Source organism: Glycine soja, chromosome 11, assembly GCF_004193775.1.
Source record: "Glycine soja cultivar W05 chromosome 11, ASM419377v2, whole genome shotgun sequence".
Classification (NCBI taxonomy): Eukaryota; Viridiplantae; Streptophyta; class Magnoliopsida; order Fabales; family Fabaceae; genus Glycine; species Glycine soja.
The window spans coordinates 37,056,971-37,127,743 of record NC_041012.1 but is presented as its reverse complement, the minus strand read 5'-3'; the positions used below and the strand labels follow the sequence as shown (position 1 = coordinate 37,127,743).

At 32.5% G+C, this 70,773-nt stretch overlaps 6 protein-coding genes and 1 pseudogene across 9 annotated transcripts in view; 5 read left to right on the top strand and 2 right to left on the bottom strand.

Moving 5' to 3' along the window:
* Window positions 1-5,498, top strand: part of LOC114376159 (RNA polymerase II C-terminal domain phosphatase-like 1) — a 10,144-nt gene extending 4,646 nt beyond the window's left edge. The window contains exons 10-17 of the mRNA XM_028334127.1: window positions 1,553-1,683; window positions 1,786-1,839; window positions 2,290-2,386; window positions 3,134-3,366; window positions 3,482-3,571; window positions 4,096-4,161; window positions 4,277-4,350; window positions 4,722-5,498. Coding sequence (XP_028189928.1) covers window positions 1,553-1,683; window positions 1,786-1,839; window positions 2,290-2,386; window positions 3,134-3,366; window positions 3,482-3,571; window positions 4,096-4,161; window positions 4,277-4,350; window positions 4,722-4,830 — 854 coding nt within the window. The 3' untranslated portion in view covers window positions 4,831-5,498. The remainder of the gene's footprint in view (window positions 1-1,552; window positions 1,684-1,785; window positions 1,840-2,289; window positions 2,387-3,133; window positions 3,367-3,481; window positions 3,572-4,095; window positions 4,162-4,276; window positions 4,351-4,721) is intronic.
* A 2,375-nt stretch (window positions 5,499-7,873) lies between these two features.
* On the top strand, window positions 7,874-12,370 carry LOC114374708 (annotated as a pseudogene).
* A 1,109-nt stretch (window positions 12,371-13,479) lies between these two features.
* On the top strand, window positions 13,480-16,029 carry LOC114377404 (clathrin light chain 1-like). The gene is made up of 3 exons (XM_028335890.1): window positions 13,480-13,905; window positions 15,118-15,271; window positions 15,366-16,029. The coding sequence occupies exons 1-3, from the start codon at window positions 13,568-13,570 to the stop codon at window positions 15,783-15,785; spliced, it is 912 nt and encodes a 303-aa protein (XP_028191691.1). The 5' UTR covers window positions 13,480-13,567; the 3' UTR covers window positions 15,786-16,029.
* An 870-nt stretch (window positions 16,030-16,899) lies between these two features.
* On the bottom strand, window positions 16,900-21,558 carry LOC114374445 (cold-responsive protein kinase 1-like). Its single transcript, XM_028332081.1, has 7 exons — window positions 21,279-21,558; window positions 20,685-20,788; window positions 20,053-20,165; window positions 19,093-19,303; window positions 18,743-18,980; window positions 17,790-17,940; window positions 16,900-17,452 (listed from the first exon to the last, which is right to left on the bottom strand). The coding sequence occupies exons 2-7, from the start codon at window positions 20,758-20,760 to the stop codon at window positions 17,138-17,140; spliced, it is 1,104 nt and encodes a 367-aa protein (XP_028187882.1). The 5' UTR covers window positions 20,761-20,788; window positions 21,279-21,558; the 3' UTR covers window positions 16,900-17,137.
* An 8,764-nt stretch (window positions 21,559-30,322) lies between these two features.
* LOC114376843 (mediator of RNA polymerase II transcription subunit 16-like) lies at window positions 30,323-49,784 on the top strand. 2 transcript variants are annotated; one of them, XM_028335138.1, is made up of 19 exons: window positions 30,325-30,908; window positions 31,583-31,651; window positions 32,816-32,904; window positions 35,308-35,420; window positions 35,788-35,889; window positions 36,285-36,375; window positions 37,185-37,778; window positions 38,791-39,409; window positions 39,589-39,668; window positions 39,855-39,937; window positions 40,571-40,807; window positions 43,310-43,481; window positions 45,066-45,556; window positions 45,728-45,904; window positions 46,359-46,733; window positions 47,268-47,418; window positions 47,503-47,556; window positions 47,663-47,764; window positions 49,373-49,784. In XM_028335138.1, exons 1-16 carry the CDS (start codon window positions 30,613-30,615, stop codon window positions 47,412-47,414), a joined length of 3,735 nt encoding a protein of 1,244 aa, XP_028190939.1. In that variant the 5' UTR covers window positions 30,325-30,612; the 3' UTR covers window positions 47,415-47,418; window positions 47,503-47,556; window positions 47,663-47,764; window positions 49,373-49,784. The 2 variants fall into 2 exon arrangements, with proteins under 2 accessions (XP_028190940.1, XP_028190939.1); XM_028335139.1 differs by lacking the exons at window positions 47,268-47,418; window positions 47,503-47,556; window positions 47,663-47,764; window positions 49,373-49,784 and having other exon boundaries at window positions 30,323-30,908; window positions 46,376-46,656.
* A 4,045-nt stretch (window positions 49,785-53,829) lies between these two features.
* LOC114377002 (trafficking protein particle complex subunit 13-like) lies at window positions 53,830-60,459 on the top strand. Of its 2 annotated transcripts, XM_028335362.1 has the most exons (12): window positions 53,831-54,216; window positions 54,299-54,383; window positions 54,927-55,057; window positions 55,193-55,295; window positions 55,452-55,466; window positions 56,954-57,099; window positions 57,244-57,439; window positions 57,809-57,883; window positions 58,146-58,262; window positions 58,461-58,505; window positions 59,733-59,831; window positions 59,975-60,459. In XM_028335362.1, the coding sequence occupies exons 1-12, from the start codon at window positions 53,927-53,929 to the stop codon at window positions 59,993-59,995; spliced, it is 1,323 nt and encodes a 440-aa protein (XP_028191163.1). In that variant the 5' UTR covers window positions 53,831-53,926; the 3' UTR covers window positions 59,996-60,459. The 2 variants fall into 2 exon arrangements, with proteins under 2 accessions (XP_028191164.1, XP_028191163.1); XM_028335363.1 differs by lacking the exons at window positions 59,733-59,831; window positions 59,975-60,459 and adding an exon at window positions 58,996-59,700 and having other exon boundaries at window positions 53,830-54,216.
* Window positions 60,460-61,975: 1,516 nt separating this feature from the next.
* LOC114374765 (stem-specific protein TSJT1-like) lies at window positions 61,976-64,636 on the bottom strand. 2 transcript variants are annotated; one of them, XM_028332438.1, is made up of 5 exons: window positions 64,503-64,636; window positions 64,033-64,374; window positions 63,229-63,466; window positions 62,956-63,076; window positions 61,976-62,489 (listed from the first exon to the last, which is right to left on the bottom strand). In XM_028332438.1, the coding sequence occupies exons 2-5, from the start codon at window positions 64,239-64,241 to the stop codon at window positions 62,281-62,283; spliced, it is 777 nt and encodes a 258-aa protein (XP_028188239.1). In that variant the 5' UTR covers window positions 64,242-64,374; window positions 64,503-64,636; the 3' UTR covers window positions 61,976-62,280. The 2 variants fall into 2 exon arrangements, with proteins under 2 accessions (XP_028188239.1, XP_028188240.1); XM_028332439.1 differs by having other exon boundaries at window positions 64,033-64,334; window positions 64,503-64,588.
* Window positions 64,637-70,773: the final 6,137 nt, after the last annotated feature.

The window sequence follows — 70,773 nt, the reverse complement described above, 5'->3', positions numbered from 1 at the left end:
CATGTACTGACAGTGTTTGGCTGCAGTTATTTGGTGCTTCGAAAGTAATTTAGTTGGAATCAACTTTTATTTTAGTTGGTTCTTTGAATTATATGTATTTTTTAATTTTTCTGGCTGCTTACATTTTTTTTCCATTAATGTTTCACAGCTCATTTTTTTTTGTCTCATATATATCCTTTTTCTTCATAATAAATATATCTCTTGAGATGATTGCCTTTGTCTTCATCCATTTAATTTTTAAGGTGGACATTTTTTTATTAATGTTTCACAGATCTGTTTCTTTTTCTCAAATATATATCCTTTTTCTTCATAATAAATATATCTATTGAGATAATTGCCTTTGTCTTCATTCATTTACTTTTTAACTGGACATAATTATTCAAAATACATTATATAAACTTGGAAATGCTTTATTAGATGTTATTTGTTTCAGTGATTTGATTTTGAATGATATACCGGCCAGATTTGAACCCAGTCCTTATGGGATTGTCTTACGACAATTACCATGCGGACCGAGAATGCCGGTAGGTGTTATTTGTTTCAAGATATATGATTACATTCCCAGGATCACTATAGGAATGTTATGATAGAACACCAATTGATATATTGGAAAAGAGTAATATTAAATCACACACAGAATACCCAAATACAGCAGAATGTGCTGTGTCAGAGTCATAGACTCCTACTCAGAAGAGTTCTCTGTCCAAGTTACTAGAAAACAATACACATATATCCCCTATTACACACACATTTTATAATATGTAACTGCTCCTAACTTTCTGCCCTAAACTGTCAACATGATAGTTACCATTCAACTTATTCAAATAATATATAACTAGTGCAAAAAAGGCACTTCGTGCCTGGACTTTGAAGTTATCTATATATGTAGTGGGGTGTAACTTGTTTTGAAAGATGTAAAAGTTAAATAAAATGCTGTAGTGGTTTATAGTAGTTGAGGGTAAAAATGTCCAGAAGAAAGACGACACCAAATGGGGTTATTCCCTTTATAATTAATTAAATAGTTATTATAGTAGTTATAGATATAACTACTAATGACAGTTATTATTACACCTATTTTAGATGTAATTGCTCCTACTTTCTGCCTTTAACTGCCCGTTATTCTCAGTTCCCATCATGTTATTACTGGGTAAATTAAAAAATATGTTAGGCTAGCATTGAATGTTCCAAAATTTTTGCAAATTTTGATTAGTTAAAAAAAGAATGTGGTAGAAGGAAAAGGGGAGTTGAAGTTAATGGTTGGGTGGGTTTCAGAATAACTTCCCATAAGAAAGTAATCTATTAACCCTTTACAATGGGAATAAAATGAAAGTGAAACATGACATGTTTCTTTCCTGGGATCTAATAATGCCCATGTTTTCCTTGGATAGGAATGTCATATTCCCGCTCTTGGAATATTTCTACAAAACTTGAAACAAACATGCTTTATTTGTCTAGTTTTTGTTTTGTTTTGTAGGATTTTGAATATATATTTCCAGTTCTATTTGTTTTAGTGTTATCATTTCAATGACATGATGTCATGGTCGTTGTGTAGGTGATGATATCCCCTTTAGTAGGTCATCTTCCAGCCACAGGGATCTTGACTCTGAATCTGGCCATTCTGTATTGCATGCAGATACTCCAGTTGCAGTATTGCACGAAATTGCACTGAAGTGTGGAACTAAGGTGAGTAGAAAAATGTTTATCTGCTAATAAATTGAGGGGCGTCATTGGATATTTTAATTTCTCAGTGCACTGTTTCAAGTTTCTATGCTTTAATGTGAACAGGTGGACTTTATGTCATCTTTGGTTGCAAGCACTGAACTGAAGTTCTCCTTGGAGGTATCTTTCATTGTGCACTGACTTTATGATTCCTTGTTGATTAGGTTTGCATGAATTTCTGCATTTTATATTTTTATCTAGGAATTTGGGGTTATATAGAGTTAGTTTAATCTTCATTCAGTGGTATAAAATCTCTCTCTCTCTCTCTTGCTGGCACATGCTCACTTTTTGAATTGGTGGATCTGCTATGTGTGATTTATTTTTTTCCCTATTCTGGATTAACTGGACAAAATTTATTTTGACCTGCAAACTGGTGTAACTCACCGATTGTTGTTGGGTACCTTGATGAATGGATGTTTTTTCTGGAAACAAATTTATAAATTTAATATGATCTTTAGGTCAGAGGCTCAAAGCTGATTTCATCTTGCTTCCTGTAGAATGAAGCCACTTGTTGAAATATGTTTGCCATTCTATTTAATCAGAATTTATAATTGTCATTTTTATTTGTAGGCATGGTTTTCTGGAAAAAAAATTGGTCATGGATTTGGCAGGACTAGGAAGGAAGCTCAAAATAAGGCTGCTAAGGATTCTATCGAACATTTGGCAGGCAGGATATTCTAATTTTTTTAATTGTGACTTGCTATAGCATTATCTAGACTACATATTTTTTGCCTTTGTTGTAATTTTTGGCTCCTCCAAAAAATGCATATGGTAGTTTAATTTTAAAAAAGTTCAAAACATCAAAAGCATAGCCTGCCTTGTTAAACCAAGTAACCAACCTATTACCTTGTTAGAGATCTAAAACCATTTTTGGGCATCCTCCTTATAGCTTTAGCTTTTTAAGGGAGTTGATCTTTTGACAAGGTATCAAAATCTCTTTAACCGAGTGGTCAGAACTTTGAGCCATGATGCCTGTTGTTTATTATCAAATTAAAATTCAGCTTAAGGTAAAGTAGGCCTATGTATTGTCCATGCTTCAGTCTTGGAAGGCCTTTGGATGAGAATTTTTAGAGATTTGAAATGTTAAAACCATTCTTGGGCATCCCTCCAACAATTAAGCTTTTTATGAGAGTTGGTCTAAAAGATATTGTGTGGACAGTCGATTTAGCTATGATGAAAGAAAGGAATTGGTTAAGGGAAATGGTTAGGTTTTGAGACATATGAATAAAAAATTATTATAATTTGATTGACAAATTTAGTCAGGTCCTAAACCAACTAAAATCTCTTGCAAGATCCCAGTATCATAAAAAGAAAAGCTAATAATGATTAAACAAATATCTTTTTGCTTTTCTAGTTTTCTTCAAACAGTTTATTCATAATAAATATATTTTGACCTTTGTGGATGTTTTTGTAGATATATATTTGTCTAGTGCCAAGGATGAGCCTGGTTCCACATATGGCGATGTGAGTGGGTTTCCCAATGTAAATGACAATGGTTACATGGGTATTGCCAGCTCTCTTGGTAATCAACCATTGTCTAAAGAGGATTCAGCTTCATTTTCATCTGCATCTCCATCAAGAGCTTTAGATCCTAGGTTAGATGTCTCTAAGAGGTCAATGGGTTCGATCTCTGCCCTGAAAGAATTGGTAAGATTTTTTAAATTGACAAACCTATCCCCCCAACAAAAAAAATATTTTTTGTTAAATTCTGTCAGTGTTTGTGTTGTTAATATGCTATAACTAATGCCCTCAATTTATTTAGTGCATGATGGAGGGTCTTGGTGTCAATTTTCTATCTACACCTGCTCCAGTGTCAACAAATTCAGTTCAAAAAGATGAAGTACATGCACAGGTTTGTAATAAAATGTTTCAGTGGTCTGTGAACCTATTGGGTTAAAAACATTAGCTTCATTGCATTGTAAAATGATTATACTTTGTTTCGAAACTTTGTCTTGTTTATTTGTGTGTTTTAGTTCTTCGTTCCTTCAAGATGTAGATTAGGAGAGACCTTTCATTGCTACTTTGATTTTTCTCTATATTTTGTGTCTTGGGAAGTTTGGTGTCTCTAGGGTGAAATATCAGAAATAGTGTTACTTTCACTTATATTTATGTGGTTTATGATTATTAGGGAAGCTGATGGATGAGTGTTAAATGGTAATTCTCTTTTACCATCTGGAATCTGGGCTCAGGTGTACAGGGTAGTGGTTCTGTTAACTACATACTACCCTGTAAAAGGGAACTAATTATGACTAGGATGCTTTCTCTGCCATAATAGATTTTTGTTGCTTTGTTTATCCCGGCATTTTGGTTTTACTCATCTTCTGGCATTTTTTAAGCTCTGGCAGTATCTAAAATAATTTGTTATCTCTATTTTAGGTCGAAATAGATGGCAAGATCTTTGGTAAAGGCATTGGATTAACATGGGATGAGGCTAAAATGCAGGTCTGTTGTTTTCTTTAATTATGAAATATTATTATGAATATATGTCTTACTCCATTAACTTGATTAACTTCTTCACATATGGCGTTGGAGCACTAAATATGCATTCTTTCTTTAGGCTGCCGAGAAGGCACTTGGAAATCTAAGATCAAAGCTTGGCCAAAGCATTCAGAAAATGCAGAGCTCTCCCAGGTCCATTACTTTGATTAGCAGATTGCGTATATTTAATTTTCTTTACATGTTTTTATTGAATAATGGATGGACTTTTAGTCTTTACTCTTCCTTGTTCTGCTTTCTTGATCTAGCATGTGGAATGTTGTGGTTTGCACCCATTTGAATTTTGGGAAGCCCTATTGGTTTTATTCAAATTGAAGTATATATAGTGCAGTGCGAGCTATGTTGTCTGCTTTTGGTCAATATTAAAAAAAGTAGACAAAGCAAATACAGATAGAATTGGTTCCTAGGTTCTAACAATGATATATGCTGGTTTTATAAAATTCATTTGTTTTCTTACCCCCTTTTAATAACTATTTTTCTTAACCACATTTTTTTTTGTGAATCAGGCCCCATCAGGGATTTTCAAATAAGCGTTTAAAGCAAGAATACCCTCGAACAATGCAGCGGATGCCCTCATCAGCTCGATATCCCAGGAATGCTCCACCAATTCCTTGAAAAGAGTACCAAACTTTTCAATCTCGCACACTGATATGACTGTTGTTGGGGCATATGTATATGGTACTGATTCAACAATACAGAGAATGGCTTTTGGGTTGGACCATTTCCATTTAAGTGGGTGCTTGGCCTCAGTCACCTTGTCACCCAGCCAAAATAGAACACCCACTTTTTGTACCAATATGAGTTCCTCATTGAAGTGGGGTTTCCGTACTGGTCAAAAATGTTGTAACATACTCGCATCTTGGTCCTCCCTAGCAATGCAGTATCGGTTGTCTGTATCCTGGAAATGCTATGAGACCGGTTTCACAAGCAAGATGATGAGGCAAGTCCAATGCTAACTTGCATTTCTGTGGTTTATATACATGATGCAGCATACTCAAGAGTAACCTTATTGGAATTGAGAATTGATTCAACGTTTTTCTAACTCAATTAATGGTGCAATGACGATTTAGTACAGGTTTTCTTTTCTTTTTTATGCATGGAAGTCGGTTTTCACTAACCCAACCGGCTTATAGTTTTTTATTGCACTAATTCTGTCACCATTTGCCCATCTGAAGACTGCCATTTGCGGAGTCTTGAGGTTGGTGAATTTGCATAGTATTGTAACTCACTCATGATGTAATACATTTTTCAATTGTGATTATCTGTGAATTTTGTTCCCATGTCTTCTGGTGATAGTTATGGTGCAATAAGCATCTCTCTCAAAAGAGAAATGTTATTTATACAACAAATTTTGCAATAATTTGTACAACAAAAGAGAATAAGAAAAGAGAGGAGAGGAAAGTATAACTTGTGATAAGTGATGTGATGGAGGTGGAGAGAAAAAAATGTATAAATTTATGAGTTATATGAATAACATTTCTAAAAAAAATTAGGGATGTGTCACCTATCTGAATGGGATAATAAAGAATGATATTATCAGAATAAATAATTTATATTTAGGTGATGGTAATGAGTGACTGAAACTCGATACATTTATAAAGTCAATTCAAAAAAGAAACAAAAGTTAAAAAATTACATGTAATTATCTAATAGATAAGAAATAAGGAATCGAGTCACTTTCAGGAGGAAATATTCTATTTTATTTTTTTCTCTCCCCTAAATGAGAGGTTCTCTTTAAAAGATAAAATAAACTTATGATCCTTGATTAACAAATTAAGGATTAACATTGTGATAAAATCATATGCATGTGCTTATCCAAAAAAAATCATATACATGCATAACAAATTTTGAAATTAGTTGTAATTTTGACTTCTTTTAACCAATGTTATTTCGAGTTGGCCAATAAAAAAAACTCTTGCAAGTTAGGCCTGACTTGTGATCCTTAAAGCATCCTTCGAATTAGGGTTTAATCTTGGAGCTAAATAAAGACATCGCCAGGTTGAGATCACCTACCTGCTTCTTGGATCAAGTCCTCTGACTGAATAATGTGAGAATTTAGGAACATTTCATCCCATTTCAGAAGGTGCAGAATTTCTCAAGTCCCATTAAAAACTAACAACAAAGAATCCGAGACATTCTCAAGTTCAGTTCTATACAATGACCATACGTTTAATAGAAATTTATATACGTAAAAAAAATTAATTATTAGATCAAAATTAATTATTACAAAATTTATTATATAAATTTATATGTGTATTAAATATATATTAAAAATTTTAGTATTATATATAAAGATATTAATTATTTTATAATAAAATTAATCTAATTCAGTTGATTACGAATCTGTATAGGTTCATACAGATTGGAAATTCGTATGATAAAAAGAATGGAATTGTAAAAAATTTGCTGGTACAGAAGAAAAAAAGAATGGTGATGGAAGAAAATAGTCTAAGATATTGTTCAACTCAAATAGATATTCATCTTGGATTAGACATTTATAGGAATGGCAACAGAACCGATAGGGGTGGTGGTCACCCGCTACCCAACACGTGGGACAAATACATGTCCTGTGTCCGCCCGTTACTTGTGTGGTTATCTGTGAATTTTTAGATATTTGTGAATATTTTTAAAGATAAAAAATAAAAAATTTTAAAAACACTTTTATTATAAATTTATTTATTCTGAAATTTTCTTTTAAAAAATAAGTTTAATACTTCAATAAAAATTATTCAAATATTCTACACAATTAAAAATATATACGGATAATCATTTAAAAATAAAAAATGAATAAATAAGAAATTTACTTTGCGATTTCCAAATTTTTTATCTAAACTTTAAATATAAGTCCAAATAAACAAATTTAAAAACTACACTAAAATATAAGTCCAAATTAAATAATATTCCACGATATAAATAAAAAAATATATAAAAAACATTTAAGTATTTTAATTTTAATGAGTAACAGATACACGCGCAGTTACGAATATAACAATTTCCGACCACACCCTATTAACAAACAGATAATATAAATACTTATACCTGTTATACGTGAGTATCCCTTGGAGATACTAATTTATTATTAGTTGCAAATTTTATCTGCATATATGCAATTTTTTTTTCATTCCTAGACATCCAACTTACACAACTTCTAAGTTATGCACTCTGTACCTTCAATTACATTATCAACACTCCAAAGCTCTTACTTAGACATTATAATTTATGTATGTTTCATAACCTCAATTATTAGGGCTCCATTATCATATAATAAACTCCTTTTCAGTTTTCACAATTACCTCACTCAGAACACTATGCAAGTTGGAAATGTACTCCCCCAACATTTGGCTAGCTATATAGTCTGCACTTTTGTGTACCTCACTTATGAATCAAATTCAACTAATTCAATACATAGGATAGATTTGTAATTTGATGAAAATTGTTTTTTAAAAAAAGCATCTTGCTAACTAATATCTAAGATATTAGTTAAAGAACTAAAAGAATAAAATATTTTAGGGTAGAAATTATAAAATAACATAAAAAAGTCACAAATATGAATTTTAATATAATTTTTTTTATTTCTTAACCAATCTACTAAACACAATAGTTATCATTTGTTAAAAAGAAATTCAACAAACAAAATTATGTCCAAATGTAGCCTCGTACACACGGGGCCGTTGTCGTTGGTCATGAAGCCCAAACGTAGGAAATTGAGGATTAAGGATAAAAATAACATAGCGCGGTAACAATCTCTTCTTTGTTGTTCCTCTTCCGTTTCCCCCATAGTCCACTCCACCACGCCATAGCAGTGTGCAGCTAAACTTCAATCGATACCCCCACCACCATGTCCCTGAATGCTTGAACTTCCTTCTTTGTGCTTTGTGCTGTGTGTTAAGCGCAGAAATGATGTACCTTAAGAACCTCCAAAGCAAGAAGACCCATGTGTTCATTTTCTCCTCCTCCTCTTCCAGAACCTTCTTCCACCCTTTGATACCCATCAGAAGAAGATTCTCCTCCCACATCCAAAAAGATTCGATTTTGATCCCTCCCACGAAGACCCATCTCTACGCTTCCTTCTTCTGCACCCTCATTCGCCTCTACTTAACCTGTGGCAAGTTCTGTATTGCCTCCGACACTTTCTATCGCATGCGTGCCCTCTCTCTCGTTCCCTCCTTGCCCCTCTGGAACGACCTTTTGTACGAATTCAATGCCTCTGGCTTCGTTTCTCAGGCAAAAGTGTTGTATTCTGAGATGGTCCTTTGTGGGTTGTGCCTAATGTTTTTAGTGTTAATTTGCTGGTTCATTCGTTTTGCAAAGTTGGGGACTTGGGTTCGGCTTTAGGGTATCTCAGGAACAGTGTTTTTGATCATGTACTTATAATACTGTTGTTAGGGGGTTCTGTAAGCGTGGATTGGCTGATCAGGGTTTTGGGTTGTTGTCTGAGATGGTTAAGAAGGATGTTTGTTTTGATTCGGTTACTTGTAATATACTTGCTAAGGGGTATTGCCGAATTGGATTGGTTCAATATGCTGAGTGGATTATGGGGAACTTGGTTGGTGGGGGTGTTCCATTAGATGTTGTAGGTTTGAACACATTGGTTGATGGGTATTGTGAAGCCGGGATGATGAGCCGTGCGTTGGATTTGGTGGAGGATGGTCGGAAGAATGGTGTGGAGCCTGATATCGTTACTTATAATACTTTGGTTAATGGTTTTTGTATGAGAGGGGATCTTGCGAAGGCGGAGTCTGTTGTCAATGAGATTTTGGGATTTGGGAGGGATGGGGAATCTGGTTTGTTGAATGAGTGTAGAGTTGAAACTCGGGATGGGATAAGGGATTTGCAGCCAACTGTTGTTACGTGGACGACATTAATTGCTGCGTACTGTAAGCACCGAGGAATTGATGATTCCTTTTCTCTTTATGAGCAAATGATTATGAGTGGAATCATGCCTGATGTGGTTACTTGTAGTTCTATTCTCTATGGGCTTTGCAGACATGGTAAATTAGCTGAAGCGGCAATGTTGCCGAGAGAGATGCATAATATGGGTTTAGATCCGAATCATGTCTCATACACTACAATTATTAGTGTTGGGTTACAAGTGTGAGGTGAAATCCCACATCGGGTGAAAAGGTGGAGCACCATATAAGTAAGGAGAAGATCCATAAACCTGAGTCTTAAGGTTTTTGGGTTAATGTGTGGTATCAAGTTCACTTATGTGGTGGCTCGTGATCCACTGATGTAAATCTATTTCGTGTTTACTCCCCTCCACATTGACATAAGGTATCATTGGATCTGAGATGTCCTCGAGGAAAAAAAAGTACATCTTGACAAGGTTTACACAGACGAGAACTGGTCAGACATGATGACAAAAATACTACCGACAAAGAAGTTTGAAGATTGCTGTCAAGGAGGGGGAGATTTGTTGGGATCCGTCCTTAATTGGAGAGGTTCTAGAAAATTCTAGAGCCTTCTAGAAAAATATATTCCTAACCATCCAAGACAAGAGTGAATCCACTTCTTAGAGTGAGAAAGCTAGAAAGTTAGAGAACCTCTTTGAGAGAGAAGATAAATAGCTTGGGAAGTCTCTATTCTCAAGCTTGAGTGTGAGCCTCCATAAAGTGAGTCAATTTTGTAAGCACGTCCTTGTAACCCTACTATCATTTTGTATAGTGGAATAATCTCCATATTGGAGAATTATAATTGTGTGCTCCCATTACTATCTTTAATTACTAAGTGCCTATCTTAAACTTCACGAAGCAGGAAAGTCCGAGTTTTCCCAACAATTAGTGCATTATTAAAATCAGGGAGGGTAATGGAAGCTTTTAATCATCAAAGCCAAATGGCTGTTCGGGGCATTTCTTTTGATCTAGTTTTGTGTACAACTATGATGGATGGACTTTTCAAAGTTGGGAAATATAAAGAGGTTGAGGCCTATGAAGCATCGACACGGACACGTGGACACCTATAATGTCCAAAATATAGAACGTAGTACGGGTGTCGTGTCGGTGTCGGACGCTGACACGGACGCGTGTCGGACACCGGACACGGCAAGGGGTTGGGGTGTCCGTGCTTTATAGGCTGAGGCAATGTTCCAAAGTATTTTAAAGCTCAATCTTGTCCCAAACTGTGTCACTTATACGGCATTGCTTGATGGTCATTGTAAGTTCGGAGACGTGGAATTTGCAGAGTCAGCGTTGCAAAAAATGGAGAAGGAACATGTTCTTCCAAATGTTATTGCCTTTTCTTCTATTATAAATGGATATGCCAAAAAAGGAATGCTCAACAAAGCAGTTGATGTGTTAAGGACAATGGTCCAAATGAATATTATGCCAAATGCTTTTGTTTTTGCTATTTTACTTGACGGCTATTATAGGGCAGGTCAACATGAGGCTGCTGCTGGTTTCTATAAGGAAATGAAATCGTGGGGATTGGAGGAAAACAATATCATATTTGATATCTTATTGAACAACTTGAAAAGATTTGGAAGCATGAGGGAAGCTGAGCCATTAATTAAAGATATTCTCTCTAAGGGTATCTACCTAGATGTTTTTAACTACTCTTCTCTAATGGATGGCTACTTTAAAGAAGGAAACGAGTCAGCTGCTCTTTCTATAGTACAGGAAATAACAGAGAAGGACGTGCAGTTTGATGTTGTTGCCTACAATGCTTTGACTAAGGGGCTTTTGAGGCTGGGGAAATATGAACCAAAATCTGTGTTTTCAAGAATGATAGAGTTGGGTCTGACTCCAGATTGCGTTACATATAACTCTGTAATTAACACATACTTCATACAAGGTAAAACAGAAAATGCTTTGGATCTGTTGAATGAGATGAAGAGCTATGGGGTAATGCCAAATATGGTCACTTATAACATTCTTATAGGTGGGCTTAGTAAAACTGGTGCAATTGAAAAAGCAATAGATGTTTTGCGTGAAATGCTGGTTATGGGGTATGTTCCTACACCAACTATTCACAAGTTTCTTCTTAAAGCATATTCAAGGAGTAGAAAAGCAGATGCAATTTTGCAAATTCACAAGAAGCTTGTGGCTATGGGCCTCAAGCTCAACCAGACGGTGTATAACGCTCTAATCACTGTATTATGCAGATTAAGGATGACTAAAAAAGCAAATGTGGTGCTCAGGGAAATGGCAACAAAAGGAATTTCAGCTGACATTGTTACTTATAATGCTCTTATTCGTGGTTATTGTACAAGCAGCCATGCGGATAAGGCTTTTAGTACTTATTCACAGATGTTGGTGGATGGAATCTCTCCAAATATTACTACTTACAATACCCTTTTAGAAGGTCTTTCAACTGATGGTTTGATGAGAGATGCAGATAAATTAGTTAGTGAGATGAGGGGAAGAGGACTTGTCCCAAATGCAACTACTTATAACATATTGGTTTCTGGCCATGGTAGGGTTGGAAATAAACGGGATTCTATAAAACTTTATTGTGAAATGATAACCAAAGGTTTTATTCCCACAACAGGTACCTATAATGTGCTTATTCAAGATTATGCAAAAGCAGGAAAGATGCGCCAAGCTAGAGAACTTTTGAACGAGATGTTGACAAGAGGAAGAATTCCTAATTCTTCAACATACGATGTTCTAATTTGTGGATGGTGGAAATTGTCCTGTCAGCCAGAGATGGACAGGTTACTTAAACTGTCATATCAGAATGAGGCAAAAATATTGTTGAGAGAAATGTGTGAAAAAGGACATGTGCCATCTGAGAGCACTCTCATGTATATTAGTTAAAAATTTTCTGCACCAGGAAAAAGGGCTGATGCTAAAAGGTTGTTGAAGGTATTTACCCAGAAGAAGAACTTGTGACAAATGGTCTAATGCAAGATAAGATGATGTGAAACTCAAACTATGACCAATCCTATATAAAGTGGGGTCTCAAATGTCCTACAAGGTCCAAGAGGGATGAGTTTGGAATTGAAGGTGATGGTGTTCTAAGCATTTAGAAATAGCTTGACTTGAACATTGACTGCATTCCATTATTTGCATCTTAACAAATACTTTGTTGTGATACTAAACTTTATATGATTGGAATTGGTAATTATGGATGAAGCACTGATAGTAACAAATCCATCACGATAAATATTATTGACAATCTCAAGCATTCTAAGTTTTGATATAAATATTTTTGGTTATTTTTCTTTACATTTTAAAGTTCTACACATAACAAAGGTTTACAAATATTTTTAAATTCTGTCATTTTTATTAAATTTGATTTTAGCCAGTATAATGATATCTTTCTGCCTTGGAGTTGATCGTTGTTTTTATGTGTATATTATTGTTTTTGGTATTTACATTAGAAACTATTTTTTGCTTAAAAAAATAGAAACTTATTTCTTAATAAAAATAAATTATAGGACTTTCAAAGAATATGAGCTAAAATAAAAAATAAAAAATGGCAATATAAATGAATAAAAATAAGCAAAAAAGGTTTAATGACTTAAAATGCATTTAAATCAATAAAATGAATGGATTTTTTTTTTTATTTTGCAAAATGGTTTTACTAAAATTATTCATTTCAATATAATTTTTTACCAAGGTTAATTGGTCAAATGCTCAAGGAAACCAAATTAATTCGACTGTTAAGTATCCATAATGAAAAAGAAAAACCATTTTTATAAAAATATTCTATATAGTAATTAAAAATATTATATACTTTTGATAAACGAATAATAATTTATTTGAGCCATGGTGCGGTTAATTATTACTGTACTACATAATTGTTATCAATACTTTTAAAAGTTATGCTCAAATTAAAATTTTGGTGGCATGTCTCTGCCAATGGTTATTGTATGGTGGTTTCAATTTTATCTCAACTAATATAGTTTGTAACAATTATTATAAAAATTAATAAATTTGTTATATTATATATTATTTATTTTTATTATGAAAATTAGTAAATTTATTTTACAAGATAATTTATTATTCTTCAAGTTTATACTAATAATATTTATCAATGGGTCAGTCGATTGAATAAAATGATGAGTTATTGTAATTTTATTTTTGATTATCACACAAAAAAATACTAATGATATTTATAAAGAACCCTTAAAATTGGAAAAGTATTTTGCAACAAATGCATTTATCGTATCTTAATATTTATATCGAATATAAAAATTATTTGTAATGAAATGAGGTTCCATAAAAAATATACCCCAAAAAGTATTTTGTTTTTCCTCTTCAATTTTTTTATTCGTTTCTTTTTCTTTTCACCGTTAAGTATTTAAAAAGTCAAGGAAATAACAATAGTGTGTCTCATTGCTTTCTCTCTATTCCGTTCATAGCGTTCCGCGGAACAGAGAAAAAGAAAGTACCAATTTCTTTAGATAGTCATGGCTTCCACCTTCGACGCCTTCACCGTCGACGACGACCACTTCGCCGCCCCCGCCGCCGCCGACACCTTCTCTGGCTACCCCGACTTCTCCTCCTTCCCCTCCGACGACGTCCCCGTCGATTACGCCGACACCGCGGCGTCGCCGGAGATCTTCGGATTCAGCGATCCCGGTCCAGTTTACTCCCAGTCTCCCTTCGAGCAAGTGCACGAGAATGGGAATGGAAATGGAACCGAAAACGGCTACGGCGACGGCGTTTTCGTCTCCAACGGACCGGTGCTTCCGCCGCCGGGAGAAATGGAGCCTGAGGAAGGTTACGTTCTTCGGGAGTGGCGCCGGTGAGTTTCTCTCTTTCTCGAATCTCTTACTGTTGTGAATTTGTCAGATCTTGATTGGATTTTCTTAGATCTAAACTGTTAGGATCAGGAATAGGAAGAAGCGAATTGTTGAACTTTGTTTGATCCAGTTTCACTTGTAATAGTTACTTGAGCTGTTATATTACAAAAAAAAAACGTTTTCATTATTTTAGGTGATATTGTAATTGTGTGCTTGTGTTTGATCCAAATTTCACTTGAAATAGTTACTTGATTTGCATTCACAAATTCCCTTACTGCTAGTGTAGAAGTTGGATCTGTTTTGTTTTGAGAATAAAAATGCGACATAAAAAAATAGTTGTTGGATGGTGGCTTGGACTCGGGTCAGAGCTGATTCAACAAATTGGTTGATCTGTATTGTGTGCGCATTTTCTTGGATTAATTAAAGTGGTGGGAGGATTATCTTTGTTGAATGGTTGAAGTGAGATGAGATGATCATACTCTAGTTATGTGAATAATATATGCTCATCCATCATGTACGAATTTTGATCCTTGTGTAGTTTTACATTCACATTGTTCCTTTCTCTTTGTAACTGTAGCATGTTGCACTGTATTTCTGATATTAGTTTCTCTCTGTTCATCATGCACTGAGCACCTGCCATCAGCTGAAGAGTGAAGAAAGATAAATTAATAATATTTTGATCCACAAACTTCAGAATTCAAGCTTTCCTTTAATTTCAAGTAGCCAATGGAAAAATTGGGATTCTAATTTAATAGGCAACATTTGGGGGAGTGGGTCCTTTTTTCTTTCCCCCCCTATCTGTTTGAAAAATAAATTATTTCATAACCTGTTGTCATTTCCAAATTCTTGCATCCATAGCTCCTTAATGATGTCAAACCTATTTTGTTGTCTGTTTACTATCATATGTCATAAGTAACCTGAATTTGATAGAAATATGAAGCATTGAATGTGTTTTATTTTGCACCTTATGCAAAATGGTGCATAAAAGAGAATGAAATTTAGAATAAAATTTATGCTATTAATAAAAAAGTGTTAACGTGACCATTAATAAAAATCCCATTTGTTTGGTTTTTTTGAGGCAAAATTAGTCGAGCCTGATGGTAGTAGCACTAGTTTTTTGCTTGCATTATGATCTTTGGCCAATTAATCTAGATTTAAGATCTATTTCCCGTTTGCTGAACTCAGTTGTCAACAAAAATGAATTCATTATGCAGTCAAAATGTCATCCAGCTTGAGGAGAAGGAGAAAAGGGAAAAAGAAATGAGACTGAAAATTATCGAGGAAGCCGAGGAGTATAAGGTGGCTTTCTATGAGAAAAGAAAGCTTAATGTTGAGACCAACAAGGTTCAAAACAAAGAAAGGGAAAAGGTAAAGTTTACACACAACATATATGTATATTTTTTCCACAACATACATTTTTCTGTTCTTTTAATTTCAGAAATAAACTTTGCTTGTGGAGCAGTTATACTTGGCCAATCAAGAGAAATTCCACAAAGAGGCTGACAAAAATTACTGGAAAGCCATTGGGGAGATCATTCCTCGTGAAGTTCCCAACATTGAGAAGAAAAGAAGCAAAAAGGATCAGGAGAATAAGCCGTCAATCACAGTTGTCCAAGGCCCAAAGCCTGGGAAACCCACAGATCTTTCTAGGTTGAGGCAGATATTGTTGAAGCTGAAACACACACCACCAGCTCACATGATTCCCCCTCCTCCAGCACCTGCTAAAGACGCCAAAGATGGGAAAGACGGAAAAGAAACAGCTTCTAAAGCAAATGGAGCTGCACCTGCATCACAACCAAAGGATGCCACCACCAATAACGCTGCCACAGATTTACCCCAGAAGGAAGCTCCACCAGCCCCTGTGGAGCAATCTTCTACATAATTCTGATTTTCATACTTCAGCTCTCACAGTCATTCTTCTGCTATCCCATTTTCCCTTGCAGTTCTTTATGGATCCTTTTGTCGTGCTATTAGTTTCTATGGCTTTTTTGGTTTGCATTTTGTTTTCATCATTGAGGTTTTGTATCAATTATATCCTTTATTGACTATTATATGACCTTGGAAATTCATATGTTCATGGGTTTAATACATCATTTGAAAATAAGAGTATTTTTTTTTCACTTCTATGATTATGATTTATGGGTTTGCTCACCGTGTCAATTAGAAAAAAAAAATCATTTCCAAGTGTGGCCTTGGTGTATTATCTCCCCATTTATATTTTTATTGAGCTCAAGGTAATATTTTCATGGTCTTGAAAGTTATTTGTAAGCCGGCAATTTTTTTTATTTTTTTTCTGGTAAAATAATTTGATAAAAAGAATTCAAAAACAATAATATATTTGTTTTTCTATTCTTTTGCTTTTGTCACGTGACATTAAATAAGCTAAAATTCATAATTTTGTTAGTCTAGTTTTATTTTAACTACATTGGACTTTTTACTGTTGATAACAAAAATAATTGATAAATACTCTTGTTTTTTATTAGAAATACTGTTTAAATTTTTTGAAACAGAGAATCTACAACTGCAGCGTTGTAGCACTAAAAGGCTAAAACTGTTGCGGATCCTATTCGGAAATGACAGGGACACAGCTATTTTTTCTTTTTGAAATTTTAAGAATGTTAGCCATACACAACTATATATTATTGGTTAAAATTTATTAAAAATTATAAAATCATAAAAAATATTTATAAGATATAGCAGTTACAAAATTTAAATTTTCTGATAAATTTCAACTAATAAAGTGTTTTTCAAGGAGACTTGACTGTAAATAGAAAAAAATTAATAAGCTTAATTAGTACAATTAAAACTTTGAAGGATTAAAATCGCATAATTAGTTAATTTCCATGTTGAGAGATTAAAAATGTAACTAAACCTAATAAGTATTTTCCTCTAGTAACAAAAAAGGGCCAAATAAGTATTAGAAATGCAGAGGACTTTTTTTTTTATCATAAGTTAGGAAGAGTAACTACTTAAAAAAATCAGTTACAAAAAGAAAATATCACGACCAATTTTCTTTATAAAAAAAATTATCCAAGCCCACCTTATAAATTATAATACATTCTTAAAAAATAATATACAAAAAAGAGAAAAATATAATAAAAAAAAGAAGATAATCCCTATGTGTTCTTTCTGTCTCTCTCTCTCTCTCTCTCTCTCTCTCTTTCCTTTCCTTTTCTTTCCTTTCCTACTATATTTTAACTATGCAATTCACACATCCAAAGTTTGGTTTATGCTTCATCGTGGGGACAACTGAGTAATACTGGAAGAGTTAGAGCTAAATTGATAACTTGTGGATTCAAAGGATGACTTCTTTTGAGAGGAAGCTCCTGAATCCTGGAACAACCCTGGTGCTGTTAATTGCTTTTCATTCAGCCTCATGTTCTTGGACAGCATATCCACAACCTGGGACATCATTGGCCTTCTACTTGCTGCTGCTTGTGTGCAGAAGAAAGCAACCTTCATGTACCTAATTACCTCTTCTTCGGGGAATTCAACCATGTCAGGATCCACAAGCTCCAACAGTTTTCCCTCTTCATATAGGTTCCAAGCCTGGTATTGCAAAAATAAGGATCATTAGGTCAAGAACAAGTCCCACATTGAGAAGAATGAACACATAAGTTGCATATATATACTCCCTCCAGTCTCAAACATAAGAAAAAAAAAACACATTTTTCTTGGTCTCAAATATAAGAAAATTTCAACTACGCTATTATCTCTAAAATATCCTTTATTTAATTGAGGAATGACTCATTTCTATTCATAATTCCAAGTTTCAATGAAGGATCAGTTGGGGAAGAATTTAGTTTTTAATTTGGATTGGTGCAATTGGTATCTTTTTTGTATATTTGAGACTGGAGTAGTATATGGGAAGCTGAAAACTACATACCCATTCCAATAGAAATTTGTTGGACCCTCCCCAGTTTGTCCTTGCACTGCTTTTGCCACTGATTATTTCAAGTATGAGAACCCCAAAACTGTATACATCAGCCTTCATGGTTAACTGGCCACCCATTGCATATTCCGGTGCTAAGTAACCACTGCATTTTGAAACCAAAGCAGGGCATCGCATTAACGAGATCCAATGTCCAAGTATGGGTTGAAGAATTTTGAAAATGTATAAACTATAGACAAATGAAAGAGAAATGGGTCGTAAATTCATTGAAAATCACAAATATGTGGGTCTCACTTCTTATCTAACAAGTCTCTTTCCTGATTTTGTAGTTTTCAAAAAAATTCAACCAATGATTGTGTGTACTAGAAGGAGTGTGTTACTAGCACTCTTAGTTCAAACAAATGGGTCGTAAAGCTCGCTAGTTTTCATAAAAACTATATTTTCTCCTTCATCACATTTCTTGAAATATAATATCCTACTTTTGGTTGCATGACTGATGTCTAGGATACAAAATAAGTATCCCGGAACCACCAGAACAAAATGCTCATGAGTTTGTGCCAACATCACTGCAGTCTAGCTTTATGGAACATGTGCTCCTTGAATATTGTTGGAGGCACGTGCAATTGAATTATGAACAATCTATGGCAAAGCCTAGTACCTAGTACGTTCAGAAAACATTATTTCAAATCTCCTGATTGATCCTCAAGTTTTATCAATTATAAACATTGCTAGTTCTGCTGTCATACCTAGCTGATGAAGGATCACCAAATATGAAGAGTTTCTCTTCCCTCTAATATCATACTAATTAATTTTCTATTATATCCAGAAAACTAGATAGTAGCAAACAAAAAGAAGAAGAAAAAAGAAAGAAAACTAAATAGAAACCTTCCAATGCAATGGAAAAATAAAAACCATAAAAAATAACTTAAATCTGAAATATCACTTACGTTGTTCCAGCAATCCTTGTGCTAATGTGAGTGATGTCGTCTGGAAACAATTTTGCCAACCCAAAATCTCCTATTTTTGGTTTGAAGTCTCTGTCAAGTAGTATGTTGCTTGCCTTGATGTCTCTGTGCACAATGTGTGGCACAAGTTCTTCGTGAAGAAATGCAAGACCTCTTGCAGTACCCATGCAAATAGCAGATCTTTTTCTCCAGTCTAATCTGATATTTGAACTTCTTGGGCCTACAAAAAATATGGAATAGAAAAAAAAAGTTATATGTTTAGTCCTATCATCTGCATATGGATATTAATTAGTGGTTTCATAATTCACACCAAAAGCATTTGGCAAACTTACCTAGTAATGCACGATCAAGGCTGTTATTTTCCACATATTCATACACTAATATGCGATTAGGTTCTTGAACGCAGCAACCAACCAATTCAACAAGGTTTGGATGCTTAACATTTGATATAGTTTTAATTTCAGTTAAAAATTCACGAACTCCCTGCTTTGACCCAGCTGAAAGTGTCTTCACTGCCACCTGTTGTCCATTTTTTAAAGTTCCCTGGCAAATTTCAACATAGCTATTTAGTACTGACTTAACAATCAAGAGGAGCATAAAATGATAAAAGTGTGATGTTATTTCTTGGTACTTTTGGCTATTACTCAGCTTAACTAAACTAAAGCACCCTCACAAATTCTAAGTTTGTCTTTTTGTTATAAAGGAGGTTTAATAAGACCTCTGGGGAGGGAAAGAGCAAGCTAAAGAGGCATTTCTTTTGTAACCTATTCTAGACATCCTTCAGTTTTAAGATTTTAGCAAATATAAAAGGATGGTAGGATTTACGATTTAATGCTCAAGTAATAAAATTGACAGTGTTCAAATCTTATATTTGCTAAAATCGTAAATCCTCATAAAATAAAAGCATTGCTTGTATCACATCAGAAATCCTCTTTCACTATGTCTCGGGGAAAACTGACAGTGTTCAAATCTTAATAAGGGGCACAGGAAATAAATATTTCAACTAAAATTGCTGGACATGGCACCCTTTTTTATTGTGGGTCATGATGTTTTTACTGCCACAAAAACAATGCAGTAATGTCTTCTGTTGGATAATACAGATACCTAACTGGTCTAAGATTGGCACTTACATCACAAATGAAAACTCATTAAAGAAACAAAAAAAGAAAATTAAAAATAGCCCTCTTGTAGCACAAGAACCTCTGAAGAATCTTTTCAGTAAGCTCAACTGATCAACAAACATATTAATTTCATAATGTTACAACTTATACTTGAGTCTGTAACCTAAATACCTGGTAAACAGTACCAAAACCTCCTCGTCCTAGCTTTTTGCTTGGATTATAGTTATCAGTGGCCAGTCTCAGGTCTTTATCAGAGAAATTCTTAACATTATCAAGTGGAAAGCCTGAGCAACAAAGATTTGTGTATGGCATTCAATATAGTGAAAAATGGCAAAAACAAAATGGTAGTAATAAAAGTATTACTAATTATACACCAGAACTCCTGTGAACATCATCATTGTACCGCATATCAAATACGACCAAACTAGTAAGAATCTCCAAAGTATGTCTGTATTCCAACTTCTAAAATTATGTTTTCACCTATGTCTGAACTAAATGGACACATTTATCTTTTGAACTATACAACTTAATGAAGACTTTCTGTTGCTCTTGTCAGACCTATCAGTGATAGTTACAAAAATGCAAGATGGCTTGATTGATAATACTCAAGTTGAACCAATATTCAATATATCATTCAGAGAGGACGAAGATCCTCTCCTCTACATTTGTATCAGGGTAAATTACTTACAATCAGAAAGTGTAGGTTCATTGGTAAAACCAAAAAAAGGAATATCAAATTGTACAATAATCCAGAATTATTGAAGGCTGCAAAATATTAAAATAAGTAATCACCAGCCCCTCACCATCAATCTCATTAGGAGTACGAGAAGGATTCCTTTTCCTCTTGAGAGTTGAGGCTCCAAAGCAGCCACAACTCATAATGATCCTGGGATGTGACGGCCACACTCTGCATAATATACCATATTCCAACATAAGTGAAGAGTCATTTGTACATTTCAATTGCAAACACCAAGAGATACAGCCATGCAAAGTCAATTGTTGCATGTTAATTGTTTTTTTTAATTATACTTCTTTTCTTCTCAATCGGTGATCAAACCTTAGATCCTTAGTACAGACAAAAACCACCGAATTAAACGGAAGGAGTATTCTAGTTTGCAAAATTTTCCAATTTCATCACAATTCACCAAAAAAAATTGGACTATTGACCCCCTCCCCCCCTCTCTCCAACTTCAAATAAAAAAAGCTACCAAGAGAAAACCCATTTGCAGAGTCAGCACAGAATCAAAATCTGATTCGAGCATTCAGCTTATAATCCAGAAAGACCAAACCTTTAGCATGTAAAACAGTGGAACCCCTTTTGGGAAACAAAGGAAACAAACAAGAAAAGAAAAGAAAAGAAAAGAAAAGAAAAGAAAAGAAAAAAAGATAACGATCACCTATGGGAGCCAACAGGAAATGCACAAGTCTAAGGAGAGTTGGGGTGGAAGTTAAATACCAAAGAGAGTTGAAAATTGAAAAGAGAATGGGGAAAGAGGTTGAGAGAAGGGGGAAGGAATGATATTTAAAACAAAAGAGGAGTGGTTCTGTTATGTTTTTGGACTTGTTCATGTTTGGTCCAACTGTGTGCCACAAACATGACTGACTGTTTCTTTCTTTCTTCTTTCGGTTAAATTCCTGCCAGCTGCTAAAAAGACTTTCCTGAACAAACTACAACACCAATCACTCATTCTTTGCATGTAAATACATAAATGTATAACCCAATGCACAAGGTATATGTATCAAACTATCCAATATTGAATAAATTTTAGAGCTCTTTTATGTTTTTATAGGTAAGAATAAAAAAGAGTCATTCATCAGAAAATTTCCAATAATTCACGTATATAATTTAATTAGATTTCTTTTACAGAAATTATTTTATGTGTTGTTTTTTAAATTTTTTTAAATTTTAGGGAAAATAAATAATATTTTATTTTTATAATATTAGTTAAGAGTCTAATTTAATCATATTATATTGATTTATAAGACGATAATTATTCTCACATATATATATATATATATATATATATTATTTTTACTTCATCGGATTTCCAACATTTATTATGTAGAACTTGTTTAAAAGAGATTAATTTAGTAAGTGATGGAAGACATCCCTTTATCTATAAAAAAAAGCATAAAAAATATATCTATAAATTTATGAAGTTCTCATATTCAGAAAACATTTTAAAAAAATTAGATTTACTTCATTTTAAAGAAATAGATAAAGACTCAAGACTTATGTGTTAAGAGGAGTGCTAGTGTCATTATTTATTTATTAATTAATTAAGTTCTTTTAAATACTTGTTTTTAATTTATTGGAAATCTTAAAATCATGAGAAATAATTAATAAATAAGATGTGAGACTCATAAAATAGTATAAAATTATGTGATTTTTAATAAATTTTAATTAATAGGAATGTATATTACAAAATATGTCAAATTTAATATATTTGCTAGCCCTTTTATTATGTGTTAAATATAAAATTTTATCTTATTTCATTCCAACAAATCTAATTAGTCCTTTGAAACTGTTTGAGAGGTGTTATAATTTTCATATGTCTGGTTCTTTATTTTATTTTAACATGGTAATGATTTGCAAGATCTTGTATGTTAGTTGCGTAAATAAAGATGAAACTTTGATTATTAAAAAATAGATTCTTTTTATAAATATAATAAAAAAATAGATTCTTTTTATATGTCATATATGTGAGAGATTATGATAATAAAAATATAAAACAAAAATTCCTAAACTCTTTCTCTCTTTCTGTCGCAGGTCACAATAGTTTATTTTGGTTTTGAGTCAATTTAATAATTGTAAGTTGTAAAACAGATTTGTTGATTTTATTGAATACTGACAATGAGTTTTAAAACAATGAAGCTATCAACACTCAGAGTATTTTTAATGGGAATTTCAAGAAAGAATAAGTGAAGAAATTATTTTTTATTGTTTCTTTTTCATTGAAACAAATTTATTTAATAGGAAGTGTTTTTTAAAAATAAGATTTATATTTCTCGCAAGAAATTATTTCTTAATAATAATAAAATATTTATCCAATACATAACAACACCATAATTAAATTATAACTAAGGAAAAATAATAAAAAATATCAATTTTTAAAAATTTTCTAAAATTTCTTATCACAAGAACAATTTTCTAATAAAATTGTGAATGAATTTTTTAATAAATTAAAAGAGTCAAGGAATTTTCATTAAAGATATTCTCAGTAAAAGCTTATAAGAACTAAGAAGCAATGAAGCACTCCTGAATTACTCCTCTTGAAGTACTTTTTAAAAAAGTATATTTAAAGAGATAAAATTTCTTATTTCTGAAAAATAAACTCAACTCAATTAAATTTAATTAAATATCAACTTTTTTAAAGAAAATAAATATTAATTAAAGAATTAGATTAAATTCAATCCCATTCGAATCACTTAAGATTATTGGAAAATTTAAAGTATTTTCCATTGTTATCCCACCACGAAAAATCAACGGTGGTCAGCACGAATGTGTTATCTTGTTGTGGAAAAGTCATCGGTACACAAAATCTAGAAGGATTCCTGAAAGCATGTATTATAATAATATAAACACGAAAACAATTTTCCTAACATTTAAAGCTTTCTATATAAAGATATGATTGTCATTATAATAAGGAATCTTAAAATCTTATAATAGACCAGGAATTACTTTTTTTTAAAAAATTAAATAATTATATTTCCTGTCTCAAAATAATAATCATTTAGATTATTTAGAAAAACTAAAAATAATAATAAATAAATAAAATAATAATAATTTTATAAAATATATTCATTCAACTATAAACTTTATTATCCTAAAAAAAATTAATTAATTATTTAAGGATAGTACTTAACGAGCGTTTAGTATTTTAATTAAATTATTTTAATGACTTATAATAAAAACAGTGTTAAATATTTTTATATTTTAATAATAAATATTTCATTTTTAGTTTTTTTAAGTACCGGCTGAAAGTCACCAAGATTAATTCAGATCAAATTAAGTCTTTCAAAAAATTGGTTCTATTCCCCGAAGATGATGGACTGATAGGAGTATTAAGTATTAACCAATATATATGAATATGAATGCTTAATATTAGGCATGGCTTGTTGCCACGTAGGGTCACAAATTTTTTTGACCAAACGTAAGGTTACAATTTTATGCTTTGTATAATCAACCACCGAGTAGTGTGACTGTGATATGCATTATTCTATAGTTTAGATAAATTACTAAATAAATATTTAGGGGAAACAATAATGTAAAATAAATTTATTTGGTATAGTCTTCTTTTGGGTATCGATAGTGTAAAATAAATTAAATTTGTAAAAAGTAAAATTTATTTATGTCTTAAATTTTTATAATCTTTCTACTCAAAGAGGTAGAACTATAAGTATTTATAAAAATAAAAAATAAAAAATATAAACCGAACCTACCTATACATGTTGATAGTTATAAAATGATATATTTAATTATTTAATTAATAACTTGTTATTAAATAATTATATGTATTTTTAAATAATTATCACGTTTCATGTTTTAATTTATTTCAAATAAGTTACCGTCTTTAAAAGTATAATAACACTTACACATTATGAATTGAAAAGTTATATGATGTGACATTTTAAAAAAATGTTATAAGATATATAGTAAAATAATTTTTTCACCAAACAATTTTTTTAAACACTTTTAAAGTAGTTTTGAAAAATTAAATTAACTTATCTGCCCTACTAAACATACTTTTAAGTTGTCTTGTAAAAAACTTAAATTCAAATGTTCTTTTTTAATAGTTTTAATCAATTTTTATAATTTACATTTTTAAAAATGATTTAAATTTAACATTATGTATTGAGTATTTTTTTGAACTAAAATATTTTTCATTAGAAACAATTATATTTGATCAAATAAAACTATTGAGTCGTAATTTTTTTTTTTAATATTTAACACAACTATTTATTCATTGAAAAACGATTGATTCTTAATATTTAAAAGTTTTTGTGTATGTAAAGGCAGAAAAATACACACAAAAAAAAAAAGAAAACAACTAGTAACATCAACGAATTGAAGGCAGCGTCGTATAAATTGTAATAGCGTATTTCACCAATTCATTAATTTCTCATATACTACTACTTTTTTTTTTGGTCAAAATTCTCATATACTACTAATAAATAGTCCTAAAATTGTCAAAATTGGCAGAGCCATATGGACGGCATAAATTTCATGTTTCCAACGTATGGAATGACTGCTGAGTATAGACACAAGAAGATTCTCTCCAGTTTTGGAAAAAGTTAAATGTGATTTTAATTTTCTATAAAAATATGTGATTTAAATTTAACCGTTCATTATGTTTTGATATTTAATGCTTTTAAGATATAAAAATAAAATATACATGTATTAAATATGAATGATGAGATGTGTAAATTAGACACTTTTTTTCCAACCAAAAAGGATTTGTGCTCGTTAGATGAAACCACTTGAATAGTAATGATTTATGAAAAATTCTTTTAAAATGATTGTATTTTTTCTTAAAAAGTAAAATATTTTTTTAACACTACTAAAAAATAATTTTTTTTATATTGATTATTAAGAATTTTTAACGATTATTAACTTATGTTAAAACTAGCGATGTTAATTTATCAATATTAATATTGGTGATTTAAAAATCGATATTATTTTATGGTTTATTTTTAAATATCATATTTCTTTTTTTAAATTATCAACCTGTAATTAATTTAGATCACAATTTATTATTAAAAGTTGTAACAAAATAACATAAAATTAATCATACATCAAAAGTTATAAACAACATATATATATAATTAGTCATATATCAAAAGTTATAAACATTTTTAAATAAAATAACTTATAAACAAAATTTTTTCTAAATTTTGCTGTTTTTCTATAATGATTATAAACTATTTTACATTCTGGAATATCTTTGAAGTTCAGATGGATAAATTTTACGATTTTCATAAATGAATACATGATATCCAAGACATTCTGAAATTAAATGAAATTCATATTAAATAATTAAATGATTTCAACAAAAGAGTGCTTATTAGTGTTGCTTTAGAGATGCCTTAAAAATTACAATGAGAATATATTAACAATATTTTTAGTTATTTATTTGTTTAAATTTTAACAACTGTAATAATTTTAGAATATTAGTTGTCATTTATATAATTCAAGTAGAGTTTGCTTTTTATATACTATAGTGTGTTTTTTATATATCAAACAATCAAAAACTTATTTTTTGAAAATAAACTAAAAAATCCTCTACATACAATTTTTAAACTAATTCTTAGAAAAGTTCATATTTTTTAACTATATATAATAAATTATAATTAAATACCAATGTAAAAATAATTTACATTGTCAATGTATTTTAAATAAAATTATTCAAACATCACCTTAGTCAGTTAATTAACAATGGATTCTCTTTATCTAGCAACAGTCCCAAAAGGCTAAAAGTAAAAGTACACACAAAAGAATTAAAAACGCAAAAAGTTGAAAATTCTCAAGTTTTCGTGTCATTTCATCCATCCAATATAAAACATGTATTTAGTATAGCTCCAAACAGGCTTCTAGTGCGTCTTTAAAAATACATGAAAAAAGATAAATAAAGTTTTTTAACCATATAAAAAATATAAATTTATTTAGTATTTAGATTTTTAATAATTTAAAATATTTAATAACATGTATTAAATATTTTTGCACGGTGTGTCCATATACACTAAAAAAATATTATAAAATAAAAAATATTTTTTTTTTAGAAAAAAAAGTTATTAAGAAGTGCTATATTACTTTTAATTTTAGGCTTTTGCAAATAATTATTTCGAATTTCAAAATTATATTAACTAATCTGTAAAATTTTATCAAATATTTTAACTAGTCGTCAGGTTACTATTATTTAGTTCACAATAAATTAATTTTAACAAGTCATTCACATTAAAATTACAATTGAAAACATATCATATTTGGCATTCATTTTTTTTCTGTCTATGGAGTGAAAGCATCAAACTATCAATTGTTCCAAGTTGATCCTTCTGTTGTAATAAGCAACCGAATATACAATAAGGTTGGTGAAACTAGATTGCTGAACTCCAAAGGAGTCTTCTCGCTAATCACACAATTTATTTAATCAAGACTTAAATTAAAAATCATTAATAAATGACCAAATTTGGTTATAGATTCTTAATAAAAATTTTGAGTATATATGATTAGTAAGTGATGATATAATACTATAATAACCATCAATAATATTGAGAAGATCAATTTACAAGCTAACATAATTATTTAACCTATGAGAAAGACTTAAAACAAAAGTTTCAATTTATTGAGGACTCAAAAAAAAAAGTTGGAATTAAAAAAAAAATCTATTAAAAACCTTAAACCCTTTAGTTAATTAATATTTAATACAAATTAAATGACTCTTATTTTGATTTATGAACAATCCATGATCCCAAATTTTTTTTAGAGACCATTAAAGACTTCAACGGTACGGAACATGTGATGTGAGTGTAATGCTTTAGGTAATAACTTGATAACCTTTAGACAATATATTGCTCAATGAATGAATATGCATATAAATTATAAGCACCGAAGGTCTGTGCTTTTGGTACATACCTAAATGACAGCTATATTTACCATGGAACGATCCCCTTAAGATGTGTGTTCAAACTTGAGCAATAATTATGGTGTTTGATAGCTGCAAGTCGCACACTACCTTGAGCCAGCCTTTTCTCCACAATAGGCAGCTGAGAAAGGAAGTACTCATCTACAATATTATTGAATAGAATTGAATAACAAAGATTGGTCAAATAAAAAATTGCAGAGGGGTAGCAATCATCTAATGTTGAATATTTTGGTGCATTGCATTGGTCATGTGGTGCAATGTAGTGCCCATGTACAGAGAAAAATGTGATATAAACTCTAGATTTTTTCTTTATTAATTAATAAGAAAAAAGGATTCAGTAGAAGAAAAAGAGAATGCAAAGCAATACGACCAATAAGAATCCTCCTAAAGTAGAAAAGAACACAACACAGAAACAAAGAAATAAATAGATTCACTCAAGGGAAAATCAGTCCCTTTGGCCTTTTCATATCAAACAAGGAAACTCCCTTGAAGCTCAAAAAACAACACTACCAACAGTAGATGGGGAAGAGGGAAACTGCATGTAGCTGAAGATTATAGAGTTCCTCTAATATTTTATTTATACATGAGAAATTAGGAAATACCTTCCAAAGTGCTTCCTGGTGTAGCATTGCTGTAGGCAAAACAAGTGGGGCCCTGGCTATCTAAATATGCAAAAACAATAATAACAGCCTTATCCCACAAGGTGAGGCAGGCTATAAGGACCAATTAGCATTGTGATTTTTGTGATTAAGTATTTCAACTTTATCACTTCACAATGTTTTCAAGGTGCAGAGTTATGAGTTATGACAATGAGCCACCAGAAATGAATATGAATTTGTCAATATACATATAAAAATATTGACTAACAAGCAGTGAAAAGTGTAACCGGTTTAATATTAAGCAACCAGTCAGACAAAAATAGAGTGTAAAATGATTAAAAGGTTAGACATGAAATGTATTATGCTGATATATACCAATCTGGACAGGCTGTGTAGTTGTGTGCACAATGTTCCCAAATTGATACATCATTTGACCAAATTTTCCTGCAAAAAGTGAGTAAAAATAATAGTCAGCTTCTTGGTCTTTACATATCTACATTACAAGTCCAAGCAAAGTAATAACCATGATGATAAAAGAAAAAAACTTCATTTTATCTGTGCTGGGTGTCTTCATCATTTGCATAAATGCATTAAAAAATAATCAAGGAAAAATAAAACTCACTGTAATTTTCTGTTGGTTTGTTGAATAGCTTGTATCGCAATAGAAAGATCTGAATCGTAGAATATTTTTAGAGCAAAATGAATAATCATGTCATTCCACGCCAGGACCAAAACCAAAATCACTGAATTTTGTCAATTTACTGCATTGTTGTCAGGGACAGATTACATGAGCATTATGACCAACAAATCAAAACCTAAGGAAATATGTAGAAAAACATAATGACAGTGTAATTAATTAAGTATCAATTTCAAAAGTGGGCGCATCTTTTACTTACAGCATGCAATAATACATTAATTATGGTTTATCTAAATTCACCATCAAATGCTAAGTGTAGGAATCAGGGCAAACTGCAAATCATAAATAGAATTGAAATTGAAATTAAAATGGATGAATCATGTTTTTACTTCTTGAAATTGTAAGGTTTCACTTTTAGTCTTTCATCAAAATTTTTTTTAGTCCTTTGTTTTTATGTGTTAATTTTTTAATTTTTATCATCAAATATTATCATTAAATTATGTTGTGATATTAATTTATTTTAATTATTAATGTAATAGTTAGAAAATCTCACATCATCTAACTCTTATCATGATATAAGTTATATATCTATTAAATAACTTTAGTTAATGTCAATTAATTTTATAATAATTTTTTAGATGATATTAAAGCTTATAATCTATCTTTATAAATCTTGTCTATTCTAATAAGCTTGCTTACCCTATTGGAGACATTTTCACCTCTTCGGTTGCATGCCAACGATAGTGAGACTTTTTCCCCTCTCTTTCTCCTCTTCTACCATAGTTGGCCTTCTATAAAAGAATTTTCCTATTTATCTTCCTTCCCCGTCACCTTTACTGTAAACAATGCACTATTGTTGCCAACATTTGAAAAAAAATATAACTTATGATGGTAACGATTAAAGTTGTTTTTTTTTTTTAAAGTAACATCTCAACTCATTTCATTAATAATGACATCTTCAATACAAGATGATATGTAATCATAATCTTGGTGACTAACATTAAATTGCGTCGTCCTTGCTAATAGATGAGCGGAAATTAACTTGTCTCCTAACTAAGCTTATCTCAAAGTTTTAACAAAAAAATAACATGTATTTGCTAGCTTTGATAATGGCTCTAAATTCAGTATTTGCTATCCAATTTCCTCTAACACCCTCCACCGTAAATTGTTAGTCCACCATAAATCACATCTTCAATTGGTGCACCGAAAAATCCACCCAAATATAATAACTAAACACCTGTTTTTTTTTAAAAAAAAAATTACCCCATTGGATCCTTTTCCAATTTTAAAAAAGGCCAAAAAATAAAAAAATAACAAAAATCCCTCTATTCTCAATCCAAATCGTTATCATTTCTGGATTTTTCCTTGTTCAGGTAATTGAGTGTTACACAACACAACATCACAAGACTTCCCCATTCAAACGTTCAGGGTCACAACACAAACACAAGACATCCGCGACCAACAACTGAAAAAAGGTAAAAAAAAAGAGAAAAAGAAAAGGCATAAAAGTTGAAATCCCAAAAGCCTTTAAAAACAGCTTAACTCTTAAGAAAACAACAAAAGAAAAACAAAAAGTATTCTGGAGAATCACCGGTGTCTTTGTTTGGTTTGTCCACCACATGCCCAGCACGAAAAACCCTAACCCCAGAAATCACAATCCCCCTTTATTAAACAATTGAAAACCCCTTCCCTCTGTTCCTCCCCTTTTTCCATTCACACACACAACACTAACCCCACTCTCTCTCTACATTTCCAACAGTGGTATCTGTCGCCTTCAATTGCGACTTTCCACCACTAACCCCATTTTTTCTCTCACTTTCTCTTTCTTATATAAAATTTAGGGCAATTGGGAATGAATCAAATTGGTGGGACAAAGGACCCGGAGGCCGAGCCTGTCTCTCCGTCTCTGCCCCAACCCCAAGACACTCCCAAGAGCTCCGACAAAACCGATTCCGCCACCGCTGTCGTTGTCGTCGCCGCTGCCTCCGAAGAGCAGGAGGTCGGAGAGGAGGAAAAGCCGCCGCCTCCGCCTGTCCCGATGGAGGAAGATCCTGTCAACCCCGCCACCGTTTTCTCCATCAGGCTCAAGCAGCCTAGGTCCAATTTGCTGCACAAGATGAGTGTGCCTGAACTTTGTCGCAATTTTAGGTTAGTGCTTTGAAAATTGAACTGTTTCTATAGCTCAAATTAATGATTTTGTTGATGCATTTTTTTTTGGGGGTGGGGGAGAGGGGAGTGTTATGAATTGGAAGCTTGTTTTCTTAGTGTGATAGTTAGTGCTTGACTTTGATCGGATAAACTTCTCCATGAGGTAAAAATGAATGAATTTAGTTCCTCTTATAAGCTAAAATCAACTTATTGCACTTCAATTTTCTGAGAAGTTAGACGAGAGGATTTATAAAAGTTACGTGCATAAGTTGATTTTAGTTCACCGGAGAAAATTTTCCTCTTATATGTGATTATGGAGAAGTTTTTCCAAACATAGTTCATGAAATGAAGTGCTTTCTTTTTGTGTATTCAAATTTGGGAGAACAAAAAAATGCTCGGTTGCTGATGTAGCTTGTAGTCATCCCTTATGATGATTATTTTCATCCTTATGCTGATCATGGGCATAATATGTGGCAACAATTCCTAAAAGAACGTAGACTGACTTTGCATGGTTCAGAGTGTACGAGTTTTTCAGTGTAAAATTTAGATTCTGACATGCTTTTTTTTGGTCTTGCAATTCATGTTTGTGTACTATTGTAGGTCTTTTATGGCACAATAATTTTGGTACTATGGATTTCTCACATTTTTTTTAATCTTGTTTGTTTTTTCTGCAGTGCTGTTTCGTGGTGCGGAAAACTGAATGCTATAGCTTGTGCAGCAGAAACGTGTGCCAGAATTCCAAGGTTTTTTTTAATACATTTGGACATGTTTTCAAATCTTTGACTGTTCTATATGTTTAATTAAGAACAAAACTTTCTGTTTGTATATATGATAATTGTAGTAAAACACAACCAGAAGAATTGTTGGAGTTTATAAGATTGTGAAGATCCATTGCATGATACGTTATTGATAAAATCAACTAGACTTTGGAGTGTGTTTGGGTAAATAGCTTAGTTATGTACTTATTAATAAGTACTTATCATAAATTGTTTTTATAATCAAATAGTAGATATGATTAAACTGCTTTCATACAATTTGTAAGCTGTTTTCATAAGCTTATTATGGAGAGCTTATTGAACTAAGCTGAAACAACATGTAAACAGTAAACATATCATAAACTATTTTCATAAGCTCTCCCAAACACTTACACAAGTACTTCTGTCAAGAGTAAGATAAGCCCAAATAAGCTGATAAAAAAAAAAAAACTCTTTCAAACGCACATAGTTTAGTTGATGAACATCTCAAACTTTCTAATCTACATTTTTTCTATGTTGATTGTGAAGACCTAAATGAAGTACTGACCAGAGATATTGTGGATATATCTTTTAACATATTTAACAGTGTCTTTGAAGTTTGAACATGTTTCATTAATTGGCTAACATAATATCTTTTCTGTGCTTAGCCACTTTTCTTATTTGTTGCCTGACAAATTTGGCAATGGATGACTAGAACAAATCCTGCTCACTAACACTCTTTCATGAAGACTCCAAATGCAATAAAAATACTAAAGTTCTAACACTATGTTACCAAAATAAAATGACAATAAATAATGGGCTTCATAAACCATAGCTTTTAATGAGGTTAAATATGTAGTAGAAGAAAACAAGCCCTAAAGAGACATTTTTGTTTAAATGACCTGAATTGAATGTACTGTGAAATGCAAACTGGCTTATTCAAGTTCTAATTTAGCTTAACTTAATTTTGGTTGAAGCCCACATCATTTATTAAATAATCCTTTACATTTGTTTGAAGTTCAAACACAACTTTATTTTTACAAACAGGAACGAATGCTGTCTTGTCTTGCTCATTCATGTATCTATTGCTCATTTCACTGGTTTGCTGGCACTAGCGTGTTTGGTTTTATTGCCAATTTCTAATGCTTATTAGTGTTTTTCTTTTCTCCATAGTTCAACTGCTAATCCACCATTTTGGATCCCTATACATATTGTGATCCCAGAGAGGCCGACTGAATGTGCAGTGTTCAATGTCATAGCAGGTACTTTGATGTCATTGCTTCATTTTGTGACCTCAAATGCTTCATTTTTGCTGCATCTAATTCCAAAGCTGCCTGAATAATTGTGAAGTTTTAGATTGGTATTTTTTAGCTCTCTTGCATTCCTTGCATAAAGCTTATACTATGCTAGGCTATTCAACAGTATAATCTGGCATCAACTAATAGTAACAATATTTTGATTTTGGGTTATGCACTTACGCAGTTGGAGTTTGGACTCCACTTTTACCTAAATAAGAAATCTTTTAATTATCAAATCTTGCAGCACATAAATAAATTAAATTAAACCAGCGGAAATCCTTGATCTGTATAAACTTTATGAACATCATGATCATATAATATATCCAGGACGGTGTCTAGCGTGTGGAACTAAAACTTGTTTCGCACTGTGTGAGAGTCTATTTTTTCCTTTTTTTTATTTTTTATTTTTTTTATATTTTCTTTCCCTGTTTGCCCCTTACCCTAAGCCTAAACCTGCAGTGCGTTGCTGATGTCACCAAGAAGGGTCTCTTCCACTGTTTATCTTCACTATTTTACTTCTTTTTTCGTTTTTCCTCTTTTTTCCCCAAATTTTGTTCTTCCCTCCTCTCCGACGATTAACATCGACCACAAACAAAAATTGCATGAGTATGTTGAAACCCAGATAAAAAAATCGCAAGTGAGTATGTTTAAACCCAGATAAAAGAATTGCATGGGGGTATGTTGAAACTTAAATACAAAGAATCATGAGCTTGTTTCATTCACAACGCACATTTTCTCAATAATCGAGTACCAACAATTTCGGATATAGAATCAAAATGGAGAACCGTCACCATGGTCGCCATTGATGTTAGAGAAAATTTAGATCTGCGGATTTCTAGATCTCTTTGATTTTTGTGGTCGGATTCAAATTTGTGATTTTTTTGTTACAATCTCTGTTTTATGTTGTGGGGTATGGTTGTGTTGGTGAGGGAACAGGGATTTGGTGTTTGGGAGCAACGAGGATGTGGGGGTTGAATAAGGAGGAGTGCCGTCGTAGGCGGCGGCAGCGAAGATAAAGGAGATAAGAAAAAGAGATAAGGGGTGAGGGTAAATCGGTAAAGATGAATGAAGAAAGAAAAAAAGAAATCTCAAGCATCTAATTTAAAATTAATATATTTGACATTCTGTGTGACTTTCGCACCGTGCAAAATGAGTTTTCCTTTTGGAAGCTAGACACCGTCTATATTCAGACATGTATTAGTACGATAAAATTGCCTTTGAGTTTTGTAGGTACTTTGCAATGACTAATGAATAACCTTCAATGCCTTGTATCTTGTGTGTGACATTCTCATTAATTTCCCCATTGCGATGTAGTGTTGATCCCATATATTTAAACTTAGATTCCTATGGTATAACATGTTCTCCTATTTTTATTTCCAAGTCATATTCCTTTTGTGTCTTGCTAAAATTGCAATGCATATATTCTCTCTTATTCCTAATAAGCAAAAATCCTTTGTTTTCAATGTCTCTCTCCAAAGCTCAAGTTTAAAGTTGACTGCTTCTCTTGATTCTTCAGTCAAAACTATATGATTTGCAAAAATCATGCAATTAGGGATAGTCTTTTGTGTGTCCCTGGTAAGCACATCCTTGACTAGATTAAACAAGTAAGGACTTAGGGCTGGCTGAGTCTTGATGGTATCAAGTAAGGGAAGTTCTTAGTTTTGCTTCATAGAGTTCTCACATCAGTAGTTACCCTATCATGCATGTTTTGTATAGTCCAGGGAAAGAGTGATTTTCATATAGGTGAATTCAATTATTACAAGCGAGCAGGTGCAGCTATTTATAGCTGCCCCAAATACAAGTCTAGGTTAGCTGACACATCAGCTAGCTGTGGCTATCAGCTCGCTTTATCTAACTTTACTAACCAACAGCTGTTAGGAGATAAGCTACTCTGTTTTACGCTAATACCCCCTTGCAAGCTCAAGAGGGTTGTGATGCAGAGGAATCACCCTCAATGAGCTTGGATATAAAGGCATGGAAACATTAACAACTAAGCTGCTTGCTTAGGACCTTCTCTTGAATAAAAGTAGATCAAGTTCCATGTGTTTGGCCTGAGCATTCAAAACAGGAGTCTAAGCCTGGGCCATGATGCTCAGATTGTCCTAGAAGACTTGAGGAGCTGAGTGACTGACATCTAATTCAGATAGCAGAGTTTGGACTTTGGATCAAACTCCAAATGATTTTAGGAGCAGCATATCCTCAAATATGACAACATATTCTTTGACATTATTTGGCGGACTGTCCATTGATTGAGTGCCATTTGGATGTTATTTCTCATTTCTTTTTTCATTCTGAGCTTTCTTTTTTACCATCTGAGTTTCTTTTTACTTTAGGAAGCTTAATTAATTGTATTCATATCTTCTGCAGATTCTCCTCGTGATTCTGTCCAGTTTATTGAATGGTCCCCGTCCTCTTGTCCCCGTGCATTACTGATTGCAAATTTCCATGGGAGGGTAACTATTTGGACTCAACCTCCTCAAGTAAGTGTGATTTATCAATCTAGTTCCTAGAGCTTCTAAATGTGTGACTATCATATATTCTTGGGGATTTGACTCCTCTAAAGTGAGAAAGCGTGTAAAGCGAGAAAGTTAGGGCGCATCCACCCTTGATTTATAGTGGGTCAAGTTTATGTGATACTTTAATTAAAATCAATGGTGGATACACTTTTACTTTCTTACTTTATGCATTTTCTCACTTTGGAGGTGTTAAAAATCCTATTTTAGCATATATTTTAGTTTAGTACATTTGATCCATCATTTGCCCACCTCTACCCTTTCATGTTTTCTCTATTGCACATATTTGCTTGTGTTGTGTATTTGTTCCTCACATATTGGTTTGTCCATTCAGGGGCCAGCTAATCTTGTCCATGATACTAGCTGTTGGCAGCGTGAGCATGAGTGGCGGCAAGATATTGCAGTTGTTACAAAGTGGCTATCAGGGGTGTCTCCGGTATAATGTTTGCTAGTCTTCTACTCATATGTTCAAATTCTTTGTACATTTCTTTTGATAAAGTCTAGTAAACATTTTATTCGTCTAATTTTGTCCTCAAATTTATGTGATTATGTAAGGGATAGGGATTCTCTCTCTCTCTCTCTCTCTCTCTCTCCTGGTTTGGTTATTTTCAAACATGGCCTTTCAATGATTGAACCTCTGAGCAAATAGTTCAGGATTTGTATCTTATTATTTTTCAGTAAGATAGACCATAGTTTCAAATTATAACATGGATCCATTTATCTGCAAAAAGAACTCAAGCATTGGTTTACAGACTGTTAGAACCAAGTCTATTCCATGTACTATTGGTTACTTCATTTTTAATCGAAGTCAATTGCTTTCTGAATTAATAGTATAGGTGGCTTTCATCCAAATCAAGTGCTCCTGCCAATTCAAAGTTGACATTTGAGGAAAAGTATCTTTCGCAGCAATCTCAAACTTCAGGTCAATTATTCTATTTTCATACTTTTCTGCCCCTTCCCCCCTCCCCTTTTTTTATCTTGGATACACTGAGTGCAAGCACATGAGTAGGGGGATAGTTGTCCTATTGAGCTACAAGCTCATTGTGTCTAATTGATTGTGTGTTTTTTTTCTTTTTCTTTTTGTTCCACAACAATTTTGCTAGTTGCTAGTGGTAATATGTATGTCAAGAAGTACCACTTTTATATTGTTTTTGCTCTTATGCCAATAATTTTTCATTGTTTTAGTGACAAACCATGAGAACCCATCATCTAAATTTTTTTACTTGCCGTTTCCCTCACTTTTTGTGTTGGTGTTGTTTTTAATATTGCTTGTGATTTTGCCATTTTGGGAATAAAATTTCTTTATGGAGGCAAACCATGCTAGATGAAATGATTATCTGAAATTCATATAAACTTTGTTGGGCAATATTTTCATTTTCTCGTAGGGTAGGGGTCTGGGTGTCTTTTGGATGACCAAACCTCTGGCATCTTCACAACACTCGAGTCTTTCCTAAGTCCTGAATAATTGAGTTGGTGTCATTTGGAGTTACAAGCTCATTGGCACTTTTTGTTTTAATTATGATAGTCAACCATCTTAGTGATTGGTTGATACTTGGGCAAGTTTTATACTGTGATAAATGATGGTCAATGCTATGATGGCACCTGACATTACCTCTATTTGATCGCATATTTGTTCATTCCTTATATTTAATTTTTAAATTATCGTCAAATATATGTATTTAATAGTACTGTGCTTGTGCAGCTGATGCATGCAATTGTTTATTTTTTCAGCTAGATGGCCCAATTTTCTTTGTGTCTGTTCTGTGTTCTCATCGGGTTCAGTTCAACTTCACTGGTCCCAGTGGCCTCCTACTCAGAATGGCACAACACCGAAGTGGTTTTGCACTAGTAAAGGACTTTTGGGTTGTGGGCCAAGTGGCATTATGGCCGGTGATGCTATCATAACAGACAGTGGTGCCATGCATGTAGCAGGTGTACCAATTGTTAATCCGTCCACCATTGTCGTTTGGGAGGTTGCACCTGGGCCTGGAAATGGTTTCCAGGTAACTCCAAAGACAAGTACCACTTGTGGTGTCCCACCTCTTAGCCCTCCCAACTGGGATGGTTTTGCGGCTTTAGCTGCATATTTATTTAGTTGGCAAGATTATCTATTATCTGAAGCAAAGCAAGGGAGAAAACAGACAGACCAAAACCTTGTTGATGCTGTACCTCTATATTGCTCACCAGTTTCGAATTTTTCAGCATATGTGAGTCCTGAAGCTGCAGCTCAATCTGCAGCAACCACTACATGGGGTTCTGGTGTAACAGCAGTGGCCTTTGATCCAACTCGTGCGGGTTCAGTGATAGCTGTTGTGATAGTTGAGGGTATGAAGCTGATTCTGACTATTTTTTTCCCCTCAAATAAGTTTTCAAATTGCTCAGTGCTAAGGTGTGGCTTCATTGATAATGAATTTATTCGTCCATTTTTATTCGTTTTCAATCTCATTTTGTCTCCTTCCCTTCAGCCCCCCCTCTTATCTTTATCATTGTAATTTTAATCCAACATGATTGTACATGTTTTTATTACTGAGTCCTGATGAAGTTCATTTAAAATTTGTGAAGCTCTATTGTGTTTATTTTTGTTTATATAGATTAAAGGTAAAACAATTGTGAGAAACATGGGACTTAATATTTTCTCCACAGAAACTTCTGATATTCTTTCATTTCTTTTACTATTTATGGTTCTGCTCCATTATACTATTCAATTTAAATCATTATTTGTTATTAATGTGTTGAATGTCTTACACTTCTACTGTATATCTTTTGGAATACGGTTGCCCTTCATCAAAATGTCTTTCTCAATTAGTCTTCAGCAGTCTGTCTAGCTGCTGTCTTTGTTCCCACATTCCCCCATCGCCACAACACAAGTGCAAATCTTTACTCTATATGTGTTTTAAAGGTTACAGTTGAGTTGACCAAATCTGCTAAGAATCGGGGATTTGTAAGTGAAACCCATTTAAATATCCTTATACTGTGGTTAAACTTTAAAGCCATATGTTGCCATTTAAAGAATAATTAATCTGGTGTGAAACAAAATAAGAATCCACAATTTACAAGAAAAATATCTTATATCAAATGACTGATAATGGACTGGATATAGCATTATCAAGTTCCCTCCTCCTTATAGTCATGCTTCCAATGTTTCACAATTCATCCTTGGGCATACTTTAAGATCCACTATAATAGAAGCACCCTGTACCTATCTTGCCTTCTTAGTCCTCTAGGTTGTGACAATACTGGCTGTGATGCTAGTTTATCAGGATTTTACACCAATAGGTTTCATGTGCCCAGATAATTGAACTAAAAAATTGATGTATAGCTGATTTTACATGTACAGGACAGTATATGTCCCCTTATGATCCAGATGAGGGCCCATCAATTACAGGGTGGAGAGTGCAACGCTGGGAATCATCTTTACAGCATGTGGTTCTCCATCCTATATTTGGAAACCCTACTTCTAGTATGGGTGGACAACCGCCTATGCAAACTGTTTGGCAGTCCAAAGTAGACCTGAGCATACCTCCAACAAATGATTTCAAGAACCATCAGTCACCTGCAATTGGAATGTCTTCTGATGTGCAAAAGGTATCTGAGTCTGTTTCTGATAAATCAAAAAGGGTCAATTTTGATCCATTTGATCTTCCAAGTGATGTCAGGGCACTTGCTCGAGTTGTTTACTCTGCTCATGGTGGTGAAATTGCCATTGCTTTTCTTCGAGGTGGTGTCCATGTATTTTCAGGTCCAAATTTTACACCTGTAGACAACTATCAGATTAATGTTGGATCTGCAATTGCTGCTCCCGCTTTTTCTTCAACAAGCTGCTGTTCGGCTTCTGTTTGGCATGACTCTAGCAAAAATTGTACAATATTGAGAATAATTCGGGTTCTTCCTCCTTCTATTCCCATTAGTCAAGCAAAGGCCAATTCATCAACTTGGGAGCGTGCCATTGCTGAAAGGTGATTTCTTTAATCCTTTCTAGTAAGTCATATATTAACTGTTTCTTGATATCCTTATAAATTTGCAGCTGCTTCAATTATTTGTCTACTTTGTCTGGTAATGGAAGTTGTGATTTGTTTCTTTGTCAATGATTTACATTACATGGCTTGCCTGGTGCTAACATCTGTTAGGAAAACAGGTTTTGGTGGAGCCTTTTAGTTAGTGTTGATTGGTGGGATGCTGTGGGCTGCACACAGAGTGCTGCTGAGGATGGTATTGGTAAGGCAGTTCTTATTGTCAATTCCTTTGGCTATTTTTGTTTATGTTCAAGTTTGTGCCAGAGAATGGAGAATATGATTTCCTATTTCATATTTGTACTGTTAGAAAGCATCTGTGCAATATACTGTGGTGTTGGTTCTGTGACTTCTATCTATTAACTAGTGACATTTTTTTTCCTGGTTTCAGTTTCACTCAATAGTGTTATCGCAGTTTTGGATGCGGATTTCCATTCTCTCCCTTCTGTTCAGCACAGGCAACAGTATGGTCCTGTATGTTACTGTTGAACCATCACCTTTTCAGAATTTTGTCATTGGCTTTTATAGTTTACTTCAATTTCCTCTTCAACTTTTTCGGTTAACTGAGAGTAAATTGTTCCATATTAACTGTGGGTGGAATGTTTCATGGATATATCATAAAATGGAATTTGGACCCAGCAGCAAATGCTTGCTATTGACAATTTTGTATTTCATGTTGAAACTTAGACTTTTACTATTTGGCATAGCCTCTACATCATTGATTATACTCAATAACTTGTGGTCTTGTGGATGAAAAAATGCTCAGTTTGGTGTTGAAATTTTCGTTTTCATAGTTAATATTTGATGTGAGGTTGCTTCACTCCTATAAATTTGAAATTTTGATTGTTCATGTGGATTTCAGTCTGAATATGATTTTTAAGCTTCCTTAATATCTGCTAAGGATTACTTTTCAACCAAATTTGCACCAGCCACTCTTTTACCGTGTCTTTCAGATAGGATAATTAATACTATTTTTTATAATTAAACAATATGGACTTCTATTTGTTTCTTGACTTTTTCTGTTTATTTGTATTTTCTGATTGGGATGTGATCGTGTTTGTGTTGCTAATTTGTTGGCTAAATGGACTTGGCTCTAAATGATTGCAGAGTCTAGACAGGATAAAGTGTAGGTTACTGGAAGGATCAAATGCCCAAGAGGTGAGGGCGATGGTTCTGGATATGCAAGCTAGGTTGTTATTGGATATGCTTGGGAAAGGAATTGAGTCTGCATTGATAAATTCTTCAGCTTTAGTTCCTGAGCTATGGCAAGCATCAGGTGAAACGTTATCCAGCATTGACCCTGAATCAATGGCTGTTGAACCTGCACTAATTCCCAGTATTCAGGTATGCTTTGGTTACATTTTGGAACTTGATTACCTAATTTTTCTTAATCAGAATATATAATAATTTTGTTGTGGTTATCTGCTTGTCTTTCTGCATACGACTCATCTTTGTTATGTTTGGTCTTTTGTCATAGCACAGTTGTCATTTGTGGATAGTGGTACTGAATCTCTGACCCTAAAATTGCTGTAGGGGATGGCTGCTATACCAAGATAATGAAATATGCAGCATGCACCATACACACACACACACACACATGACCGGTTTTGTTTTTTTAAAAGCACAAAATTACTGGCATGTCATCATTGATAATAAAAATATTTTCTAGACATACAATCACCATCAATATGTGGCATAATTAACAAGTCATTAACCACGGAAAGTGACTGAAGCTGAGGCTGAGACCAAGGAGGTGCTCTGTTGGGTTAATTGTGACTGATATGATTATGATGCCATGGTAGCACCAAAGAGGGGTTGAAATTAAATTATCACCAGCAAAAAGGATCAGAACAGAGGATGTGTCTCACAGCAAACAAAAAGAATGGTGATAGCAACTGAAATTTACTACAGAATTGAAAGGGAAATTCAAAGAAGAAAACTCTGCCCTGTGGTAACGGCCACCCAACAATTCCCAAGAGATTGCCTACCCTCCCTCGTACCCCCCTCCCCTCTCATATTCTTGCCCATCTCCTCTGATTCCCGTATGTCTCTTTTCTCTCTCCTGCTGCTAGGTGTCATATTTGTTATGATTCTGCATAACAGAATCCTCCCCGTAGGTGACATTCTCCTCTTCTCTGTTCTACAATACACTTTTATGGGAGGCCCATTACGGGGCCCATCAGATTGAAACATGGAAAGAGCTGCAGCAAAAAGGGGCAGGCCTTTCTGGGAGTATGAAATATTAAACTCTATCTAGAAGAGGGAGCATATTCAACATAGGTTATGTGATGCTAGAAAATGTTATGCTGTTGGAAAAGCAAGGGCTTTGCCAGAAAATGCATTGCCTGGTGGAGATGGTTGGTACAAAGGAAGAAAGCAGTAACTATGTGCATCACTCTTTGAAGAATGAAGGGTGGTTGAATTTTATTTTCATTTTGATGTGGGAAAACTTGTGAAATTTCAGACAGGGTTAAACATCTTTTTGGTCCTTACAAAAATGAAAAAGTTTGATTTTAGTCCCTCCTTTTAAAAATGTCGACTTTTCGTCCTCCATTTTTCAATGGAAGAAATCTTCCCGAACCCAACTTCGCTGCCGACAGCCTCACTCGCATCAAGAAATTGTCTTGATCCATCTCTACATGTAGCTTCCAGATCCACTCCACTACATAGCAGTCCTCAGCTGCCTTCTCAAATCTTCGTCTGCCAATTTTGTCTGCGGTCCTCTATAGAAGCTTCTGTGATGAGTGGATCCATGACTCTGTGATCCAGTGGGCATTTTGATGGGGTGGCTTGTTGGTTGCTGGTGTGGTGGGAGGTGAAATTGATGGAGTTGAGGACAAGGAAGAGCAAAATGGTGTGGTGTTATGATTTTCGTGGCAATAAAAAACCACCACATTTTATAATCCACACTCCACACTTTTTAGTCCATATTTCACAGTATGTGACAGCTTTTGATCACCAAAAATTGAATCACCGTCAACTCCAACTGACAGAGTTAGTGATGGGTTTATTGTGACATTTTTTAAAAGTTGTGGGACGAAAAATAATGTTTTTAAAAGGAAGGACTAAAAATGAACTTTTCCATATTTATGGGGGCCAAAAATATGTTTAACCCTTTTAAAATTTACCCCATAAATCTGATGAGTAATTAAAAAGAGTGGCTAAACATGGATTTAATTGTCTGTTAACCATAGCAGCTGTGATGTCTGCAATAGTGCAAATTGTCTGATATCTGCTCACGAACCAAGCTGCTATTGCTTCCCCACAAAATGTTGACCCAGTGCCACTTCTGTTGCAGCACAAGCCGCCATAGCATGCTATTAGTTACTCGTGCAATCGTTATTTGTACCATTATGTTCTTACAGTTACACACAAGCACAGAGATACTTGCATATAATTTTTGTAGATAAAGATGCTTGTCAACCTATTTGTACTTGTCTATATATTATTAAACCCCTTAGAGCATTTACAATGCATAGTTGCTTATCATAATTTTGTGGGACTTATAACTTCCTATAGATTTAAGCATTGTAAACAAAAATTTACTCCAATGCTAAGATTGCTAAAGTGAGTGTTTAAATTAATTTTATGGGTCCTACGATGCTTGAAAATGTTATTTATGGTATAATGTTGTTAAGCAACTCCACGCCATATGCTCCAGTGGGAAAAAAAACTTAAGCAAGGTTGCTTAAAGTTAAGCAACTCATGTAAGCACCCCCAGTGGAGATGCTCTTAGAGGTTTTTCTTTGGCTTGCTTCTTTCATGTGTTATTCTTTGGTGTTTTTATACATTTGATTGTATTTATTTCTATAAATTCCTGTTTCTTAATTGTTTCAATGTTTGCAGGCTTATGTGGATTCAGTTCTTGATTTGGCTTCACATTTTATTACTCGATTGCGCCGTTATGCTAGTTTCTGTCGCACATTGGCAAGTCATGCTGTGACTGCAGGCTCTGGGAGCAACCGCAATATGGTTGCTAGTCCTACCCAAAGTTCAGCAACACCCGCAACAAGTCAAGGTCAATGTGCACTGATCAAATGTCAATTTTTGGTGTTTAAATTGATCTGCATATCCCTTAGTCTATATGAATTTTTAAATTGGTGCCTATAATTTAAAAGCTATGAATGGGTTCCTGTAGGTTCTGTTGAAAGGGTTTACTGTAATGTGTTGTATGTCTTGGATGACCACACTGAGTCTTTATTTATAATAAGAACATAGAATCTAATAATGAGTAATAAGGACTAAATCCCTAATTGCTATCTAATAATAAATAGGAGAATAGAAGATAATCTCACAGGTTCATTTTTTTTCTTGATGTTCAGTCAATCCTCTTGTTGAAATGTTTTTAAACTATAGGGACCAATAATCTTCTAACTTGTAAAAAGATAGAAACAAAGATTTTATTTTCTGAATTGGCTTCAGTGAGTATACCACTCAGCAAGGTGATCTATTTATTTATAACAATAATGATAACAAGGATAATAAATAATTACTATTTTCAAGAGAACAATTAATATATCTCTATTTCCTAAGATACATTAATCTTAGGAAAACACATATTTGAAAGAGTAATAGTTATTAAATGCTCCTATTTCCGACAAAATGACCTGTTTAAAAATTCACAAGCGGTATAATGATCAACATATTAATATAACCTTTTTTATGATAATTGTTTAAAGAGAGAAAAACAAATGCTAGAGATGTTGAAACCGTGTGTCTGAACTACAAAACAAAGTCCATTTTATATAGACTTAATGTAATAAATACAAATAAATATAGGAGATACTATTCTTATTTACATGATACGATATGCCCTTAATTACAGAGATCCTAATTAAATAAGGAAATATATAAAAAAATATAAAAGAAGAATAAATCCTAAGAGAACATCTAAACCTTAAAATATTCTTAGATATAAAAAAGGATATCATCGTATATTTTTCACATTTTCTACCAATTATTTTTTCTTATATATAGTTTACTTTATCAAATAATATCTCCATATGGATATCCTGTGGCATTCATATGCTTGTTGAGTAACTTTTTATGGAGAGTGGAAAAAAGAACTTCTAGGTAACCTCGGGGGTTGGTTTTTGCTTGACCCTTTGGAATCTTGGAATGCCCAAAGTGCTCTGACCGAAAAAATATGTATAGATCCATATATATATATATATATATATATATATATATTTTAAGTTATTTCAATCTGGTGTAATTATGGATTACTTTAGAATTGTTGAAATATGGGGATTTTGGTATTGAGGGAGGAAAATAAGAGAATATAAACTATTTGTAGTGTATTAATGTGATCTGAGGTGATAAAGAAGACAAAAACACTAATTATGAAATATAAGGAAGTGTGGAAACTATTATGAAATAATCTAATGCACTCTAAATTATTCTAAAGAAACAATCTGGATAGCATAGGATATTTTTATATATTCTAACAGGAAGCATAGGTTTGGTGCTTCTCTTTAAATGGTTATAGAAAATGATCAACTATCCTACCATGAAAAGCTTTAATCATTTTTACCACTAGCTTGATGTTTATTATTTGTTTTACAATTTACATATCAAACTGAAATAAAAGCAATATTTTCAGGAGGTCAAAATGGGACCAGCAGTTCTATGGGAAGCGCCCAGTTGCAAACCTGGGTGCAAGGGGCTATTGCCAAAATTAGCAACACAACTGATGGCGGGTCCAATCCAACTCCTAATCCCATCAGTGGCCCTTCAACATTTATGCCTATTAGCATTAATACAGGAACATTTCCTGGAACACCAGCAGTTAGACTTATTGGGGATTGTCATTTCCTTCACAGACTTTGCCAACTATTGCTCTTCTGCTTTTTCTTTCGACGGACACAACTTCCTCGCTATATTAATAGAACATCTGATACAAATATACAAAAGCCTCAATCTAATACTCCTGCTCCTGGCAAGGTGGAGGAGATTGCAAAACCAGTTTCAGCTGTGGTTAAGTCAGATGATGGTCAGACAGGTCGAACTGGGGCAAAAGGAGCTGAAGAAGTACCCTCTGGACGTTCAAGATTGGGTAGTGGGAATGCTGGCCAGGGATATACGTTTGAAGAGGTATACATTAATAAATGTTGCAACTTGTTTAAGGCTCCTTTTTTCCACCTGTAATTTGTGTCCTACATAATGTATTTTGAAAGTTTTGCTGATTCCTTTTTATCTTATGGAGCTTACAAGTTACAAAGTAGGCTCTGTTATTTTAATTTTCTCATTGCACGTACAATGCAGGTCAAGGTGCTTTTTATGATGCTTATGGATCTATGTCGCCGAACAGCTGGGCTGCAACACCCTTTGCCAGTTTCTCAAGTGGGGAGCAACAACATTCAGGTTCGGCTGCATTATATTGATGGGAACTATAGTGTACAGCCAGAGGTTGTGGAAGCATCCCTTGGTCCACATATGCAGGTAACTTTACGGTTTTCTGTTTCTTTTAAATTCCTTATTTTCTGTTACATAGGATTTGGGTAGATTATAGATAACAATCTGGTTAGATTTATGGTTTTCTAATTCTAGTATTAAAACCTGTATTAGGAAACCATAATTCTGCTAATCTTGGACATCAATTGTACTCCTTCAGTACCCCTGGTACTGTCTTATATATAATATTTTATCTTTGCTGATAAAAAAAAGGTTAATTATTAAGTAGGGCTCGACAGTGGCTCCGTTACCATTTTTTTCATGAGGGTTCCTTTATACAGCTACAGTTTATAACTGAGTTAGTGATACAGCCCAGTTTGTTAGATTATGTAGGTACTGTTGATCATTGGAAGTTAAACTTTGTTATCTTGATCTGTTTTTCTTTCTTTTGATGTGTAACCTTTCGGTGAATGCTCCCTGTGAAAAAAAAACTAATTTGCAGAATATGCCCCGTCCCAGAGGTGCAGATGCTGCTGGTCTTCTTTTACGCGAACTAGAACTCCACCCTCCAGCAGAAGAGTGGCACAGGCGGAATATGTTTGGTGCACCTTGGTCTGATCCAGAGGATGTGGATTGTGCTAATGATACACCTAAACTTGTTAATTCTGACCCACTTGATTTTAGCTCATTGGAGCATTGTGATGTTTACTATGGAACTCATCGCTTATGGCCAAGGAAGCGCAGGATGTCTGAAAGAGATGCAGCTTTTGGGTTGAATACTTCTGTGGGCTTGGGAGGTTATCTTGGTATAATGGGTTCTCGAAGAGATGTTGTTACTGCAACGTGGAAAACTGGCCTTGAAGGGGTCTGGTACAAGGTTGGAAAAGAAATCTTGTTCATTTGTTTATATTGTTTTCTGTCATTCTGTACATCCTTGTATGCAATTAAGGAATTCAAAATGATTATTGATTTTTATGTGAATTTGAAGATCTGGCATTCATTATTGTAAGAAGTACATGTGGTTCATATATCCCACGCTAAAATGCATTTAATGTTCATGTGTATTAATGCCTAGGAAGTTGCAACGCTTATTATAATCCTAGGGAATGGTCTCCACCAAGTCTATCTAGAGTCTATAAATAAGGATGATAATGATATGCAGAAGAATAGATCGAATAACATTTGTGATTTGGCAACTGATGGAAGTATTGATGGTGACTGAGACATTAGAATAGGAGCAGTGTCATCTAGGTCAATCATAATTTTGTAAATGAATTAATGAAATCATTCAAATGCTCATGCTTTTAAATTAGTAAAACACACTTGTGTGTATTCTTCTACTTGATCCCTTAGTGTTTTTTACTACATGATTCATCTTCTATTGGTGATTTTGTTTACTTCTATGGTGCAGTGCGTAAGATGTCAGCGGCAGACTTCAGCATTTACTTCACCAGATGCTACTGCTTCTCCTAGTCAGAATGACCGGGAAATGTGGTGGATCAGCCGCTGGGTACATAGCTGCCCAATGTGTGGTGGAACATGGGCTCGGGTTGTATAAATAGGTGCATTATGTTATTATAATGTCAGTTTCACTCTATGGAAAGAGAGACATGGATATAGTTATGGCTAACTGTGAACTGAATCAGATGGAATGCTGACTGGAGTTGTACAGGAAGAAAGGTGTGGATTTGCTTGACAAGGTGGGTTGTCAGCATGTTGTTATAATTGGTGACCATACCATACTATCTTGGACTTGAGTTGTTTTCTTTCTGATCACTCTGCTGGTTTCAATTTTTTGAAAATCAGTTTCAGATCTCAATTTTTTTGGGAGTAAATTATTGTCAAGTCACTCCACAAACAGTAGGTGTTAATTTATCCATGGAGTGGTTTATAATTAACTCCTTGCAGGTATGTAATATCCCATTTAGACTTCTCTACTTTTAAAATGACTGAATTGCATCCCATCACAAATGCATTGGAAATTTTCTTTTGCTTGAAGAAAAATAAATGACTTATGGAAAATTGTTCAACAACAATAATAGCCTTATCTCACTGGGTGAAATTGGCCACAAGGAATACAATGCCATTGGGTTGGGTTAAAAACCAAATTCTTAGGGATACTATTTATTATGAGATCTCTTTTAGTAATCTTAGTCTCCTTATACCTTTTTTCATATGGCTAAAATTCATGCGGTCTATTCTCCACACCGGTGCCTCCAATGGTTTTATTTGCACGTGTCCTAATTAACTTAATTGATTTTTTGCTATCTTTTACTTGATAAGTGTAACACCAATATCTCCTTGTATACAATCATTCGATATGCTGTCTTTTCTTGTGTGGTGTTACATCCATCATATCATACCCCTCTTAGTTACTTTAACTTTTTTCTCTTGGTAAGTACTTTGTAGTCACTAATAACCCTTGGTGCCATTTTTTTAAAAATTTATTTCTATCATCCAATGTGTGACATCATTAATTTTCCTATCATTTTGTACTATTGATCTCAGATACTTAATCATAGAAACTTTTCGTATGATATCTGTAATTTTTACCTCCAAGTCACTTTTCTCTTATTTCTTGTTAAAATTGCAATTTATATACTCAATCATATTCCTACTCAAGTGAGAACTCAGCCGATGCTTATTCCCCGGATACCATCATTGCTTCTTCTCCGGGAAAAGAAGTTCGATTCCAATGTCTGTGTCTAACACTCAAATTTATTGTTTACCTCTCTTGATTCCTCAAACAAAACTATATCATTTGCGCAAAGCATGCATTTAGGGTTTATCTTTGTGTCTTCCTTTTAAGTACATTCAAGTGTGTTTGCAAAATTGTTCAACCTCTGTTGAATGTGGATCCAACAAATTTTCCCTGTTGCGTTTAGTTTCTTGGAAAGTGGGAAATGAATGCTGAAATGTGAAAACAAACACTTGTAAGGCCATGTTTTGATGTAAACCTATCCCTATAGGAAAATCTTTAGTTTCACTTTCTAGAGACACTGTTAGTTACCCAATTAAAAGAATTGGTTGTGAGCCTAAATTTGCTTAATTTTAAAAGTAGAGACTTATTGGTTAAAAAGCTTGATTGGCTAGATTATGCAATTGCAACTAAAGGGACTAAAATTGTAACAAAGCCTAATTGTTGTTTTAATTTTACTGGTTGGCAGAGTGTTATTTATACACCTTAAGGCATGATGGTCAAACTAGTATTGGATTTACATCAGCAATCTCCAGCAAAGCTTCTAAATAATTTTGTGAACTGTTAATGCTAATAAGATGGAAGGCCAAAATTACTGGTGTTTCTGGGATGAATGTTTCATCTGTTTCAGGATATATTCTTATTTCTTAGTATTTTGATCCTTTGCAAGATAGCTTGCTTGAAATTAGATGCACAGTTGCCAAGTTACAACTTAGAACTCTACTTGACATATCTGTTTTGAAAAATCAGTTTTTGATGATTTTTGTGGCATTAACTTTTTGTCTTGCGCTTTACAAACTATTCATTTGTTAATGCAGATTGTCAATCCTCTGTAAAAACACTACTGTATCCTGCATGCCGTTTCATGCATGCTGATGTGGGTGGGTGCCTTGGAAGTTGCTGCTGGTGAATCAGAGATTAGGAGCTTATATTAGTTATCACTCATTAATCCCTGAGAAATCTCTGCATAAACTTCTTAGACTTTCTTCACTTGTTGGTTGTATTATGTAAATGATGCTCACCATATTGTTAGATTAGCTTAGCATCTTATTATCTTCTCATGATACCTGTAAAATTGATGAAAATTTTTGTTTTATTTCATTGGGGTACATCAAAAAAAGATATAATTCAATGTACTGGACCTACATAAAGCCTGGATTTTTGTATTTGTCCTCACTGCTTAGGGGTCTCCTTAACATTATGCAGTTTTTAGTAAATAGTTTAGACGAATGGCTGCTTTCCTTGTCTTGTACAGAGCCTAGAAAGGTAAACGCAGTGTTTGACACCCACCTGCACATACAGAACCAAACGTGATTATTGCCTCCCATCCTTGACTTTCCCCCCTCTGCAAGCCAAACATTATTATTATTACTATTCTCTTTATTTTCGTGGTTCAAAATTGAGTACCAACGCTTTCTATTGAAAATTTTCTATCCGTTATGTTTGGCCTATGGCTGAATTTTATTTTACTTTTGGAGAAGTCAATGGAATTCTCTTATTGAAAGAAATGAAAGTTGTAAATATAGCTCTTTCAATTACATTTAAATAACCAAAATTAAAAGAAAATATCTATGATTTTTTTAAAGCCCTTTCAATTATTTCTAAAACAATTATGTTGGGGTACAACATTTTTGTATATGAAAGTAAAATAATAACCAAAATTAGAACCATGTTTGAAGACATAATAATCAATGATAAAGACATCAGAAATTTCACTATCCAATTATCTACAAATTATGACATTTTTTGCAACAAGATTTTTATAAATAAAATAGACATAGTAGATTTGCAACCAGCTAAAGAAAAAATAATTTTAGGATTTGATTTTATTGTACATGATCATAGATCAATCATTATTACAAAAAATTATTTATTAATCTCTACAAATTCACAAATGTCACCCATAATAAATGAATTCATATCAAAGTTACGAATAAAGTGTGGTGATGCCCCCACCAATACTAGCCACCAATGTCCTTGTGACGTACTTGTTAATTGTAAATTAAAAGGATCACAAAATTATGGTAGGATAATCATTTTAGGAACACCCTAATATTCTTACCAATAAAATATCTTAGGTAGCATAAAAACAGAAACTGAGCTACAATATGAATTATTTGTAGCATAATCTGACTACAATTCTGTCAAGATCAACAAAATCATAACTTTTGATAACATACAATAGATTATAGACTGATTAAATAAAACAAGCATAATAGGAGAAGACCCCACTAAATATTGGGAAAAAGACCTTGTTATATGCAAATTAGAAATTATAAACCCAAACCTGATAATCAAAACCAAATACATTCAGTATGAAAATTTTGAACAAGAAGAATATAAAAATCACATAAAAGTCCTTTTAGATCTAAAGGTTATAGAATCCAACACTAGTCCTCACAGGAGTCCTGATTTCATTGTTAATAAACATTCAGAACAAAAAAGAGGAAAAATTAGGATGGTCTATAATTATAAAAGGCTTAATGATAACACTCACATAGATGGATACACTATTCCTTCTAAAAATGTGTTGATAAATAGGATACAGAAGATCAAATAATTTTTAAAATTTGATTTAAAATCAGGATTTCATCAAGTAAAAATGAATCATGACTCAATAAAATGGACTGTTTTTTTCCTGTTCAGAAGGATTATTTGAATTGAAAGTAATGTCTTTTGGATTGAAAAATGCACCACAAATTTTTCAAAGAAAATAAGGCTTCAGCCTCACATCTCCCAAAAAAAATCCTTAGTTTTCCAGACAAAATAAAAGATATAAAAAACCCTAAGAGTCTTTCTAGGTTTGCTTAATTATGCAAGAAATTTTATTAATGACTTACGAAAATATACAGTTCCTCTTTACAACAAGACCTCTTTAATTGGACAAAGGAAATTTAATACAAAGAATATAAAATTGGTTCATAAAATAAAAGAAATGGTTAGTAATTTGTCATATTTATCTCTCCCACTAGATTCTGATTATCTAGTCATAGAATGCGAGGATTATGAGCAAGGATGGGGAGCCATCCTAAAGAAAAAGAAAAATAAATATGAAAAAATTCATGATAAAGAAATCTGTAGGTATGCCTCACGAACATATCACACGAAACCACAGGTATACTCAACTTCTACAGATTATGAAGTCAATGCTATGATAAACGCCCTAGAAGGATTTAAACTCTTTCTAGTAAATAAAAGTGAAATCACCATAAGAACTGATTGCGAAGCAATAGTAGCTTATGGTAGGCAACAAATAAATACGGATAAAAAAACCTCACAAAAGATGGCTTTTATTCCAACAATATGTTTATCATAACGGAATAAAGATAAATTTTGAACACATAAAAAGAGTTAAGAATGTTGTTGCTGATATTCTTTCTCGTTTTGCAGGAATCCAACAAGATGAATTCTTCTAAGGTCTCCTACTAAAACATAAAACATAAAATGAAGTTCGACAATCAAGAATTGCTGGTACTTACAAATGAGTTTCACTATCCTAGTACTTCCATAACATACAGTACCAATACAGTCCCATGAGGGTACAAATACAAGGGTACCAATGGTTTTTTTTTTTTTTTCCAGATTTAGACAAACGGGATTTTGATATAAAAAGAGAAACCCATGATACAAAACTCTTCCTAGCATACAATGGGAAGTTTTTCATACCCTTCCTGGTTGAACATAATAATAAATTGGTTTAATTCTTCCAAAAGGAGAAGAAGGATAAAAAGATTTATGACGCCAGTGGTTGTCATGGACAACAAACTCCTCAATTTTCATCCACTGATCTTTTCATAGAAGACTCATCAGACATTTTTTGCTCTGGAAATGTCCAAGAAGAAGAAAATGTTATTGTTACAAAGTTATCAAAGAGTTGATCAGAATAAAGACACGTCCTGCCAAAACACAACTATAAATTGAAGCAAGAATCTTCACTTTTGCCGAGACTCTGACATTGAGTCTTTTCATAAATAAGTTGTTGTAAAAATGGGCCCTGTGACAAAGTAAAGGAATAGTAATTTTACTATTTTTAACTGAATGGATCTTTTGTTTTCTTGCTCCATCTTTCTCTATAAAAAGAGCCTCGAAGTTCAGTTGTAACACACAGACACTAGAAAGATAGTGAGAGAAAGAGAAGTAAATGTTTGTAATGGTTTGTTACGAGCAATAATATCCAGTGTTCTTCGAATCTCCCCCCTTCCCCCTTGTTCTTCCTCCTATTTGTAAGTATGATATCTACCGTGTCCGGCTAAGTTTTTCGAAGGCTCCCTCAAGGGGCCTTATTTATCTTCATTTAGAAGATGTGAATATGATTTATAACCCAGACATTTACTTTATTTCTTCCTTTTTTTAAGAAAACCTAGGATTTGTAAGCTTGCAAAGGTGTGTCCTTGATATTTGTTTTCAAAAACGATGGAAGTTCTTTATGGTTAAGCTAATGCTTGGAGAAAAATAAGATCTTCGTAAGACCCAAAGAGTGTGGGCTGTTGGTGATTTTTAGTACTTAGCTTACTATCCAGAAAACCTAAAAGGTTCTTCTTATAAATAATTTTTAAAAAAAGTCTAGGACCATCATATTTTATATATTTTTTAAATGAAATAACTTTCCGTGTCCACTTGAGGAGTGTCATCTATCCATCTAAATCAATATTTCCTTTTGCTTGCTCTTATAATTGTGTTTTCTCTAATTGTAACTTATGATATAGTATAATATAATTTAACTAGGATGCTGTGTCCCCTTTCCCTTGCTCTATATTATGTTTATCTTTATCTTATTATTTGTTATTTTTGTCTTTATTTCTTGCTTGTTTTCTACCTCTTTATTATTAGATTCGACTCAGTACTTCTTTGATATTAATTAATTTTAAATTTTTACCATAAATATATGTATAGTTTACATTTTCAATTTTTTCCAATAAGCTAAGTTTTTGAACGAGAAATTCAAAATTGTAAGAAATTTGAAATATTTTGACATTTTATTTTATTTTTCATGTTTTAAATACTTGACTAGGATAGGTTATTTCAATTTTGCCGTAAAATTTTACTTTTATGTTTTTAAATGGAAAAAATTCTAATATTAAATATTGTAGAAAATAAACAATTTCTTGTTTTGAAATATTTAATTATTTTGACAACGGTTTTTTTGATCGATCATAATTAGTGATGTTTCTAGGTTGCCATCAACTAAAATTATTTTTCTTTGAACATTCACTGGGTTCTTTCTGTAAAAAAAAAAAAAAAATAGTAAATAATTTTGATTAGCATATTGGAGTGAGGGAAGCAAAAGGGCTAAGCACATAGCATGAATAATTTCTCATACATCATACTGAACTGAAGCATCTTCAAGTGAATAAGAAGAAGAAGAAGAAGAGATGAGTCAGGTTGGTGGTCAGGGAGGAGGAGGATCTCATTCGCTGGCGTTCCGCGTGATGCGTTTGTGCCGCCCTTCCTTCAACGTCGAACCTCCACTCCGCCTCGACCCCACCGACCTCTTCGTCGGCGAGGACCTCTTCGACGACCCCGCTGCCAAACCCCACTCTTTCTCCTCCGCTGCCGCCCACGACGACGACTCCGATCCCAACTACCGTAACCGCTTCCTCCTCCGCCACTTCTCCGACGCCATGGGCCTCTCCGGCCTCCTCGTTCTCCCTCAGTCTTTCGGGTATTCCTTTCTCTCTCTCTCTCTCTCTCTCTTCAATTTGTTATCATTACTCAAATCAATTGCTCGCTGATTGATATTGCAGAGCCATTTATTTGGGGGAGACCTTCTGCAGCTACATCAGTATAAACAACAGCTCCAATTTTGAAGTCAGAGAAGTCCTTATCAAGGTCACTCACTACAACCTCTTTCCATATATCTTTAACAATCCACTCCACTCCTTATATTACGGAAACCATCGTAATAGCTCGCTCTATCAATGAATTTGTCAGCGGAACTCCCTTCACACATGTTTATATGTCAATTAGTATATTGTAATTGTAATACATTACATACACTAGGAAATAAAAGCATTCAAAGGAACGAAGAAAGGAAATGATGATATCTTTCTTTTTGTAACACTTGCTGATATGTGAGAATCACTCATTTTATATAGGGGATGTGCTTAGCTTCTTTTCTAATTCCAAATGCTAGTTCGTGACTTGCAGCAGAGTTTGTGTTAATTTGTGGATAGCATTTGTATGCTTTTTCTGAAGTCATTTGTATTGGATAAATAGATAAGTAGAATATTCTTTTACAAGTTTCTTAGGTGAATTTGAGCAAATGAAATGTAAATATATTCGTAATATTGATAATAGTCAGAGTGCTGAATTTTTTTTTTATTCCTTTGACAATTTAATTTACTCAACTATTCAAAACTTTGTAACCGACAGGCTGAAATTCAAACAGAGAGACAGAGAATACTTCTTTTAGACACATCAAAATCGCCAGTTGAAACGATACGTGCGGGTGGGCGTTATGATTTTATTGTAGAACATGATGTGAAAGAGCTTGGACCTCACACGTAAGTTGTGACCCTCCAGTAATGTCCTTGTGTCTGTACATTCATGCTTGAATTTGGTTTAGTTTGAATATACTATGTTTCTTCTTTCTTTCATTTTTTAATTTTTTACTATTTTGATTGCACACATGTCCTTAGGCTGGTCTGCACTGCATTGTATAATGATGGTGACGGTGAGCGTAAATATCTTCCTCAATTTTTCAAGTTCATCGTTGCTAATCCACTTTCCGTTAGGACAAAGGTACTAATCTCTTTGTTAATGATATTTATTGAATTTTGAAGAAAATTATGTTCCCAAATAAAACAGTTATATAGTACCTGGGTCATTGAATGCTCACTGTTTGATCTTTCAGTATTTGCATAACTTACGTGCTTCTTGAATTTTTTTTTTTTGCAGGTCCGTGTTATCAAGGTATGTCAATGATTTGAATATACTATTCAAGTGTAAGTGAATATATTTTTTCCTAGATAAACATGCTGGTCTTAATGCAGTAAAAAAGTCTAATCGTGTTCAATGTGTAGTATCGTTTTGTTAATGTTCAAATTTTCTGATTACACCATTCGAAGTATTGGGATCAGTATTATTTGCTAGTCCATGTGTGGAAAAGCATAATAAAACTTTTTGTTTTTAAAATCCATTAATACCAAAACAAACAATAAAATCCTTAATAGCATTATAGATACACAGAGTTTCCTTTTTAATTTTGGGTGTGTGTGTGTGTATTTCGAGCACATTGTCATCCAATGCTCGTAATATCAGTAAGAATCAATTCAAAGAAATGAAAGATTTTCTTGATAGGCAATAATAAATGTGTATAAATCTGTACATGCCTTGTCATTTCAATCTTATCCTCTTTTAAAAATTCTGTAGTAATTGCTTCTCCTATTTACTTTCTTGATTAGATGCTATCAGGTATCAGCAATGAATCTGGTGTAGCCAATCATAAAACAGCATGAGCTTACTATCTACAGTTTCATATCCATTTCAAATATCACTTTTTCTTTTTAGAAAAACCATTGCTGAATCATTACTACATACTCTTGGTTATTGCAAATAGTTGTTGTCTTTCTTTGTGAATGTATTAAAAGGAATCCAGCAATCCTATCGTGCTCTTTCGTGAAGAATGATGATACAGAAAATCCTTATCCTTAAGTTAAACAATCCTTAAAATCTATTCTTTTCACTATTTGTGATTTATTATTTAATAATGGATTTGGTATTAAGAATTCTTTTATTATTTTTTGTAAAAAATCCCCATAGAATTTGATCATTAGATATGCTAAATTGAAGTATTTGAAGTACTTTTAACTCCTGAAATTGCATGAACATATTTTATATGTTCATATGTTCAGGGCCTTCTGTCTTTGCCAAAGCTCTAGTCCTCAATATTGGGTTGATGTCTAATCATCACTTGTATTTTTATTAACAATTACGAAAAAATACCACCCTTGTTGTTTCGTTTAATGGTTTCAAAAATTTGTAAAGCAAATGGTAAAATTTTCATTCCCTTGTTTTCATGATTTCCTTCACAAAATGTTGAAAATACGAAATAAAATGAAAAACAAGGTGGCATTTTTAAAATTATCAATGAATACAAGGTAACAAAAAAATGAAAACGGAAACTAACCGAACATCTCCTAAGTTCTTTAACCTTTATGCTTGAAAATATTAACTAGCCATGCCCCTTTGTTTCTAGAAGCTTTGACATGTTAAACTGTCCCTGGTTTTAGACATATACGTATTTGTCAGGGTTTATTTGTTATCAGTATTTTTGTAGAAAAAATGTCATGTGCTCTAATTCAGTTTAAGGCTTTATGGAAATAATATCAGCTCTATAAACTGAAGTGTCTGCCCCTACCTAATGTTGTGCATCAAATTATCTACTTGATCTGTTTCAGGAGACTACCTTTTTGGAAGCTTGTATTGAAAACCATACAAAATCAAACCTTTTCATGGACCAAGTTGATTTTGAACCTGCTCAGTATTATAGTGCAACAATACTTAAAGGTGATGGGCACCATTCTGAGAAAGATAGTCCTACAAGGTCAGTGCTATAGTATTTCTTTTGGTGTCAAGCATTCTAGAATTCAACAAATACCAAAATTTGGCCATTATTTACGTTATTTTTTGGTTCATCTAGTGTAAGTATATTTATTTTTATTGATTATAAAGCAAATTAAATTTTCAGGGAGATATTTAAGCCACCAATACTAATTAGATCTGGTGGAGGAATTTACAACTATCTCTATCAATTGAAAACGTTATCAGATGGTTCGCCTCAAACAAAAGTTGAAGGAAGTAATGTTCTTGGTAAACTCCAGATAACATGGCGAACAAATTTGGGTGAACCCGGTCGTTTGCAGACCCAGCAAATATTGGGGACAGTAAGTGTTGTTTCTTCGATAATGATAGTCAATAGATGAATTAGTTATTTAGTTTGTTGTTTGTTAAATATCACTAAGCATGACAAAGTTGATGGTTAGACGTCTTTGTTTCTGCATAACTGTATACGAATCCTGTATGACATGTTTTACTTTATCCCTCACTTTTCTAAATAATAATGGATGATAACGTGCTTAATGTTCAAATACTGCTATGCTTTTAAATTATTATTATTTAGTTTTTTTTAATAAATTATGCTTTTCCTTCAGTTTTCTGAACTATTCTTTTAAATTTATTGTTTCAGCTGTCTGAATCATGATTATTTAGTTTTCTCAAACACCAGTATTTTGTCTGAAAATATTTATTTGCAGCCAGCAACAAAGAAGGAGATTGAGTTGCAAGTTGTAGAGGTTCCGTCTATAATTAACCTTCAAAAACCATTCATGGTAATTTTTTATCCATTGGTCTTGTGCTACTCATTATAAACTAGAAATTGCATCTTAAATAAAATAGTCTAGGTTACTTCTGGGCAATGGGTCATTTTTCATCCTATGTAGCAGGCTAGCAGTTATTGGTAGAGTCTATTCACCACTCAGGGAATAGGGATAGCTATTTCTTATCATGTTCTACTTTTAATCCTTAAGTTTATTCTACCAACTGAAGCAAACAAAAATTTGGAAGCTAAAGTTGTTTGCTTGTTGTTTACAGCTAAAATTGAATCTTACAAACCAGACAGATAGAGAGCTGGGCCCATTTGAAGTTGGCTTATCTCAAAATGTTTCATATGGGGAGAGAGTTGTTATGATTAATGGCCTTCAATCAATGGTAATGCATTTTGTCTGGATCTTCTCTGTCTTAGATTGTCAACATTATACCTTTATTTTCCCCTGGTATATGGTGCTCTTGTATAAAAAATTCAAAATATTTCTGTTTTGGAGTATGATATTGTCATTGTGGAAAGTCCTAGTGCTTGAATTTTGCTTGCAGTTAACTCTGACATAAGACATTGGAAACTATGTACAGGTTTTATCAGAGGTTCAGGCTTTAGGATCTACAAATTTCCACCTGGTATGACTTTAAAGAATTATGCTCTTATATTTATCAGATGTCTTTGATAGGGGTATTGAAATTTTGAAATCATATTACTTAACAACATTTAGTCAGTTCCTAGCCTACTTACTAAAATTCATTCATTTATAGTCATCAGCTTTTTTCATATCTGATAAAATATTTATTTTCTCCCAAATTGCTATTATTTTCGCTGCCACATGTTGTGGATAAGTCACTGTCAAATCCCTTGTATTTTTTCACTCCATGTATAAATTGGATCTTTAGATTGTAATGCAACAAAAAGTGCATCTTTATAGGTGTGTCAGTTAGGAAGGTTTATGCCTGGATACACTCATACACCTATGTAGTTTTCTCTTATCATTGATTATGAGACACTCCTATGTTATAATAATGATTGAGGAATATCCTCTAAAACTCCAGATGAATGTTAATTGTAGTTTCTTTATTTTTTAAATGGGGACCAATTGTTGTTATTATTATCTGATAGAGGAATTGAGCTAAGATGGAAAGTAGAGCTAGGATGTATGCTAGGAGACCAAGGTTTTTAAATGGGGACCAAGGGTGTACGCTAGGAGTGCTAAGATGGAAAGTAGAGGAATGGAGCTTCATGACTCATGAGGTAAGCGTGGGAAACATGAGAAAGAATAAATTTTGGGATCTACATTGTGCAAACATAGCAGGTGGGACAGGATTAGTCGGGAGAACAATCAGTTAGCCAGGGGATTAACGAGGTAGTCATGACAGAAGGGGGGGAATGGAACTTCTGAGTGGGAAGGGAGGCAGCAGATCCCTTGGAGTCTGCAACCATTTTCATTTCGTTTGAGTGCTTTGTTCATTTATATTAAGTTTGGTAGTTCTTTGGATACTGATTTCTCTCCGAGATTTGTAGCTAGAAGGGTTTCCTTGTTGATAATTTAATAAAACAATCCCTATTCAATATATGTTTCCATCATTATCAACTTTGGCTATTGCTTAATAACTGATTTATTTATTTAGTCGTCATTTCCCAGGATGTCATGTAACAAAAGACACGTAGAAGTTGACATGACTATTATGAAGAAAAATAAATGTTACAAATTACAATTCAGTTCATGACATGGTTTGCATCTTACTACTCTACAAATACAGAGTATTAGTTAACAATACTGCAAAGAAAAAAACGTTACAAATTACAATTCAGTGCATAGCATCGATTACATCTTACTATGCTTTACAAATATGCAGAATCTCATAGCTACTAAACCTGGAATTCAGAGAATTACGGGAATTACAGTTTTTGATACTAGGGAGATGAAATCTTATGAACCACTTCCAGATTTAGAGGTTAGTTCAAGTTGTATGAATTGATTGCGTTTCATGGGCAGATATATGTTCCTTATATAAATTTCTATATCATACTTGACTAGACCTTTGTCCTTCGAACCCCAAAAGTTAGGACAACATTCTGATTTCTTTAGTTGCTGCAGATTTTTGTGGACATGGATTAAAATTGTGGCTACCGCATCCAATTTGGTCAGAAGTGGTTGACAGCAACATTGATCTGCTGCTGTTATCCTCAGTTAAATGTCCTTTGTCATCAATGTGCCTAATCAGACCTACCAAGTTCCCAATTGGTGGCTCTGATGCCACTAGGCTTAGAATTCTCTTCCGGTTAGGGCCAATGAATCCTGCATGATCATCAAAGCCTTATTGGACTAATTACAAAATTCTGTAACTAAATTGGAGTGATGAGTGGTTGATTACGTGCTGAGAGACCAAGTACTTGCTTCTATTGGTTCAAGTGGCTCGGTTATTTTGATTGTCTTGAAAACCAATCCACTGTCACAATAGATGGTTTACATTTTGCAGTTTCTTTTATTGTGGTAAATGGTCAATATACTAATGTATCTTATGTACTGTGAATTATATTAATTATTAGAAATTATCAATTTAGTATGGATTTCTTAGGCTATGTTTGGATTGATGGAACGAAATGGAAGGGAATGGAGTGGAATATAACGGAATAAATTTCTCATTCTATCCTTTGGATATGATTTTTTTTTTTTTTTGAAAAATAAACGTCCATTCTTCAAAATCTCATCCTGGGTTTACTAGAGTCGCTCAATCACTCTCAACATCATCTTTGCTTGCTTGCAATCCATGCCAAGGTATCAAATTTTCATATTAAGTCTACGTAACTTCCATGATATTGGTTGTTGAGTGCACATGCTGCAAGTTAGAGAGGAAAGGGAGGAAGAATTAGAACGCAACGAAATAAAATACTGAAAATATAGCTATCATGAATGAGAAGACTAGTCACAACGTGGAGCAAAACCATTAATAACCGTCAGGTTGAGAGAGAAAAATATTTACGGTTTCATTGCATACACTCCAATTTGAAGGGGAAGGAAAACAGCTAAAATGATGGGATTGGATTGAATGGGTTCCATCACTTCCCATTCTCTTCCATTGTTTATTTTCCAATATAAACAATTGACCTTAATCCCACTCTGTTCCATCTCCTCTCACCAATCCAAACATACCCTAAGGAAACGAAGAAATTTATTGCTCTTTGCAAAGCAGAAGGGCTTGCAAATATATAATAGCTAGATAAAAACACTATTTCCGTCTCATTTTATATGTAGTTTAACTTCAAAGTAATGAATACAGAGAAAAATATTTGCTATCAATTTTCATGATAAAATAACCTTATTTAACTAAAATACTTATACTATACAATTATATATCTATTAGTACATTTATTTTTTAGAGTATTACTGGAAAAAGGTAATTAATATTTCTTGAAATTCTAAAGTTACATAATTTGAGATATAAGCATCTCCAAAAGTAACAAATCAAATGAGATAGAGGGAATAAAGTGATTACAGTACACGATCATGCCTATTAGAGTATCACTTGTAAATTTCAATTACTAATTGTCGATATTAAGAGTTTATTCAAGTTTAATTGTTGTCCAGTTCTTGTTTAAAATTAGAAATGATAGGAATAAGAATAAATAATTGAACATATCCACTGTTATTGTTTTTAAAGGCTTCTGCTATGTAGAATAACTAAAAATTAAACGAGATGTTTATGAAATTTTATGACATACAAATTATTTATAAATATTTTCCTTTTAAAAATTTAGTCCCCCAATATATCTGGTCAAAACCTGATAATAGTGAATCGTCCAGGTTAGCAACAACGTGTTTTAAATGTAAAAGAGAAATAAATATTTGTTTTATAAATCAATAATTATATTTAGATTTTTTTTTTCAGATGTTAAAGAGAAATCATTTTTAAAGTCTTATAAATTTCGATCCTTTAAATTTTAATCTTTCCTATCTCGGTTCCATTAGTTCTCCAAATCTATAATCCAAATTTGAGTGCGACTAATTTTCTCCTTGTCAGCTTCGGCATGTTAAGTACATAAGAATAACAAAAATTACACATCTGATTTGCAAAAAATAAGAAAAAAATTGCACATCTGAATTCGAAACTTAAACTGTTATTCATGAAGCAAATGACTAAAGTCATTCTCAACTTCCGATCATAGATTTGTTGCATATGTACACAAGCTAAAAGAAAATGAAATCCCGAAAGTGCTAATAAGTCACCCCATTACATATTATGTTGCTAACACCATTAAAAACAGAAAAGAAAAAAAGTTCCTTATAGTAGGGTTTTTTTTTCAATGTGTTTATTTTTTTTTAATAATAATTGTAATTATTCCAATCGATATTTAATCACCCTTAAATTTTCTCATTCATCTCTCCCAATATATTTTACAAACTCATGGTTGAATGCATGCTTGTGAGTCCCCCCAAGGAGCCCAATTGGCCTCACTTCCAACACGTGGCATCATTGACTTCCTTGATTGAGAGTCCACAGAAAAATTGGCTCCACACATAACCCCTTCGCTATCAACTCTTGGCATTGGCTTCATTTTCCTCGTAGGATGCTCATAGCTCATTAGACCATGCCCACTATGAAGCATACACCCTGCAATTTAATTCAACACCATTCATGCATTGTATTCCAAACATAACATAAGCCATATAATTCCAATTTTCCAATGCTTCAATGTTGCTCTTATCATATAATTGAACTAATTAATTTCATTTCATTCAAAAGTTGTTCATTTGAATGATGGTTTAGGATAAAGAGCAATAATGATTTAAAAGTTTACACATAATAATTATTTAAAAGTCATAAGAATAATATTTTTTTATTAATTGATAATATATATTATATACTATATAGATTTTTATATTGTCAATTCACAGAAATTAAACTTCAAAAAAAAAAAAAAAACTACTACTACAACATAAGTTGTGGTTATGATTGACATCCTAAAACAAAAGAAAATTAGAAATCATGATTAGGAAATCCTCCTTTGGGAGCTTTCATAGTTGTAAATTATAAAATATTAATTTTACGATAGGTAGAGATACTAAATTTAACATACCAGTGGGGAATGGTGCAAATGATTTAGCACAACTTGCTTTTATCAGCTCCAAATTCTCAGAAATAACTATAGAACCATCAGCTGCAACACCCCAGAAAAGCTCAATTTGTCCATTAGAACCCTGCTCAAACACAACATGTTTGTATATTAGCATTAGAAGGGATTAATCATTAGTAATTAACATCACCATGTACATACATTATTATAAAACCTCACATTTCCTTTATTTATGTTTAAAATTGCACATGAACAGAGATTCAGAAAAAGCCTTACCAATGCAGTAAAAACTGTTCCATCCTTATTGTCATAGATCACAAATCCAAAACTGCCTTCAAGTTCAATGAGGACCTGATCAGCTGGGTATGGACCCCTGTCACGAAGTGTCCTATAGGCTTCTATGATAAACATTGCATCATTTGTTCCCTTTGATAGACCATACTGCTTTATGAGCTTGCTTAGGTTGTTTAGGCTCCCAAGGAAAATGCAGTATATGTTATCCAAAACACAAAACCTGTGTGTGTGACACATCTTTTGTAAGAGAATGAGAAACAAATCTTAATGCACATTCATTTCTCAAATTTTAGATCCAATCAAATCTCATTGTTTTAAGTTGCCATGAAATTTAAACACAAACTGTACATTTGTTACACTTTTTTCAATCACTTTTTTTAATAAAAAAAATCACTTTTAAAGGTTTTTCTTGTGTTTATTTTAACTTTTCAAAATAATCAAAAGCCTACAAGAATATAAAATCTGGTTCAGATCAAAAGCTATTTTGAATTTGATTGATATTCAGAAAATTTTTTTAGTCATGAGTCACGAATATTTATCAACCCACTAAATCAGATATTATTTCTACTTTGATGTATAAATTTCGTTGGTCAATTATTACTAGTTGTCATGAAATTTAAACACAAAGTTCTCATAATACCAATTATTTTAATTTTAAAAGGTTGATTTTTATGATCATAAACAAACATAAATTAACTTATATTTTTTTAAAATATCTGAAATCTCTAAAAAGTTATTATTTTACATCAAAAGTCACTTATTTTAAAGAAAGCTAGGGACACATACCCGTGATGAATGGAGGCCTTGTTTGAAGGGGAATAAGCTAGCAAAGCATCATTTCCAAAGCTAACGGAGAAAGCATTGGAGGGATTGTAGGACTGGAATTCCTGAAGGATTTCATTTGGAAGTTTAGACCTTTTTGATGAATTCAAAGAAGCAGGGCTGTTTAGCTCTTCTGGTGGATTGACCAACTTGTCCTTGAAAATTCCCAACATCTTAATTTGTCTCTTCCTCTGGCTCTGTATTGTTGTTCCCTTCCAATGTTACCAGTACTCTCCTTTTCTTCCCTTCTCCAAGGATTGTATAGGCTTTCTCAAAGAAATGAACAAGTATCAATACAGCAACTAACTGCAAAAAAAAACATCAAATCTCTGAGCTATTGAACAATGAGCAATAGCAATCATCATGCACACGAACAAATGCAAACTCTCTAAAATGTAGGGAAGGAAAAGGAGAAAGGGAGAGAAAAAGTTTACCAAAATCAGTAATAATCCAAAAAGATTCAGATAGAGAATGAGATTCAATGATTGCCTTTGAAAACGGAGGTAGAATGATTCATTCACAGCATGTGGCTAAATATATAGAGAGCTTGTGTCATGTTGGCACTTTTATCCAAACTAACAAGTAGGTAAGCAGAACATTAAAATAGTAATAGATTATTATTAGATAGGTAAATCCAACAACTATTGCTTATAAATAGAAAAAATATTACTTTTCATACTCATCAGTTTTTAATTGTGCTATATCAAAGGCATCATATGGATCCAAGATATATATATATTTGTTATACATGAATTACTTTAATCCATTTTAGATTTATTATTCACGAAAAATAAATTTGTTTAAGTTGGATAAGATCATTATCAAAGTAAGATTTTTCCTCCAAATATTTAAGATAATTATATATCAAAACTTGAATCCGAGATTTTTTATTAAAACAAAATAATTTCACATCAATTAATCTATGTGTGTGATGACATTCATTTCAGATTATTTGTATAACTAAAATTAGATTTTTTTATAATTAAAAAGTTAGTCAAACAAATGAACTAAATATAGAAATAAATAACATGACTAGTATAAATTTAGAATGAGAGAGAAAAACTTCTTTCATAAATTCATTAAAATAATTAATCTCTATGGTTTGTTTTGTTATTATTTTCTTTAATGAGTAATCTGTGTGATTTTGTATTGTGTTGGTCAATGTAATAATCATATCTAAAGCTCGGAGAATAATTAACAGTTCCTCTTATCCACATAGCCAACAACATATGACAGTGATCTGAGTCAGCACAGTGGCAATGTGTTCATTCCTTAAACGTCAAAAACCGCGTTTACTATGACAATGGTACTTGTGGTTTGTTGTTCTGCCACTGCCACCCACAGATTATGTCCATCTTTGTTGATTTGTCTAATTTGGATCTTGTATCTTCTAAAAGTGAGGGCGTAGAATTTTATTGTCAGATTTCGATTTGAAATTCATATCATTGCATAAGTAAATTAATTTTGTGCTGTTTGAAGGTTCAATCAAATTAATACTCAATATATCCATATGTTTTATGAAAGTTTACTTTTCTGGAATACATTAGACTTGCCAAAGAATAACGATTTTGTTTCATCTCTTTCCATTCTTTTCAGTAGGCTTTAAATCAACTTTTAATTTTAGCGAATTTTTTAATTGCAGAGAGGAAGCATAGACGTTTGCATAAATAAAAGGCATGTTTTTTTTTTTTTGGCACAGAGAAAGACATAATATAACAATTAACAACACAAAAAATTCAAAATATAAGAGATCATTATAATTGGATTTTAATTTCAGTAATCTATTATTTGATTCATAACTAAATGTTTCACACACAAGATCTGATCGGAAGGGTCCCAACGTGGTGGATTAAGCAGACGGCTTCATTAATTAGCAACGATGACTTCCAGTGAGCAACAAGATCTGTATACATTTATACAGATACTCCAATGCCAAAGTTAGAGAATATAATATTAGTAATGAGATTAAGATGTATTAGTAGACATGAAATATCTTATATAGTATGGTAGATGAAAGTTAGAGAATATAATATTAGTAGTGAGATTAAGAATAATTAAAATGAGAGTTTCTCTTAAAGATACTAAAAAGGTTTTTTTTATAAAGATTAATCATAAATAAAATTAATAAATATTCTTTTATTCTATATTCCGGTGACTAAAAAATTATAAATATGAAAATCATACAATTATAATATATTTAATCAAATAAATTACATAACTTGCAATTGCTGTTTATGCAATTTCATGTTTTGAAATCATAGAATGATCCGTTTATTGGAACAGTGGGTTTAAATATAAAACAATAAAAAAAAAATAAGAATGTAAGATATAGACTTTGTATTTTATAAACATGAGATGTATTTGTCTTCTTATGCATATAAGTCCGTCGTCACTTCACATGAGCTTGTAGCCCAAAGCAGATGGAAGTCTATTGCGGTTTTGCCTTTATAAAAAAAATGAAGAAGAAAAAGAAAGAATATATATATATATATATATATATATATATATATATATATATATATATATATATATATATATATATATATATATATATATATATAGAACTCTTTGAGATTATGTGTTTGATTTGGAGAATAAAAATAGAAATTTTTTTAAAAAAATTAAAATAAAGCGTAAAAATTATATATCCCATAAAAAATATAAAATTTCTCTCCCATATCATTTCTCTTTTCTCTATCAAACACCCTATAAGCGGCAGATTGTATTCTTGCACCTATGTACCTGATACTGGGATGTGAGCAGAAGAAGGCAAAGATTTGATTTAATTTGGTTTCTGATTCATATAGAAAGACAATTTGACATATGGTAGTGAATGAATTGTTGACATGAAAGTTTGAATTGCTGATCCCACTATATTAGAAATTTTAATAAAATGGATAAGTAATAAAAGAGTAGTGGAAAGTTTTCTAGAGCGTTATCGAGTGGGAAATAATTCTGATGTGAGGTGGAGACATATATATATATAGGAATTGTTGGTAGCTTTATTTTCTTGAATAAGTCATTTTAAAAAATAATGAAAGGATAAAAATTCAAAATGAAGTGATATTTTTTGGCTTTCACATCTCATATGCTTGGTGCTTGGGTTTAATTTAACAGGGTCCCTATTCTTTTATGTTATTCTGAAAGTACTATACATATAGTAGAAACAAAAAATATGAAGACAACAAAATATGATCTATTTTGGGACCTAGCTTCATGTTTTTTTTTTTGTATCATATTATCCATATTTAAAATAATATTTAAACAACATTTTCATTCCATATATTTTTGTAAGTATATTATAATATTACTGATGTGGTTGGGAATTTGTGAGTACGGCGCAAGTGGGGGAAAATGGGTTAGGTTGTTCCATTCCATCTCACCACGTAATCTCAAAGGGCATCATATATGTGCTGATAAATGCACCTTATCACTTCTCTAGTTCTAACAATTAATTTTTTTTTTTGGATAAAATTATGTCAACAATAACATATTTCTTCTTTTGATTTTGAGATGTTAATATTAAAAAATGAAAAATAAAATAGTAACTATATACGACATTACCTTACAACTTACAATTTTTTTATGGTCAAATTATAGAATTGATTAGATGAACATATATGGAATAATGAAAATATAATAGTAACATACCTGTTAAATATTTAAATATTTACGGATTTTTATATTTAGTAAATTTAATTATAATGTAATAACCATATAAAATGTGTGAGTATTCATTCATAAATTATTATGTGTCGAAAATTTATTAACTTATATAATAATTATTTTAAAATTTATACCTAAGACATATAATATCTGAGCCCTTAGTAAATGTATGTTACTAATTATGATTAATATAAAATTGATTGAGTAACAATATAGCATCTCATTTTTTTTTAACCAAGTTATATATATATATATATCGTGTGAAACAGTCAACGGACTCTCTCTTTTTATATACATGCTGTATTTGATCTAGCGATTATTATACGTAGTCATACATGTAAACATAGACTCAAATTTTGATATATATATTTTGTTATGTTTTTGTTAAGAGAGAAGTAAATTTTGTAGCTTATTTTTTTTAGCTCCGACAACAAAATTTAAAGTCGGTAATGAGGTATTTGATTACATAGAACAATATATTTATGACATTATTAATACTGAAACGAATTTGAGCTTTTTTGTTTTAAAAGAAAAAGTTATTTAATTCTTTTAAAAAAATTATTGATACCCATGTTGCCTAAGCGCTTGAATCATTGTCACTGCAGGAGTTTAAATATTGAGTGCAAACGATATTCCATTTTCGCGTTCTCAATGTACCAAACTGAATTCCTATATATAAAAAAAGTACCAAACTAAATAATTAATAGAAACAAAAGTAGTATATATATTTAGTCCATTATCCGATCCCTAACTATAATGATTCATCTCTAATTATTAAACCACTCTGTCTTATTAACAATTCTAATTATCAAAAACGTATTTATCATACATGTAATGGAACTAGGTAAGTGGTTGATTATTGGCTGTTGCGGCAACAAAATCATGGGAGCTATTTTTCATTATTTTTGGTATAAAATCAATCACATTTTGTATACAAAGCAACATAGAGAAAATAAGGAGGTCTTCATCAAAGAAAAAGAGAATGAAGAGGTGACTCTGTTCTATCATGAATGATAAATCTAAATTACTGGCAGAGAAAAAAAGGATGGTAGATCCGAATGTAGTTGCAACTGCAGCTCCACATTAATGAACAATTAATTAGTTATTACATTATAACAGCCTTTTTGTGGTCCCATACCCCCTTACAAAAAGAAAAAGGTACACCATTAATCTTTTGAAACAACATGTATGCTAACTTTTTTTTGGTTATTGTACGCCAAGAATTTGTTAATAAAATTAGGTTTCTTTCATTTTCCATTAGAAACAATATTATTTCATTCTGGCGGATTTTGATTTAGTTTGTTATTAACACTTTTTTGCAGTCTTAATTTCTTTTCTTTTATCTCGTTAGTTTTTTCATTAAAAATTACTTCTTTAGGTGGGAAATGCATTAGATATTTTACTTAAATTAGTATATCTTTTAATAGATTATACAGTAGTTCCAAGATCCTGGTCTCTTAATAGAAAAAGTATGCGCATAATCAGGGGCAGATGCACTCTAGGGGTATGAGACAATTGTCCCACAAGATACTTTACTTTACCCAAATGCATTCAATAAAAAAATATCCCAATATAAAAATAGGTGTTGTCTTTATAAGAATTTTTTTAAAAAATGAATGTAGAAAATTATCGCTTTTCAGTTCATTCTAATACAAAACACATACATTGAGTCAATGAGAAAAATACAAACCTTGATCCAATTATAATTTGTAGAAGTTTAGGTAATATGAATTTTTTTATTCATGAGATTATGTATTTTGTAAAAAATTATAATAATTTTTCTTGTAAAAATATTATAAATTACTTTTTTGTCCCACTTATAAAAGAAAATGGATTTTGATCCCCTGCACATAATCACTGAGTGTGCATCAATTAATGAGTGATTTTTTTCAGTTTAATGTGTGGTCTTGAATTCAAATGGTATGTAATTATGCTAAATATAATAGTCGAATGAAAACCTTTGTTACTCACATTAGTCTTAGGTTATGTTTAATTTTTTGTTTAGATAGATCCAAACTCAATTTGAAGAGTTAAGTCATTTTAATGATATGTTTGATTATTCTTAAAAGTACGTTGTCAATAAAAGTTTTGCCTGAAAACTTAATTTTGTAAAAACAAAAACTTAGATTATTTCTGTCAATTTTAATTCAAACATGAAGTAAAATTAATTATTTTTGACTAAGGATAACCTGCTATCTATACTTAAAAAAAAAATATTCGCATAAACTTGAGAAGCTTTCGGTTCAATAAGTCCCAAAAAGTGAATAGTATAAGTAGAAAATCAAACAACATAAGTAAAATTAAAAACAGATAAGTTGCATGTAAGTTAGGAAGTGTATACAAATCATCAAGTCATCAAGATTTTCAAAGTTTATTCAAGGCAACTCAAGATTTCACTTCTTATTATATTATATTTGATTTGATATTGCTACTACACATGATCATGAGAGTAGTAATAATATTACTAAAAATGGTTTTATTAGAATATATTTTTGCTTCTCATTTCAGATAATTGGCAATAAATTTTGTAATGACTTCTCAAAATCTGTTTACTTTAGTATGCCAAGGGAATTTTGAAATATATATGATACAAGTCAGGATCCTTTACATAAATTTCTATTGATTGAGCCTTAGGAGAATGACACACATTCTTATGTATTTCAATTTTTTTAAAAGGTAATTAGGATGTTTGATTCCTCGATTTCTATAAGTTTTGGTTTTTTATGTTGACTATAAAACTATTTTTTTATTCAATGCTTAATTAAACTTCAAGTTTCTTTATTTTTGGAGATAAAACCTATTTCCATAAATTTAATGTATCTTGTTAATTCAGTTACACTTATTAAATTTATTTGTTTATTTAATAATTCATTTAAAGGGAGGAATGAGATGAGAAAGACAAGTCATCTTATTTCTAGTAAAGTGAAAAATATACAAATAATATTCATAAAATTTATAAACTATTTTCTCTCTCTTCATTCTCCACTATAAGATGGTAGGTAAAAATAAAGACATTTTTATGGTACCCAAATAATTTTG

What these genes read in the sequence shown, in the direction of transcription:
- LOC114374445 (XM_028332081.1), bottom strand. Translation starts at nt 20,760, where the DNA reads ATGAGTTGTGGCTGCTTTGGAGCCTCAACTCTCAAGAGGAAAAGGAAT. An exon ending in TACTCCTAATGAGATTGATG is followed by an intron (nt 20,166 to 20,684) that starts GTGAGGGGCTGG and finishes TTTGTTGCTCAG; the next exon opens with GCTTTCCACTTGATAATGTT. An exon ending in ACAAGGATTGCTGGAACAAC is followed by an intron (nt 17,941 to 18,742) that starts GTAAGTGATATT and finishes TTCAAAATGCAG; the next exon opens with TGGTTACTTAGCACCGGAAT.
- LOC114374765 (XM_028332438.1), bottom strand. Translation starts at nt 64,241, where the DNA reads ATGTTGGGAATTTTCAAGGACAAGTTGGTCAATCCACCAGAAGAGCTA. An exon ending in GAACAGTTTTTACTGCATTG is followed by an intron (nt 63,077 to 63,228) that starts GTAAGGCTTTTT and finishes GTGTTTGAGCAG; the next exon opens with GGTTCTAATGGACAAATTGA. An exon ending in ATTTGCACCATTCCCCACTG is followed by an intron (nt 62,490 to 62,955) that starts GTATGTTAAATT and finishes ATTAAATTGCAG; the next exon opens with GGTGTATGCTTCATAGTGGG.
- LOC114376843 (XM_028335138.1), top strand. Translation starts at nt 30,613, where the DNA reads ATGAATCAAATTGGTGGGACAAAGGACCCGGAGGCCGAGCCTGTCTCT. An exon ending in TTTGGACTCAACCTCCTCAA is followed by an intron (nt 35,421 to 35,787) that starts GTAAGTGTGATT and finishes TTGTCCATTCAG; the next exon opens with GGGCCAGCTAATCTTGTCCA. An exon ending in TGCTGCTGAGGATGGTATTG is followed by an intron (nt 39,669 to 39,854) that starts GTAAGGCAGTTC and finishes TCCTGGTTTCAG; the next exon opens with TTTCACTCAATAGTGTTATC.
- LOC114377002 (XM_028335362.1), top strand. Translation starts at nt 53,927, where the DNA reads ATGAGTCAGGTTGGTGGTCAGGGAGGAGGAGGATCTCATTCGCTGGCG. An exon ending in CCCAGCAAATATTGGGGACA is followed by an intron (nt 57,440 to 57,808) that starts GTAAGTGTTGTT and finishes ATTTATTTGCAG; the next exon opens with CCAGCAACAAAGAAGGAGAT. An exon ending in GATCTACAAATTTCCACCTG is followed by an intron (nt 58,506 to 59,732) that starts GTATGACTTTAA and finishes ACAAATATGCAG; the next exon opens with AATCTCATAGCTACTAAACC.
- LOC114377404 (XM_028335890.1), top strand. Translation starts at nt 13,568, where the DNA reads ATGGCTTCCACCTTCGACGCCTTCACCGTCGACGACGACCACTTCGCC. An exon ending in GTTCTTCGGGAGTGGCGCCG is followed by an intron (nt 13,906 to 15,117) that starts GTGAGTTTCTCT and finishes TTCATTATGCAG; the next exon opens with TCAAAATGTCATCCAGCTTG. An exon ending in AAAACAAAGAAAGGGAAAAG is followed by an intron (nt 15,272 to 15,365) that starts GTAAAGTTTACA and finishes CTTGTGGAGCAG; the next exon opens with TTATACTTGGCCAATCAAGA.